Below are 72,089 nucleotides of genomic sequence, written 5' to 3' on the forward strand. Positions count from 1 at the left end.
CAACTACCCTCACAACTAACAAAATAACGCCGTGAAAAAAAATCACGGAATCGGCCCTGCGTTGAAGTATCACGCGTGAAGAAAATGGTGGCGGTAGGATTTCTTTGCTTTCCACGCGTTGAATTTGTATCACGCGTTGAAATAACGCAGCGCCCCTCCTCACCTTAATGGTTCAGACCTCTTACTGGCTCATCACTTAATGGTTCAGACTGTTTGTTTCACGAGCAGATGTCTGAATGGTTCAGACATTTGCCTCTGAAAGGTTAAGATTTATACAAAGTCTGAATGGTTAAGACCTCTAATCTGAATTGGTCAGACATTTGCCCCTGAACGGTTAAGCATTATACAGACTATTAATGATCCAGACTCCTTACTAGTTCAGTACTTAATGATTAAGACCGCTTACTGGTTGAGCACTTAACCATTCAGACGTTGCCAAACAGCCCCTAACTTAACTCTAGTTTTTTTTATCTATGGCCCATGTAAAATTGCATATCCAGCCCTTTTTTTTTTTTTTTTTTTTTTTTTTTTTTTTTTTTGCAAAGAGTCCCACTCCGACCCCATAGCCAGCCAAAGAGTTGTACGACTGTCGTATTGATTGTATTCTTTGTATTTTCAGATTCACATGCAGAATTGATATATGGATTGAAGAAGGCATTAAACAAATTAGTAAAACAAATGCAGCTTTTATATAGTGAAATACTAAAATGTGAAACCAAAGTATTGTTTATTCAACTGAAATAAGTTATTAAGATTATTCTATAAAGGCTCCTAAAAATAAGAAATGTACAAAGACATAATGGATCACATAATATAACACAACGTCGAAGGCTCCTAAAAATAAAAAACGTACAAAGACGTAATGAATCGCAAAATATAACATAATGTTGAGCAAAATATAATAAGATCCCGAAAAATATAACACAATAAGTCACAAAAAAGACACAATAATAAATAAAAAAGACACGATGATGTAAAAAAAAGTCTAAAATCTACAAGCTAAACATTTAAAAACAAAAACCTAAAATCTCACATCGTAGGGTTTGATGAGATGGTTTCAATGTCGCTTGAATGAGGTCAATCGGAATCCGTTTAATACCCTTCTTACGACTTCTTATTCTTAGGAGACTTTGTATTTCTTCGTAACTTCGTATTGAACAATTATTTGGACGAGCACAGGCTGGTTCAGTTATAGGCTAAAACTGTACCTATAGCTGATATTTTGATCTTAGATAGATTTTCATAATAAGTTTGTTTTGTTACAAGTAATTCACTCAATTTGGTTATTTCGGTAATCGTCGATTTTGGATGCTAGCAGATTCGGATTATTTTCATTTAAGAAATTCAATTTATACCTAGGGTCAAAAGACAAGGGAGTAAATGCACTAATCGGCATTTGTCTTAATTGTTGAGTGTTATGTGTCTTATGTCCAAGGTGTGATGCAAAACTACTATCGAGCCGGGTGTCTCATCGGAAGCAACCTCTATATTCCTACGGGGAAGAGGTAAGGCTGTCTACATCTTACCCTCCTTAGATCCTACTTTAGCTTTGCTATTGGTGAGATTTACTCAGTATGATGATGATGAATTTATACCTAGAGCCAATAAATTAGCAATCCTATTAAAGCATAAAAGAAAATAAGAGGCACTTACTAACCTTCTTAATAAAAAGTTAAAACAAAACTTATCCAGCATATATGTATTGTTTATGGAATTTGATTATTTACACACATTTTTAACCATAACCAAACCATAAAGTTTGGTTATCAAAAAAATATAATCAACCACTAGTCTTTAACTTGGTTCAGTTATTTTGATTTTTTTTCAAGTTTATTTGGTTATGATTCGGTCTTCATGCTTGCCATTATATAACAATAACATTTCGGTACAAAAATAATCTTTGTGTTCTATGTGGGGACTGTGCCGAAACCTGTGAACACATCTTTGTATCATGTCACTTTGCCCAAATAGTTTGGCAATATATTGCGGATTGGTGTAATATCCCACCTATATTTGCGTTTGGCATAAATGACTTGCTGTGCTTACACGAATTAAGTTCGGGATCGAGGAAGAATCGGAAAGCTTTACATGCCGTGATATTGGTAACTTTTTGGAGTTTGTGGAAATTAAGAAATGAGACGGTTTTCAAACAGGCGGGCCCAAGCACGACAAAGATTTTGGATGAGATAAAAGCTATGGCGTATCTTTGGGTCAGAAATCGGTCAAAGTTGATGTCTCTAACGTGGGAGAAATGGAGTCGTTTTGATATTCATGGTTAGTTATGTGTAAACGTATGTAATTTCCTTTGTATTGGTGTTGATAACTCTTGTAAGTTTGGTGGGTAGCATCTTGCTACAATCAATAAAATTTTCTGTCGGCCGTTCAAAAAGAAAAATATAGGCATCATTCAACTTTCAACAACTAATTATCATAATATGTAACATTAACACTGAATTCTAGTGGATTAGGAAGTCAACTCACAATAATAAAATGTGGCCTTATGGCGTTTGTATTGTGGTCTAGTGTCATTGGTGATTGTCTCCGGTGTACGTCCGAATATATGCAAGCGCAAATTGATTATGTGGTATTTAGAGTAAAATATTGTTGTTCAAATTGTTTTTTAACAATAATAAATGTTAATATTAATAATGTTACAGCATTCAACAAGAATAATAAATGTTAATATAATAGTGTTAGAAAGGGCACATAAGGGACCGATCCTAGTATCCTATGTTACACGCCAATGGCCAACAATGCGAAATGGAACTTTAATCATGGTCTTATGACACTCATGACCTGATCATCTAGTGGAGTAGTGGTATGGTGTCTCCTCTTGCAAATGTGAGGTTGTGCGTTCAAATCCGTAAATGCAAGGTAATGGTGGAATTAAGGTGTTAAAAAATTGTTATTAAAAAGAATTGTGGTCTTATGACTCTTAAACTACCATCCTTTGAGCTTGAGAAAAAGAATTATTGTTATATGATTTATAGGATTTAGAAAACTTGTGATACCATGTTGCTTTATGCCAACTCCACCAATAAAACCCTATAGATCTAAAACTAAGAAGAATCATCCTGAAAAGAGAATCTAGAATAAACATAAATGTTGTGGGTGGTGGATAGTAGTGTGGTCTTGATTACAAGTGAATGATGCAAGAGAGAAAACCGAACAAGGAAAGAGAGATGGATGGCAACACCATAAATGTGTACGCACGCGCGAGAGTTTTTGGGTTAAGGAGTGGAGATGTGACATGATAGTTTCTAAAAATATAATTACTCATATAACTAGGTAGAGGATCCTGTAAAAAGTGCTTAAAGTGTAAAAAATGTATTATAACACTATATATAATACTATATAACACCATATAAACATCGTATAACAATATGTAACACCATATAACACTATGGAACACTATATATCATTATATAACAAATATAACACTATAGGTTGTCTGATAGCATGTCTATGATAGATGTATAGTGTTATATTTGTTATATAATGTTATATAGTGTTACATAGTGTTATATGGTGTTACATATTGTTATACGGTGTTTATATGGTCTTATATAGTATTATATATAGTGTTATAATACACTTCTCACACTTTAGGCCCTTTTTACACTATCCTTACCCCATATAACTATATTAGCAAAAACAAGTGAAATATTATATATTGCAAAAATACCTAGAACAAAATTAAACATTCATTTATGTTATCTTAAAACAATTGAACACAAAAAGAAAATCATTAAATATAGGGAAATTGGCATGTAATAATCCCACTTAGACCTTATTGGCCATTAATAATCCCACCTCAGAATATTCCCTCCAGCAGTCCCACCTTTTACCTATTTTTCCTATAATGGTCCCCCGTTAAAAAAAACTTAACAGAGTTAAGCTTTTCTCCAAATTACAAACAGATTTTTTAGAGCTTTTGATTAGAACGACGATACGAGTCCATTGATGTAAAAGTTGCCTCGAAACGGTGCTCCAAACGATGAAAACGACGCTTCAATTCGGGTGTTTAAATTTTCAATTATCCAAAATCAAGTCACTTGGAGCACCATTTCGAAATAAGTTTTACATCAATGGACTCGTATTATCGTTCTGATCAAAAGCTCTAAAAAATCTGTTTGTAATTTGGAAAAAAGCTTAACCCCGTTAAGTTTTTTTAACGGGAGACCATTGTAGGAAAAATAGGTGAAAGGTGAGACTGGTGGGGGGAATATTCTAAGGTGGGATTATTAATGGCCAATAAGGTCCATGTAAGATTATTACAGGCCAATTCCTCTTAAATATAATATTCTCACCCATCTCTACTGAAATTCAAAACAAAAAAGAAACAAACTACCTTGATTAATGTATTTTATGTATATAACATATACATTTATAGCCGTATAGGTAAAAAGGTACAAAAACTAAAAAAAAAAAAATTTAGTGTGTGATATGTTTTTACAGAATATTGATTGTGTTTCTAAAAATAAATAGGTTTTCAATTTTTTTTGAAACCGTTCCTTTTTAATTATTTGTTTTAGAAGTTTCTCCCGGTATTATAAGTTTGTTTTTATAAATAGTTTACCGTTTTAATTTTTAAAAAGCCTTCATATTTAATTTCCAGATATGGATCAGAGTAACAACTGTCCTTCAATTTTAAAGCTTATTGAGAAAGATGACCCATTATAATTTTTGGTATGTTTATTTGTTTTCTAATTATTATTTTTTTGTCATTGTTTTTTTTTTCTTATTTTGTTATATTTAATTACTTTTCGTATTAGATTGTTAAACATTTTTCCCCTTATATGTAGTTCAAAGATGACTGGGATATAAAAACTAAACCGAAAGGGGAAGCAAGTGTTCTTTGTGATAAAAATCAAAGTTCAAAGGTTTGTGTTCATTTACTAAATTATAGGAGTTTGTAATTAACTGAATTGTTTTACCTTTATTTTTTCATTTTCAGAGCTTAATGTTTTATGTTTCTTAGGATGATCCGAAGGGGAAATCAAATGTTGTTGTTGATGAAAATCTAACTTTAAAGGTTTTTGTTCACTTAGTTTAATTTTATCGTTTTTTTTTTTTTGTGTTTTTTGATCTGGTATAATGATAGTTTTCATCGTTTATGCTAATCTCCATAATTTTTAAGTTATTTTGTTTATTTATTTATTTTTTGGCAAATCTAACTATGATATTTTTTGAAATTTGAAAATCTTTGTTTTTTTACTAATAAATTTTGTATTGTATTAAAATGTATTAATGATTCTTTTGTTTTGGTTTTTTATTTCTGTTTTTCTTTTTTCATGATTAACTAATACATTTTATATTGTGTTAATTTTGAATCCACTAAAGATTATGTAAATTTTTAGTGTGTGATTTGTTTTTATGAAATATTGATTGTGTTTCTAAAAATAAATAGGTTTAACTTTTTTTTGAAACCGTTCCTTTTTAATTATTTGTTTTAGAATCCAAACATGTATTTTTTTGTAGATATTTTTTGTTGTAGCTGATGTGGGTGGGGCAAGGTTGGGAATAGGTATGAGTAGGGTCAAAATAGTTTGATTTAGAGTGTAGAGTGACAGTGAGGTATTATCTATACGTGTATACAAATTTTAAAAAAAATATACATGATTAATATACATTCTTGCTTTTGTATGTTTTTATGACTCTTTACAACAAGAAAAAGTTTAAGAAACCGAATTAAAAATTTATGGTGGAGAAAATAGAAAGATGATACTTTAGATGTTAAAAGTGTTATTCTTATACTTTTATTTGTTGTAAATTAAATTTTTCTACCCGAAAAATTTCCGGGTTATAACCTATATATATATATATATATAGAGAAGGGTTCCTATGGAAAGTGTGTTTTTCCTAGAAAGTCTAGGAAGCGATCTGGTTCATCAGATTGGTATGTTTAAGGGTTGAGATTAAATCAATGGCAATCTTGTAATATTTAACTATATTTAATAGATTGTTTTAAATGATAAGGAGCAATTTCGTCATAACAGTGTTTTAAATCAATCAAAAATAACCGTCAATAAGTCACATTTCCTTATTACACGCGAATTTCCCTCTCTCTCACTTTCTCTCTCTAAACCCACAACGAAATCAATCAAAAATCATACCAAAAATACCTATAATCATGGATGAAGATAAGAGATTTTCCAACTTCTGTATACGTAAGATCAAACGGACATTGTGTTCTGTGTTTTAGTTGGCGATTAGGGTTCAATTGTGTTCTACATTGAAGTGTTTTATGTTTGCAGGGAAGAGATTCAAAAAAAAAGGAGGATTTGAACAAGATGGATGGGAGCAGACTTGAAGTCGCCGGAAGAGAAAACACGGTCGTAATCTGCTTGTAAAACACATTTGTATGAATTTGCTTGCTGTTAGAACACAGCTGTATGAATCTGAATTGCTGTTAAAATACAGCTGTATGAATCTGGATGATAAAACACATTTGTATGAATCTGCTTGCTGTTAAAACACAGCTGTATGAATCTGAATGCTAAAACACAACTATATGAATTTGCTTGCTGTTAAAACACAACTGTATGAATCTGCTTGCTGTTAAAACACACCTGTATGAATCTGAATGCTAAAACACAACTGTATGAATCTGCTTGCTGTTAAAACACAACTGTATGAATCTGAAAGCTAAAACACAACTGTATGCATCTGCTTGCTGTTAAAACACAATTGTTTGAATCTGAATGCTAAAACACAACTGTATGAATTTGCTGGCTGTTAAAACACAGCTGTATGAATTTGAATGCTGAAACACAACTGTATGAATCTGAATAATAAAACACAGCTGTATGAATCTGCTTGCTGTTAAAACACATCACCAAGAACAAACTGTTAAAACACAGTACCAAGAACATGTTGATAGATTCCAGCAAGAAAACGAATGAATGATTGATACTAAGTGAGATCAGAAATCGAAAACAAAAAATTCCGAAATTTATGGATAGTTAGTTATTGAAGATAATTTCCTAAAATAAAAATAGATTGTGAAAGTACATAAATGCCCTTTTAGATAAAATCTTTCAATGCCACATGTCGCGTTCTTATTGCTTCCTAGACTTTCTAGTAAAAAACACACTTTCCACCCAACTCCTACTATATATATATATATATATATATATATATATATATATATATATATATATATAACATTTTTATTATTTTTCTTATTATTCTTTCTACAGCTCATTCCCGAGTCTATCCTGCCCAAATTCTTTGATTATACATCAAATGATATTATTTCCATTATAGATATAGGCAACAAAATCTTTCACTTCAAGATTGAAACGCTTGATGGTAAAGTCGGTTTCTCCATTGGTATTGATGTAATTGTTAATCTGTTTCAATTGGAGGCCAGTTATTATTTAATATTCTCAAGAGGTTTTGGGAATTATTTCCATTTAACAATTTTTGGTAAAAATGGTGTTGAAATTAATTTTGCTGATGTAGAAGTTGATGAGGTAAGTATAAATTTGGTTGCTTCTTTATATATTTAATTACTATATTGTTATTCTAATAAATGTTATATATGATTTCCAGCCTATAGTTGCACCTATTGATGCAGTTGAAGAGCCAGCTATTGATGAACAACAAGATGGTCGTGTTTATAAGTTTGTTCGTATGGCTTCTAAAGATTTTGTAAGTTTTAATATTATTCTTGGAACTACTATATATTAAAAATTACATTTTTATTATTCACATAAAAATACATTATTATTTTTATATTCTTCTTCTTATTAATTTTATTTTAAAAACAATACAGCGGCTGCCTGATAATGTTTCAAGGATAGCTAAACTTGATTCTGATTTAAAACCTATGACCGTCAGACTTCTGCATTTGACTGCGCAAGAGGAGTTTACCAACCGTACCATACGTGAAAAGAGAGGAGAAGGTTTTCGTTATGCGTTATGCAAATGGTCGAGATTCATGAAACGTGCTCGCATTAAAGAGGGTGACACGGTTCACTTTTCTTTTGATGAAACTCATCAAGTCTTGAATGTTAAATTGGTTGTACCTCACAAAAGGAGTACTGATTAGTTGTTTTACATTAGGTTTTGGATATTTGGTTTTCATATGATATACATTTACTTTGTTATGGTTAATAGTTTTTAACAATGTTTAATGGTTTTGAATTTTAAGTTATTACATCTTATCATATGTTAGTTTACTATTAGTGTTTCTTTTAATGGATAACACAATTTTGACATTATTTAGTGTGCAAACTTTATCAATAATTGTTTCGACTTCCAATGCAGTTTTTGTTATGATATCCATTCATATAATCAGCCACAAACCGTTTTATCATTTATTCATACACCTTATTCATCATACAATTTTTCGTTTATTAATATATATGTATATATTTATTTGTTTAGAAAGATAGATTAACAACCCGTGAGTATTCACGGGTTATAACCTAGCGTATTTTATGTATATAACATATACATGTATAGCCGTATAGGTAAAAAGGTACAAAAACTAAAAAAATATATATAAAAAATAGTTGGCAAATTGGATTTAAATAATCCCAACTCACTGTTATTGGCCAATAATAATCTCAACTCATTTAATCACCAATAATAATCCGAACTATTCACTTTTGTTTGTAAAATACTCCCAGTTAAAAAAACACTAACTAGGTTAAAAAATTACGATGTGGCTTGCCACGTCACCTGCCACATCAGCTGTCATGTCATCAAAATATGCCACGTAGACTGCCACATCAGCTGCCACGTCATCAAAATATGCCACATGGCAAGACACATCAGCAATATTTTAACCTAGTTAATGTTTTTTTAACTGTGAGTATTTTACAAACAAAAGTGAATAGTTCAGATTATTATTGGTGATTAAATGAGTTGGGATTATTATTGGCCAATAACAGTGAGTTGGGATTATTTAAATCCAATTTACCAAAATAGTTTGATGGTTTTCTATTCATATTACCTATGCATGTGTATGCAAAAAGCTTCAAGTTTTAATATAATGAACAACTGAAAAAAAAAAACAAAAAAACAATTAGATGTGTCTCAAGTAAGTTAATGAAGTATGATAGAAGGAGAATGAGATAAGGTATTTGAAAGCAATTGCTAGCCATCAAGCAAAGATAAAGATTGGCAGTTATACATGGATTCATTTAGCCTTAAACCAATTATGATGTATTTTCATGTAAGACGCTACTCGTCATTTTTGACTTCCGTGGGAATAGTAAAGACTAAACTTTAACCAAGTGTCATGTTACTCGTTAGTTTTGACTTCCGTGCAAATAGTAAAGACCAAACTTTAACTAAGTGTCGTGTAAATCCAACTTTCGTCTAGCTCGGATTTTGGGGTGTGATAAGTCAGTATCATAGGCATGCTTTAAGAGAATTAGGTGTGAAGGGGTATGGTTCTAAATCCTGCGTTGACCATACGAGTCAACCTCATGTTGCGCGCGAGACCATACCCAAATTAAACTAAATTGCTAAATTACCCGACCTCGCGCCGGCTAAACATATGTGTTCCAAGTCGCGCGCGAGGTCAAGATCAAGACGAGATCAGTTTTGACACTTAGCTCCTGTGGCAAAGGACCTGTCTTCCTTTACCCTTGCGCCGACTGCTCAGACTATGCCTGGAGTCGCGCAGAGGTAAGAAGCGCAAGTAAACATCGGACAAGTACAAAAGGTACAAATGGCAGAGCAGTGGGCCAATAAACGCCTAATAGGCTGTACCTGATCGTGTTGCATGATGGGCAATCGTACAGGAGACAAAATTGTACACAAGGACGCATATGTGGCACAAATCAGCATGCGCTGACCACTGCTCCACGATCTCCACTTAGTTGCTGATAATAGACCAGACAACAAGGACAGTCGTCAGGATTTAAGGTTCACTCTCTTGCTTTCTCACTTTATACACACACTATTATCCTCAAAACATATACTTATTCCTACGTCGGATGGTGGTTTCAAGGAGAACCCCCATATTCTCCTCCTTGTATCCAGGGGCGGACCTAAGGCTTAAGCTGGGTGGGCGGCCGCACCCCTTGAATTTTTTTCTTTTTAATGTTAAACGTACGTGAAAATCTCAAGCGCCCCCCATGAAATTTTGACTCCGCACCCCATGAAATTGCTAATGGAAGAGCAGTTGAAGCAAATTTTAATTAAATAAAAGAAAAAACCATGAAAACAGGTCTCATCGGAAAAGGTTTCCGACATACAAGGACTGGTGTATTTTTTTTGCCTTTTGGAGAAGATGAAGTATTTAAGTAAGGGTGTTTGTGTAATTACACATATCCACTAAAATGTTTGTTCCAGTTGGTGACACGTGCACCTTTTTCTTTTCAAAACTGACTAGTTTTTTGGGAAGGCAATTTTTAACATACAATAATTAGTTAATTTATATTAATTATGTTGAATGACGGTTTGCTAGCTTTTCTAACTGTGTCTTTTTTCCTATATACAATTCCTTAATTTGATTTTGTCCCCTTATATGAGCTATACTCTTTGACTCATCATGTAAACTTATTATCATAATTCTTTTATAGCATAAATATACAAAAACAAAAGATATAAATACAGTGTTCATGTTTTGTTCATTTATTTTGATGTTATAAATTAATTTATATAAATAATTTTATACCAAATATTTTAAAGAGATAAAAGAACATGATTTAATAAATAAGTTTCAGTATTTTAGCTTTTAAAATGTGGAATAGAAATACCAAAGTCAAAAAAAAAAAAAAAAAAAAAAAAAAAAAAAAAACCAAAACAAAAGATTTATCAAAGAGAAGGAAATCACCGTATGAATTTTTCTATTTAATTTGAAATACTTAATGATAATAATAAAACAATCTTTTATTTTACCTAGCTTATCACTCTGTCTTATTAAAATTTTATTAGGTTAATGCTTGATAGAAACACATAGATTACATAATGGTTGGGTTTTAAAAATATAGAAATCCGTAGAAGCAATTGTATAGATATTGTATTTCTTATGGATTTAGAATGATGATTAACGTATTTTATAGTGTATTTAAAATTCAATTTGGTGTTATCTTTTAATTATATGACCCGATCTGACCCAACCCGAATCTCACCATTTTTATGTGTAGCATAAACAACCAAACCTTAAATATTTTCGCCCCCCATGAAAAAAATTTCTGAGTCCGCCACTGCTTGTATCGAGCTTACGGTGTATTGATTGTTTTGCAGGATCTTCACAGCCATTTGGACGAGACGAAAGAAGATTAAGCTTTATTTGTCGAGACACAAACCACAGACTAATCCCTAAATTAGTTTGGTGTTTCTTCAAGGTGCTAATTCTTCGGGTGGCCTCGTTCGCAAAGGAAACTCCTTAACGATAAATAGTTTTTGTTGTGTTGATGTGTTTGGGCTAAAGTTGTGGCCAGATAACAAGCAGGAAAACAGATGACATGATGAAAAAAGAAAAAAATCTACATCATAGATCTACTTGCCATCCATTATTAATTCACATTGAATTTTAATAAATATATTATGTGTGAACTAAAAGCATGTCACATCTTTGTCAACAGGTTATCCTCTTCAAACAACTAAGACCATGTGTAGTGGTGAAGATAGACTTGGTCATTATTCGTTATGTGGCGGTCCAGTCAGCAATAAGGCATTATGAGGCGTTTTTCTAAAATGGGTGTAGTCGTATAATGCCCAATAATACCCATCCAATGATTACCCGATTATTTATTTATTTATTTTTTAATTAAAACTAATGATATTTAACCGTGGAAGGGTCTGATTGGACCAAGATTTCTCCACCTGGCGTTTAATTTGGAACGCCCAACCCAACTTCGCAACAAAAACGCCCCTAGGGGCGGTGGAAGGACGTGGTTAGGCGTTTTTTTTGGGGAAAATGCCAAAATACCCACTACGGGTGGTCTAATGATCTGGAACAATATAACACTTGGGTAATATAACCAATCAAATTCGAATAGAAATAAAAAAGGGTAAAAATGGGAGTTGAAAATATGAAATACATACATGACAATATTGAATGTAATTCACCAACTCAATCTACCACTCCGACACCCATTCCCTACATATGTAACTCCTTTTTAGTAAACATTTTTCCAATACATAATACTTATGCTGTTTTATTATTTTCAATTAATTTAGAAATTATATTTCTTTTACAGATGGCAATAGGCCAATAGCTGGTGTATGAGACGGGTATCGGATAGTTCCGAAACAAGAAGTTAATCAATCGGGTACCGGTTTTTAGTGACTAGGGTCGAATTTGTTGAAAATCGGGTACGGCCTAATTTCCTGATCCAGATCGCAAACCCATGGCGTTCGGGTTGCTTTTGTACACGATTCCAGTACGTGCAATCTACTTCACGGATGACGGAACGCGGGTGGTGCAGCGAATCCTATGACTATGCTCTGGTATTCAGGATTGGTTGTCAAAATGTTTTAGTACGCAAACAGAAAGGAATTTTGGAACCTGCTTGTTACCATAAGTTGTCTTTAATAAGCAATATGGCCCATCATGTTGGACTGCATTTAAAAATAGGGCTAATTTTAGCATCAAGAATGTACAAAACAATAGGCAATTTTTATCCAGATGTACAAAACTATAGGGCTATTTTTATTGACTCAGAAAGTATTGTTGGCAAAATTAAGGGATTAACACAGAAACAAAATTCAAAGCAAACAATGCACAAGAATAATAACCAAATTTTATTACTTTGTAGAATAGTAACCAAATTTTAAAATTGTTTCAATTAGGCCACTCAGTGTTCTAATCAGGTCACTCAACATTCATTCTTCATTAAAATTAAGAGTTTTTTTCATTCATTTCATAGGTAATCGTGGTGATGTGGATTTTTGTTTCTTTTTTCTCTTTTATTTGATGCTAACGTCGAGTGATGACTTGGATTGTAACTTGTTTTTTTTTTTAATTTTTAATGTAATTAAATGGTTTTTATTCTTAATAAATATTATTAAACTAATTCGACCCCAGCATGTTATGCTCCATTTTTTTCTTGACACGTGAAAAAAGAACATGAGTCAATTTGAATCTTAAGTTATCTAATTGGGACAAAAACGACACCAATTACCTAATTAGAACACTTTAAAACTTGGTTACTATTATGTGAAATTTTCCCAAGAATAAACCATAAAATAGAGAAAGTCTTTGACAAAATTCACACAGGACTTTTAACAAACATTTGGTGTGCTTGTATGTAAGATTCTGAATAGTGCACTTCATGAAGATAGAAGAATATTTGCTGAACGCCTGAACTATACTTACGATTTAGAAGATGCCGCTAAACTAGTGTTTTCCACCCAGCTTTGCAACTCAAATCATGTTTCGCTGGTTGAATTGAAGCCGACAGCAACAAAAAAAAAATCAATATTTGAAGATTTATGATTTAAAATCCTCTCAGAAATTACAGCCCGCCCGTATCGAGAATTACTGCAAGCCAGAACCACATATTTCTTTAAAAACCTTTCACAAAGAAGAATAATTTGTTAAAATTTATAACATACCTTCACGAAGCCCTAAGCAGCAGCTGCTTATTTTCACATAACATTGAGCCGGCACTGGTTGCAAATGCAATGCCTGTTACCAGATCCTAAACCTACCTCAAAATCCGACTTGGAATATCAAATACTCAACTACATTTCTAATAAGTCTAATTTCAATGAAGTTTTCAACTTTAGCATGCTATTTATTATTTTCTTAAGTTATATAATACATATGAGTATATTCGATTTTTGGTACTAAACGGGTTCGGGTAATAGTGCTAGTATAACCACATACCTGGATACCTATCGCAAATGTTTTCGGCTTCACATTTTTCAATCGGTTTCAGGTTCTTTTAGCACCCTTAATTTCTTTTTCGTATATGCAACGTTGTTCAAAGTTCTAGCAAATACAACTAAGTTTTACTTTAGTTTGTACTGCGAATCAGGATTACAGGTTAAAAATATTGTAACGCACCAACATTCGGCTCAAACAAACCGATGTTTTATTTTCAACATCTTTATAAACCTCATACATTACTGATGTAAGCAACATACAAGTTAGAAAACAGTGAATTGTCATTGGTGTCAAACAGCTAAACAACACTGAAATTGGTAGAATATGTGATGAAATTACCTATATACCTATATATTAAAAATTGAACCCAATATAGTAACATCACTAAGGGATGAGCGGTATGGGTATTGGTATTAAATTTTCCAAACCGGGTATACATTCGGTACCGAATCGGTACCGAATTTTGACATTTTCGGTACCGTTTTGGCACCGGTATTCACTGGTTTTTACCCTCAAATATCAGTACCGTACCAGTACCCACCGGTACCGAACCGTACTATTATATTCGATACTCGTACCCACTTTGGGGATTTCGGTAACGGTATTTTCGGTACCGGTTGGTACCCAGCTCATCAAATCCTGTAGCAACAACAACAACCATACCCAGTAAAATCCCACAAATAGCAAAGCTGCTTATAGGGTCTGGGGAGGGTGGGATGTAGATAGACCTTGCCTCTATCCCTAGGGATAGAGAGGCTGCTTCCAGAGAGACCATCGGCTCCAAAACGAACATCATACAAACACACCAAGTCAAAGAGTATAGAAACAATCAGTCTCACATACCAAGAAAGTGATCAGAATGACACAATATAATGTCAATCATGTATAATAGTATACAACATCATTTGGGCATAAACACAAGAAGGCAATCACCGGAAAAGTCACTTAAAGAATAAGAAAAACATACGTCCCTAAAATACACCTAAGACCATATTGCACTATCCTCTAGAAGCCCTTAACCTTAATTCTACGCATCCACGAAGTCCTATCTTGGACCATGTCCTCAGAAAGATGCAACTCTAGTAAATCATGCCTAATCTGCTCATCCCATATCAGTTTGGGTCTGCCTCTTCCTCCCCTCCCCTCTACAGCAACGCAAGTAATTACATCGTTTAGATTACTTTTCATACACATGGTAAGTAAATTGTATTTCGTTGTAATTTATTTTATGTTTGTTGTATTATTTTATTCATTTTAAACAAGAAATTTGAGAAGATAAATTATTTTTAAACGGTTTCAGTTTTAAAATTAAACGATTTCAGTTTTAAAAAAAAAACTGAAAAGGAAACACACAGACAATATGAAATCTGAGTTAACAAACAACTAACTAATTCGATATAATATATAACAGATGTATTAAAAAGATAACAGAAGGCGACTACCAGAACTGACCCAACAAGAGCATCGCCTGCACATCAAGCAGTTTAGCTTAATGAGCAGATCATGCTGTTTAGCTTAAAAAATTATAATAAACATCTATGACATCCTATTATTAGATAACCAAACCTTTACCGTTTCTTCTAGTGGTAAAGTAGAACCATGTATAGGACCAATAACATATAGAAATACCTGTTATGCAAAATAGCTTTCAAGAACATATATACAAACAAAATAAACATCTATGACATCCTTCATAGGTGTTTGAAACAAATCAACAATACACTGATAGGAGTAAGACCTCGAATCACCGGTTCAAATCAAACGATAAATAAAGGATAGATCAATGACTCGTTGCCAAACAGCCCCTAAATTGGCTAAAGTTAAACATGCAAAAACATTAAATTAAACTAAACACTAAACTAAGAACAAAAAAAGCAGAATTATTAAATGAAGAAAAATAGACTTTGCAAACTCTGGTGGAGTTATGCTGCAAGTGTCGATGTGTTTGCAACCAAATTTACTAATTTGCCCCTCTAGAGACTTTGTGAACAAATCCATGCGCCATCAAAACAATTGTTGACCGGGGATATATATATCATATTATCATTCTCTCCTTCTTGAAGAAAGTTTGACCTCAAACTTGAAAGAAGTTTATGAATTTACTCAAACTAAAGTCACACCATTCGAATAACTTCATAGAGAAACTCCATAACCAAACCAAAATACAGATACACCACTTGATTTAATTCGGGTAGCTCGTGTATTCTCTGTCGGATTGAGGTTGCGGGTAACGGGTTGTTTTTTTTGTTTTTTGTGGATTTGATAAAGGAAATGATACGTGAAGGTAGGGGAGTTCAAGTCGAAACGGATCGCTTCGGCTCTGATACCAACTGATAACTGAAATTCAAACAAAATGGTAAACGTGAATCCGGTACAGATTCAACAGGTTCACCACCGACACAAACCGCCATAGGGCAATCTAAACGTGGGCATTAGTGCTGAGAATTGGAATGCTTCTTGCCCCCGGAAATCAAATTCACCCACCGATCAACCCGACCCAACTTAACCGAATTAGTGCTGACCCGCTAGATGCTTCTGACCCGTCTTTAACAGCTAGATTTCTTACGGGTTGCCAGGTTGGTGACCCGATATACAACATCGGTGGTGAATTTGTATCCGAAAACGAGCCGTTGATCTATCTTAATTTACCGTTTCATTTGAATTTCAATTATCTTACCCGTTCCTTATTTTATTCCTATTGGCCATTCACCTACAAATGACACCTTTTACTCATTTCATGAAGAGTAAACTGCCATTTTGGTCCCTATGGTTTGGTCACTTTTGCCACTTTAGTCCAAAACTCAAACCTTTTGCATCTAGGTCCCTGTGGTTTCAGTTTTATTGCCATTTTGGTCCAAAAATGAAATCAGGTCATATTTGTCTTATAAAATCCTGCTATTTTGTCCTTTTCCGCAGGGGCAAAATGGTCATTTCTTTTTTATAAATAAATACCAGATTTTTATAAGACAAATATGACCTAATTTGCCCCTGAGGAAAAGGACAAAATTGCAGGATTTTATAAGATAAATATGACCTAATTTTATTTTTGGACCAAAATGGCAATAAAACTGAAACCACAGGGACCCAGATGCAAAAAGTTTGAGTTTTGGACTAAAGTGGCAAAAATGACCAGACCTCAGGTACCAAAATGGCAGTTTACTCTTTCATGAAATTCACCACTACATACTTGACCAAAAAAACTGATGATAAAAAAACTAGTAGCTATAGATTGCAAGTTCAATGAAAGCTTAATGTCATGTCTAACCTAAAATATAGAATATAGATAGTAAAACTCAAAGATTCCGGAAAGTTCCATATGTAGCAATTTAACACTAACAATTGTAACAAGTAAGAACTGACTAAGACTTAAAACACTAACATTTAACAGTAACAACTAACAATTAAGACTTAAAACACTAATAGCAGCAATAAGAAGAAAAATGAACGGTACAAAATAAGAAGAATGGTACTGATATCGGGAAAATCGGTGATTTATCGATCAAATATCGGTCAAAGATCGGACATTATCACTGATATTATCGGTACCAATATTTTGTACCGCTATCTCGGCAGGGGACCGATAACCGATATATCACTGATATGTCCGTTGATATATTGGGATATTAACTACATAGCTCAAACGATGATATTTCGCCTAGATAACGATCTTCGGTCATGATAATTTCGATCCCATTGAGCCTTTGAACCTTGGTTCCAACCAGCCTAAGTTATTAGCATACAAAACATTGGCCAAACAAACACCCTACCTTGAGGCACTCTTTCAATAAATAAAATGCTTTCATAGTGACAGAATGAATGAAGACAGAGCACCACGAGAACGATTATATTATACCAAGATAACGCACCTCGACCTTGAAAATTTTGATTGGTTCCATCCAGCCCTTGTGTCTCACAGTCGGAGTGATCTCTTATTATTTCCAGTAGCCTTTGGACATACATTCCAACCTAGAGAGTTCAACCTTCCCTAAATTATTATCTAATATAAAACATTCTAAATAAGAAGTAACATTCTCAGGGACCCACCCATCCTGACCCGCTGGACTTTTCTTTCCTACCCATCCTAAGTTCCTAACCCGTTTGCTCTGTTTTTGACTTTTGAATCAGCCCATCATAACCCCTGTGAGAATTATAGCCGACCCAAAATAGCCCATAAGTTTGTATTTCATGTCCAAAACAACCCAAAGTTACGTAGCTGGGTTACGATTTCCAGATCTACTCACAACAGTATCCATCAGCATAGAAAGCTTTGTGCTTCACTAAAAACCACGTATGCTTCCAGAAGGGTAAATCACTTATCAGGGCAGATTCATATGAAATGCAACCACAACCACCAAAGTATTTAGCAGTCCTAATGGGTGGCAGATGTTAGCATATTACTAAGAGTAAGTTACAAGTTTTGTCCTTTATGTTTACATCAAATTGCAGGCGTTGTCCTTTTGGCCAAAAGTTTACAGGCGGTGTCCTTAACCTTTCAAAATCTTGCACGTTTTGTCCTTTAGGCCAAACCTGGTTAGAAATCTCAGTTAAAAACTGTCGCTTTGGTTGAGAGGGACTTTACTATTTTACCCTCATCAGCATTGCACATGACAGTTTTTGACTGAGATTTCTAACCAGGTTTGGCCTAAAGGACAAAACGTGCAAGATTTTGAAAGGTTAAGGATACCGCCTGTAAACTTTTGACCAAAAGGACAGCGCCTGCAATCTTATGTAAACATAAAGGACAAAACTTGTAATTTACTCTATTACTAATGTTAGGGAAAACCAGAGGTCGTTACTTTGAGGAAGACGAAAACGAACTTAGGGTCTAACTGAGAGCTTTATTCCCTCTCTAACAAATCTCTCTGTCTTCTTACTAATCTTTGCATTACCTCGTTGCGAATTTAAGGTTTCCTCGTATATTGATAAATTGTACGCAGTTTTGCTTAGATCTTGATGATCTTGTTATGTTAGCGAGTCCATGATCAATTTTCTCATCTTAAATTCTTAATCACCATTTCATCATTTGATTGTTTGTTTTAATGTTTGAGTAAACTGCCATTTTGGTCCCTGTGGTTTGGTCAATTTTGCCACTTTAGTCCAAAACTCAAACTTTTTGCATCTGGGTCCCTGTGGTTTCAGTTTTATTGCCATTTTGGTCCAAAAATAAAATCAGGTCATATTTGTCTTATAAAATCCTGTTATTTTGTCATTTTCCGCAGGGGCAAAATGATCATTTCTTTTTTATAAATAAATATCATATTTTATAAGACAAATATGACCTGATTTGCCCATGAGGAAAATGACAAAATTGCAGGATTTTATAAGACAAGTATGACCTGATTTCATCTTTGGACCAAAATGGCAATAAAACTGAAACCACAGGGACCCAGATGCAAAAGGTTTGAGTTTTGGACTAAAGTGGCAAAAGTAACCAAACCTCAGGGACCAAAATGGCAGTTTTCTCTATATGTTTTTATAGAAGTTTACAGTTTTCAACCAATAACTTTTAAACAAATAAATCTTCAATATTTCATCAAAATGGGCACTAACACTAACTACATTCATGAATATGATCAACAATCAAACTGCTAACAACAATGAAAACAATTACAACCGCCTCTAAACATCACATTTACCCTAAATTATAGTTATTTACGCACAAATTCCACAAACCCTAATTCATAAACAACATACCTGTTTCAGCAAAATCATTCACCAAATCAATCGATTCCTTATCAGCAGATCTTGAGATCATCATCCAACCGACTAAAATCCCCCAACAAAAACCCATTCCTATCAATCATCGCCGAATTAAGACCATTCGAAACCCTAATTTGCGACTCAAATTCACTCTTCTTCGTAAAATAAGCAGCGAGTGCCGCTTCACTGGTGCCAAATTTGCCCAAAAAGACGCGCGAATTGGTAGCAGGATCTCGGGTTCTTGCAATCCATCTGCCGTTCTTCCTCCAAACACATTTGTAGCGTTTGGTTGTGGATTTTGTTTGGTTTGTTGATAGAATCGTTTCGGTTTCTTCTGGGTCGTTCGTATTGTCGTTGTAGCCGTATACGATTGTGTGTTGTTCATCCATGGATTTGTGGTCTTCTTCCCGCTCATTGTTGTTGTTTGAATCCATATGAATCTTCTCAATAGTGTTTGATGAAAACCAATATGTAGATTTCTTTTTTCAAACTCTATCTATATATAAACCACATGACTAATAAATTAGTTAACATCTAATAATAACTTGGCTTGCACACCAAGTTTTGTCTCCTTCGCCGTCTCACGCACTAGGAATTCGCTTTGGTTGGGTGGTAGAGGCTCTATCTTATAGTTAAAAGAACAGGGTTTAACTCATTGTATAGCGTAACTTAGGATTAATGTGTTGTTATTTACGAGTAAAGTTATTGTAATGTTTGTCGTTCAAAATAAAAATAAGAGTTAAATGTCATTTTAGTCCCTGAGGTTTAGGTCATATTGTCAGTTAAATACAAATGTTTTATTTTTCGTTTGTGGGTCCAAAAAGATTTCACTATTGCCATTTTAGTCCACTGGATTAACTTCATCCATTTTTTCCGTTAACAAGAAGAGCAATTCGGTCATTCTATATGTAATTCTGTTAACTAAAAAGGCAATTCGGTTATATAAAATGACCGAATTGCCCTTATCGTTAACATAATAAAATGGATGAAGTTAACACAGTGGACTAAAATGGCAACGGTGAAAACTTTTTGAACCCGCAGGCAAAAATTGAAACCTTTGGACTAAACTGGCAAAATGACTCAAACCACAAGGACTTAAATGACATTTAACTCTAAAAATAACTAGGAATTCACCAACATTTAATAAATACTTTTTACTTATAATCTTAACGAAATGTGTGCACCCTGTTCATTATAATTGCACAAATACGTGTAGCTTGCAGGTACTTCATGTAATCTTGGTTTGAACTTTGGGGTGTAAATGTGCTTTCACCATATATGGCTTTTGATCGTATGCATCCAAACCCGACATATGGATTTTGGTTGTTTGGATTCATATTCTTGGTATGTGTATGACTTCACGAATCAGGCGGACTGTTTTTCATATTTTGATTTTTTTAATTCTAACAATGTTACATATAACTAGTAGAATATCTCGCACGTTGCATTGATAAAGTGCAACGACTAGGTTTAGCACATTGAAACACAGATAAAAAAGCATTGTGACACCATACTAAGAAACATAAAAAAGGTAACGTCGTAATTTAAGAAATTCGTAACTTAAAACGTGTAAAACAGTGTTGTATCCAAATTTGTTATAACTAGTTAAAAATCTTCCAAAATATACTTTTATATAAGGATTTAAAAAATTCTAACATAAAATCGTGGGTAAAATCATGATCCACCAAATTTTATCATATAGTTCACTAAAATCTTCTTAAAAATATTTTTAAAAGAGAAAAATGCCTGGATAGTCCCTGTAGTTTCGCCTTTTTTCACCTATAGTCTCCAACTTTCTAAAATTACATGAATAGTCCCCAAGTTTTCATTTTTTGTTCCCGGATAGTCCCTGGTCTAACTTCAGTTTGTTTTCTCTGTTAAGAGGGTGTGAATGACAAAAATACCCTTTCCTTAAAAGGCCAAACCATAGAGACTATCCAGGCATCTTCTTTATTTTTATTTATAAAACCCCACCAACACACTTCATCTTCAACCTCCACCCACCATCACCCTCCTCCACCCTCCACCATCACCGCCACAATCAGATTTGAGCAGAGGGATGCCGGTGGTGAGAAACCCTAAATCATATTTGAGTTGTTTACAGCCGTTTCCATCTCATATTCCCTACTATGTTCTCTGAAACCTTATCTCTCAAATCCACCATCACTATAATTTCTAAACACACACAAATCTTTCAACACCCTCACATACACCTCCTGCTTCACCCCTCTTCCTCCGATGAATAACTGGCCGACGACCGACTCCCCTTTTTCCGACAAACACCCATCAGCCGACACAACCCCCACTGTTACGGAATTAAACGACTGCCACCACCAGATGGTGGTAGCGTGTGGCAACGACAATGTAAGAAGAGGGAAGGAGGCAGAGAACGAGTAACAACGGCGGTAGCCGCTGTCTGTGACAGAGAGAAAGACACAGAGAGAGAAGGAAAGGCGGTGACTGAGTCGGTGACAAGGGTTCTCGACGGCAGTGGTGGCTCCAGAGACACCACGACGATGGAGATGGTTGACTGGTGAGCAATCGGCGACAAGCGGCGAGGTTCGACAGCCGCTACTTCTTCGTGGTGGGTGTTTACGGTGGCCCAGTGATGGAGCCGTTTCCATCTCATTTTGGTTCGGATTTGAGCAGAGAGAGAGCGCACCGGAGAAAGAGGAACGACGGTGGTTCTGCGCGGCGGAGACCCGCGGCAGCACGGTGGAGGAGGGTGATGGTGGGTAGTGATTGAAGATGAAGTGTGGTGGTGGGGTTTTATAAATAAAAATGAAGAAGATGCCCGGATAGTCCCTATGGTTTGGCCTTTTAAGGAAAGGGTATTTTTGTCATTTCACACCCTCTTAACAGAGAAAACAAACTGAAGTTAGACCCAGGGACTATTCGGGAACAAAAAATGAAAACTTGAGGACTATTCAGATAATTTTAAAAAGTTGGGGATTATAGGTGAAAAAAGGCAAAACTATAGAGACTATCTAGACATTTTTCTCTTTTTAAAATGAAAATAAGTTTAAGAAGACAAGTAAAAACTTGCATTTAAAAATATTTGGTTAAGAAATTTAAAAAAAAAAAAAAAAAAGAGAACGAACAAAAAAGAAGTAAAAAGGGGAAGGGGTACCCGAAGAAAGAGAAAGAATAGTGAAGAACCTCCGACGGATACTCCATCTTCTTCTTCTTATTGGATCAAAGGTATTAGGTTTTCTCTGTAAAACTTTTACTTGCAACTAATCTTGATATTTGGTGGCCTGTTAATTCGTTGTTCGTATCATTTGATGTCCGTGTATGATGTCATGTTCCAAATCAACAAATTGGATAGAGGGTCGTTCATAATAATTGAAAAATAAGATAATTGAAATAGGTTTTTATATTTGCTCACTCAACTTTCACTACTTGATTGATACATAGAAGAAGACGTTCCTGCAATACAACTCAACATATGTGTTTACTTGTAGTTTGACTTTCTTGTCCTCGAACCATTGTTATGTTGAGAACTGCATATAACCTACCTAATACATTGATGATTTATCGGAATAATTATGTGTTACACTTAAAGCAAAAGGTAAAGTGATTTAATGTATAAATGTACAACCATTTTAGCTACATGTATAACGGTTTAATGCACAAAAACACCTTCTGTACAAGAAGTGCGCGCCTCAGTGGGATTTTTTTTTTCCAAAAAAGCTTTTGTGCGCTTTTTGTATAGAGCTCGCCTTATGTCACACAAGACGCATCTCTTTGCGCCTAGGGTCGCTTTGCGCTTCAGCGCGCTTAAGGCGCGTTTTTTTAAACCAAGATTGGGATAGAACATAGCTTCCCAGTGATGCGCTTCATCAACACTTTTGCATGTATTACTAGAAGAAAAAAATTACGATTTTCGTTATTACCTCTGAGGTAAACCATTGTCTGAAATTAAACATTTGTCTCATGACTTGTCATATATTTAACTTGTGAGCGGCTCATCTTGAATATGTAATTATAATTGTTGATATCGATATGATAAGTTGTGGATTTGCTCATCCTTAGTGCCACTTACTTATTTGCTTTACCATGGAGGTTTACATAGATTAGGCATTTTATTTGTATATTCAAATACATTTTCTTTTGATACAATGCTATCATATTTTTTATCACCAAGTAATAGTTTATAATTGCTTTTGATGCATTGGTCATTTATGAGGCTCAAAATATTTCGTTGGGACAAAGTGTTTGTGGGTCAAGCCATGCAATCGAACCAAAACCGACTTTGACTCGCTCTTAAGCACCTGCCCATTTTGACCCATCCATTTGAAATCGTAACAATTATCAACCGATATATCAGTGATATATCGGTTATCGGTCCCCTGCCGAGATAGCGGTACAAAATGTTGGTCAAAATATCGGTACCGATAATATCAACGATATTGTCTGATATTTGATCGAGATATAGGACCGATAAATCACCGATTTTCCTGATATCAGTACCATTCTTCTTATTTTGTACCGTTCATTTTTCTTCTTATTGCTGCTATTAGTGTTTTAAGTCTTAATTGTTAGTTGTTACTGTTAAATGTTAGTGTTTTAAGTCTTAGTCAGTTCTTACTTGTTACAATTGTTAGTGTTAAATTGCTACATATATAAATTTAGCATTATATTAAAATTACCGATATCACACCACGATAACCGATATCTCAAATATCGATCCTCGACCGATATCCGATATTTTACCGCATTAACTACTTAGAACAATTCTAGTAATTTCTATGGATATCATGTTTTGTTTATTGTCTTTCAGATTATCAAAGCTGTTTAAAAGCATTTTGCGTTTGCATATAGATGGAGGAACAATCGTTCTTTGACAAAATGATGATTAATCTCCGTTCCACCTGCAAGTATGTGTTACATCATTATTCTTAGGTTGTTTAGTCTTGTATTTTCTATTTACATTACATTGCAATTGTTATCTTAAAGGTATTATACTGGATATCCTAAGGATCTTGGGCCATCGACGGTTATCCATTTCACTTCAGAGCGTGAATTTATTCATGTGTTACATCAAGGTCACCCCGTGATTGTCGCATTCACCATCAAGTATACTTTATCTGCTATTACTAGTTTGTTTTTCCATAGATTCTCCGTAATGAATACTTAGTTTGATGGGCTTGCTTTTGTTGCAGGAGTAACTATACCAAACATCTTGATAAAGTATTGGAGGAAGCCGCCGCTGAATTTTATCCTCAAATTAAATTTATGCGCGTAAGCTAGGTTTTGTGTTATAACATTATGAATTCATATATTGCAAGTGAATTATATACTACAAACTAGAGGTGACAGTGTATATTACTAAACAAACGAACACGAACAAGAAATTTCGTTTGTTTAGTTAAATGAACAAACATGAACAGAGGTCGTGAACGTTCGGTAACGTGTTCGTTTGTGTTCAATACTTCATTAATGTTTTTAGTTTTTATATTTATTTAAATACTTCAAAATTCTGACAAATTAAATATCTAACAAGTGTCGGTGTATTTATTATATATTCTGTTCATGAACGATTGTTTGTGTTCGTTTGTGTTCATGAACATTAGCTTGTGCTCATTTGTTTTCGTCAACGTTCGTTGCCTAAAATTAACAAACAAACACAAATGAACACGAACAAGTTCATTTCCTTAACAAACGAACATGAACATAAAATCTCGTTCGATAAGTGTTCGTGAACGGTTCGCGAACACATAAATTTCTTAACATGTCAAAATGGGGAACACGTCTAATGGGTCAACGGGGTTAAAACTTAAAAGTCACCCAAAGCCTATCTTTGATGCATATAACCTCCTAAATTGGTTTACTTAAATATTTAAATTGTAAATTTGATGAATATATATATTTTTTTTGTAATCATGATTAAAACAATAACTATTTTACATGGCTCTTTATTGTGAATGTAATCAGTTATTTGACTTTTAATAATTTTCTGGTTTTTTTGATGATGTGTTTCAGGTTGAGTGCCCAAAATATATCGGATTCTGTATGACACGACAAAAAAAGGATTATCCATTTATAGAAATGTTTCACAGCCCTGAACAAGTAAGTTTTTATCCATTCACATATGTCATCAATATTTATACATACAAGTTTCACTAAAATTTTGAAACAAATTCTTAATACATTACGAAAGTCGTATAGGAAGTGGTGGGTTAATATCGTATTCTAGTTTTTCTACCAAAGCTAGAACGGATAATTCTATAGTAATGTACAACTTTCACTGCACGGGCTACATTCTGTCAGCCGTGATTTGCTTTTGTGTAAGCTGTAACAGTTGTACATTCTTAATGAAGTTTGTTGATTTGGTACAGACAAATAATCAAGGAAGGGCGGGTGATCCAAATGTGATAAAATACGCTGTGAAAGTTTTACCTGTGAGTTATTTAAACCTCTTTATCTTAACTCTTCTTAAGCACATGTTTTTCTCCATATGAAGTAAAAAGTTTTTCTAATAACAGACTGACAGCTGCTGCTTGTCGGCTGATGTAAACTTTTATGATAGAGATCTTCGATCTGCATCTTCCGAAACCCAAAATCATGCCCATCAAACTTCTCAGTCTTCGTTTTACCCTCTTCTGCCATGATAACCGAGCCTCAACCTTGGCTCTAATACCACTTGGTAGGTATCACGGCTATAAAACGGGACAAAAATTAGACTAACAGCGTTCTGCGGTTGCTCAATCAGCGGCGACAGCAGCAGCTGCTTGTCTTCTGATGTTGACTTTTCTGATAAAGAAGATCTTCAATCTGCAACTTCCAAAACCCAAAATTAACAACCACCTTACCCATCAAACGTCTCGATCTTTGGCTTTCCCTCTTCTGCTATGACACCAGAACCCTAACAAGGGTTGGACTGTGATTGAGCCCAGATTTGTTGGGCTAGTGGAAACATCACAGCCGCCACAAGAAATGTTGCGCACCAGTTTTCTGTTTTGTTTGGACAGAATTGGCTCGGTGCTGGTCACCAAAAGTCAACATCAGGTAACCAAAGTGCATGAACAAAAATAAAAACACAAGAATATAACGTACGTGGTTTCATTCAATCAATGTGACTGGGCTACATCCACAATCATCCGACTCGTCCAAATGCCAAAGCCCACGAAAACCGCCCCGTATGTGGTTGCCCGACTCGAATGGCGACCACCGTGACAAACTCATTCCATTCTTGAGTTCTCTATAAATATTCTTCTGGTTTCTTTCTATTTGCTTTTGGCCAATGATTAAATTGTTGGATATCCGATTGCATATCAGCGGAAGTATTAACAGTGTTCGATGGATTGGTTTGCATTGTATATGAGAATTAGATACAATAACAGAGTATGAACGAAAGGGAACAAGGAGAATAGTTTTGTTGGACAATTCGAAAGAAAGTGAAATTGTCTTGATACCGGAAATGTTTGCCGATGACTACATATATATACATTCGAGAATGGCGGTTGATTCCGGTAGTTATTTATGGCGGGAATAACCACCATTTTGAAACGGTGCCTTCCTTCAACCGTCGTATCCCTTCATTTATTCGATACATATATATATCTATGATAAGTATTATTAAACTAATTACATAATAAGTGTACATAATTAAGTTTATATAAACTAACACACTCCCCTAAACTTGATTATACTTAGAAGAGTGCATAAGAACACTCCGATTAGCTTCATCCATCCATGGCCTTTATAGCTTGTTTGAAATCGAAACGACACCGCTTCTGCATTTTCCTCATTCCTTGCCAATCATTTCCAGCAAACAGAGCATAGTGTCGGAGTGTCTCTTCTTCTTGAATATCCCCCTCGCTCTTCCTCCTTTCTCGGTCATAATCAGACGGACCCAGGGGCGGACCCAAGCCCACTTCAAGGTGGGTGGGCGCACCCCCGGGGAAAAAAAAATTTAGTGTTAAATTCCGTCGAAAATCCCGTCCGCACCCCTTGGAATTTTTCGTCCGCACCCCTTGGATTTTTCGACCGCACCCTTGAACGCACCCCTTAGGTAAAAAGTGTTATCAATTTACATTTTAATTTTTTTTTTGTAAACTCTTATTTAAAAAAAAATACTACCTAAATTATATAACTTTTAATACCTAACTAACTAAACCCAAATACCCATACATCTACCCACTTATAATTCCTAACTAGCTAGCCCACTAAGTCTTAGCCCATTAACCAAACCCAACAATATTTCAAACTATAATAAAATAGTTAAAGCCCAAAACCTTTAGAAATTCTCTCCCGCTCTCTCCCTCTCTTGCGTCCCTGCACTACCAACGAACAACATCACCCAGCGACAACAGTCCAGCAGCCGGCGACCACCGTAATCAGCCTCCATACCACCGTCGTTTGACACCAAATATAACCGGAATCCGAACACGGGTAAGTTTCTTTATTATTTTGATGATTTTGGTTGATATTATAGGAGAAAAAAAGGTAATAAAGTTGTTAAATAGGTTTGAAATTTTGTGTGTTTTGACGTTGTTTATGGTTTTTTAGATGATTTTTAGGGTGATTATGTTGTTTATATATTTTTAGGGTGATTACAACTAACGTTATGATTTCTAGGCTTGAATAGTTGAAAATTAAAATTGAAACATTATGTTATGGAGCGATGAACTTATGTTATATAGAGAAAGAATTGTTTAAAAATTTAGTTTTAAATGATGTTTTGGATAGATTTCAAAAAATGAAAACCCGTAGGGCGTCGACGTTTTAATTATGTTTGTAACAAAGTTTACATGTTTATTATTATTATATAAATTTAGTTTGATATTCGTTTGTTTTACATGACCCGACCCGACCCGATACGAACCGATTTTTTTACTCATATACCTAGGGGCCTAAATTTTTTAAAAATGTTCCGCACCCCCATGGAAAAATTCCTGGGTCCGCCACTGGACGGACCTTCAACCATCTCCTTTTCCATCACATTTCCCTCCCTGAACCATTTTGAACTTGTAGTAATAAACTAGAACGTCCAGATACATTGCATACATAATCCTCATTAACTCTCCATCGTTATAGTCATATCCCATGTCTTTTGCCACCACTGCCCAGAGATTGTTAGTCTTGTACCCTCCATCTCGTTTAAATCAAGCAAATCTACCTTTCTATTATCAGCCGAAAATGGTGGAATCGGTCGAGTAGAGATTCCAAGTTTAACCTTTATAAACCATTTTAACATCTCTTCAAACTTGATCTCTGATTCATGCTTATATTTAAACACGATCTAACATGTCTAATAGTGAGAGAAATCATGAAATTCCATGGCTTGTATGATCATTATGTTCCAATCAGGTTCAAATGAAGATAAGTGTAAGGTTTCGAAATATGAATTCAGATAATCTTCCTTGTATTCTTCATTTGTGGAATTATGTATAATGATCAATTACCCTTTGTTTTTCTTTCATTCCGATTTCTTCTTCTTCTTTTGTTAATCCGGTGACACTATTCACAACAGTATTGGAAATAGGGGCACTAAACATGGGAAAAAATTTACATCTTTCTCCGGTTCCGTATAACCTTGCAACACTAATTGATCCATGCTTAATACGTTGCGATCTAATTCTGGTGTATAAAATACACTTTGAAGTTTGAATACGCAAGGATTCATTCCCCGATTTTACTTCTACCCCCGGATAAATAAGAAATTATTTTCCCCAGTTTTTGTTTCTACTCCTACCATGTGCTTAATTCGTTTAAACACATTAAGATTTCCAGCATAGTGATGATTAAAAACTGTACTTACATACCATATATCACCCCTTCGGTGCCGGTGACGATCAATTCCTACCGGAAAACTTCTTCTGCATCCTGTCGCTGTATACCAGTGTTTATTGCTTGTCGGATTAACTGAGTCGCATCATCGTTTTCCTTCACTTTGCACGAGATGATCCTATGTCCGGGTTCATGACAATAATAACACAGTTTAACGTGTGATTCTTTCTTTTGTTTTTCGATCTTATGATAAGTATAATTAAACTAATTACATAATTAAGTTTATATAAACTAACATTATTGGCAGCGGATAATTTAACGAACACAAGAATCATACATCATGTATATAATCATATGCAGGAACAAGAATTCTAAATAAGAGTCTTTGTATTGATCGGAAATATGGTAACAACCAAAAGTACAGAATCTGTTTACAAATATGTATATATTTATAGCCTTAAACTTAACCGTCAAACCGTTTGGCATGGCAGTTATATCATTCGGTTGACCCATTTCATAATTAACTTAATACATAATAATACATCATAGAATTATAAAAGTATAGTTTATAATTCCAATAGAAACCACATCAAATCTCCCTTACTGTGCCTGCCGGACTAACAGTACCGTATAAGTCCATGACATCTTAACTTTTAGTTTTGTTTTGATTTATACAAAGAAACTCTACCATTGCTGATGACTTATTCATAACAGTAAGTCTACTTATATGCCCCTTTTCATTCTGTTTTGCCTAAATAATCTAAGTTTAAGAAATTGATATTTTGTTGTTATATTTAGGAAAAACATTTTCTGCTTTGCTAAACCATTAACCAAAGTATTATTATTTATTTATTTTATCATATTTGGTTATATATATATATATATACTTTTATAATAAATATTAGTATGGATATTAAACAGTTGGGAGAGGCCCTGATTTATTGTTAGTTTTTAGTGAATGTTTGCTTTAGTACCCAACATTGTTACAAAAGTGAACCATAGAATCAATTTTGCAACAGAAAAAAAGTTAGTACCTAATGTTGTTATTTTGACAGAACCAAAGGGATTAACGGTGTAATTAACTCTTATTGTTATTATGATAATTACTATTATTATTATTAATTAATTTAGGTATGCTGTATGCATACTATATTCACATCACACATGCCTATACTATATGGCCGGCCATATGCATGTATACAGTATACACATACGTGGGCATACATCATGTTCACATATATGCGCGTGTAGAATGCACAAATGTATGCGCACATACTGTCCATGATCATTTGAAATGTAAACTATGTAAGAAGTCATTTGCTTCTTCGATATCTTTAATGTAGGCCTGTACTGACGCCTGACGGTTGTTATGATTTCTTACTTTCTTTCTTTCATGTGATTTTCCAGTATAACTATGATGTCAGCGCGTACGGGTTTAGAGAGTTCTTTAAACGCCACAACATACAATCGTCCAGTAACAAGTAAATTGACAGGCGCTCCAGTTGGTATTCTGGGATCTTTACCATATGCATAAGTACACAGAGTAGAAATACTTCACTAGCTCTCATAAATTGACTTTTGGATTGGTCAAAAGGTTTGTAGAAGTCCAGTAAAAGTCTTGTTTCGGGTCAACAGCCAATTGGTGCAGGTCGGGTTTTAGATTCGTGTTTGCTGAGTATGTCGGATGGTTCAGAAAGTTTGTAGTTTGGACCCATACATTATTACTCTTTATGTTTCATTCACAACGCTTGTTGATGGTGGTCTCTCCCACTTTCGCACCGTCGTTCTTCAGTGCAATGTCACATTGAAGAAGAAGAATACATGTTAGCTCCACAATATAACTTTTTGTGATGTGCATATGTTTGAAAATCAGATATCCTTGAGTTTTAATTAGACCTTGTGTTGTGGCATGGCGAGGGGGTACCACCTCAGCCGTTAATGGTGGTCGTTAATGGAGCCATAGCCATTCCATTAACGTCGCCAATGAAAGAATGTGGGGACGATGGTGTGGCCCACCCCAATCTAAACCAATCACAACACATTGTTAATGGGTAGTTAGTTATTGCTCAAGTTCTTATGTGGCAGTGACGTGACGGTGATAATTTAGTTATTCCACAACAAAGTTTTAATCGTGTGTGTTCCTTACCAATTGGGGCCACTCCCCATATTGCACTCTTCTCTTCAAAAGTGGGGCCACTCCCTTATTAGTCTATGAGAAGACGGAACCAGTGTCTCATGATTGTCTTTAATTTTTTTTTATCGATTTTAACGTATATACTTTGTTGAAAAAAGAGTTTTATTCATGATAGTACAACAATGAACCGAACCGATACTGGCATTGGTACCGGTACTGTTTGTTATTATCGGAACTGATACTGACATTCGTCTTATGGTTTTTATGGACATCGGTATCAGGATTGTTATTCTCAGAACCGGTACCCGTATTCGCTTTTTTGGTTTTCAGTGTAAAACGCATTTACTTGTGCATATCATTGACTTTAAACCGAACCGACACAGACTGAATTCCTGCCACATCGTGCGCGGAATATATAAATTTAGAACCCTGACGAATAGTAACATAAGTTTTTTTATGTTCAAATTTCCCCCCTTGTGCTTTAAAAAATATACATTTTTAACCAATTTAGTTTTTCTTTAATTTGATTTTTCCTCGGATAACTCGTGTTTATTATCTTTTTGTGTTTGATATTTTTTCATGGCATTCTTGTATATACTTTGTTAAAAAAAGAGTTTTATTCAAATTAGTATGATGACGAATCGAACCTATACCGACATCGTACCGGTATTGTTATTATTCGTTTTTATGGTTTTTTTATCAACATCGATACCAGTATTGTTATTAACAGAATTGAAACCTGTATTCATTTTTATGGTTTTCAATGTAAAACGCATTTTTTTGTACGTATCGCGACTTTAAATCAACTGCCGGTACCATACTGATACCATCACGACCCAACCGATAACAGCCGAGTTCTCGTTGCAACGCGCGGGGAAATCTTGCTAGTTATTATTATTATTATTAATTAAAAATTAAAGTATTTTTTTAAGGGGATTTGGCATGATACGAATGGTGCTAAATTCTCTAACAATCAAGTGTGGGTAAAAAAAATTATCAGTGAAATTAAATCGGTTGGGTTTCTTTGGGATAAAAGTAGATTGAAAGCGATGTCTGTGTCGTGGATCGAGTGGTGTGATTTTATTTTATTGTAATTATGGTGTTCTTGTGTTTGCCTGGTTTTGTGGGTTTGCGGTTTCTAAGGGTATACGGGGCGCAATCGGGGGATGCATCGGTGAACCATTTCCCCGATCGGGAACACCGCCGCCATCCCCGCGGGGTCCCGAATCGGGGATGAAGATGGGTGTGGGGTTACCGCTTGGAAATGGCACGCTGAACGAGATTAGACCGTTGCCTAACGGTCGTTTTTTATAAAAAAAAAAATCAATTTTTTTTAAAACAATATATATACTAACCAAACCTAATTCATTTTTTACCACATTCACAACAAACCCACACCAAAACTCTAAAACTTTTATATCTTTTAAACAAAATGGATTCCAAGTTCCCGTTTCTTTCTACCATACCCGCCAAATTGTCCATTTCAAGTGAACAACCATTTATACAAACGCGGGTATTATCTTACTGATGGGATCTACCCTACCTGGTCCGTGTTTGTGAAGTCTTTTCCATATCCACACGACCCGAACGAAAAAAAATTCAAGAGGCAACACGAGGCCGCAAGAAAAGATGTGGAACGGGCGTTTGGTGTGTTAAAGTCGAAGTGGGGAATACTAAATCGTCCAATGCGTTCGAAAACGGTGAAAAAAATAAGGTCCATCGTGTATACGTGCCTTATTTTACACAACATGATTATAAAAGACGACGGAAGGGCGATAGCACCGGTTCATATTCAAGATCCTCCAGTCGAACCCGTCTTCGATGATACAGCCTATACGGAGCTCATTGACGAAGACACGCATTGGAGGCTAAAACACGATCTCGTTGAGCATCTCGGAAGTTTAGATTTGCCTCACCTTGAAGTTGATTCGGACGAGGAGTAGTTTGTTTTTATATTTTTTTAGGTTGAATGTATCTTTTTTCTAGTTCGAATGTTTTTTTTTAATTTAATGAAATGTCTTTTATTTAATTTTTATTTTTACTAATCTTTTTTTAATTTATAAAACATGCATTATTTTAGAGAATAAAAAAAAAAAAAAAAAACAACTCACCTAATAGATGAGTGCCGCCATCAAAACAAGGTATTAGAGGAGTGTATTAGGGGAGTTGACGTGGCTTGATCTGATTGGCTATGTGTAAGATGGGGGACTCACCTATTAGGTGAGCACCCCTTACACCCTAATGAAGTTTGCTTTAAAAAAAAATGTTAGTATATGTAACAGAAGATTATTTGATTTCCTACAATTACGTTAATTAGTTAAGAAATATTTGATTCTCTACGATCAGTCGATTACATTCATTTTTAGTTTAAAAACTAAAGTATCAATCAATATTCACGAGCATATGACTTTATAGCCTAATGGCATCTTAGGGGTGGGATAAAGCTTTAGGACCAATAGGTCCTGGGTTTGATTCTTACAAGAAGGTTTTCCAATATTTTTTGAGTTTCCTCCTGAATTCGTGTATAGACATTATGCCTAGTGGAGATGGATATGATCGGGTGGTTCCGCTGATGGCACGATGATACTCCAATGGTCCGTCAGTGATCCAAATTTGTTGTTAAAAAAAATAAATAAATATTCACGTGACGAAACGATTTTCTTCTTTGGTGTTCCAATTTATCTTCCCATTCTAGTGTGTTCCAATTTGATAAGATGATGTCCTCTCACATCCTTTCAAGTTGTGTCCTTCACTTATTGCCTCTCAATAAATCTACAATAAATAAAAAACATTTTTTATTAAAAATTCAGTATTATTCCAAATAGCATTTTCTATCAATTTATTTTTACAAATAACACCCCTCTGCTTTTAAAATATACTTAAAAACCACACTTCATCCATCATTACTCTTCATGTTCATTGACAACACTTGCCCTTTTATATCATCTTCTCTCACATCTCCTTACATCCATTCTTGGTAACAAATAAATGTGAGATTCAAGGAGACTATGTGGCTTTCTATGATGTGTCACACACTTCAAAAACTGCACTTGCTCGAGTTTTGCTTAACTGCGTGAGTTCCTGACTACTCACACAGATATTTTTAGATAATCTCAACAATTAATTAAGAGTACATCCATAATCCTTTACACTGCTCGGGACCCACTAGTCAAGAGTTTGGGCTATTGTCGTTATCGCACTTCCTGGGTCCCGCAAATCGGGAGTTATAACTACTCACATGATTAATCTATGACATGACAAAATCGGTGACCATAATCATAACTGGAAACGGTAGGTTGACCCTTGAAGACTATGGTCAAAAGCACTACACGAGGCCTCACAAGGCGGTTCCATGAGATTCTTCCATCTTAAACAAACTAGCACACCCTAAATTTATTTATCTTTTTCACCAACTTGATGTTACGGCTTATGTATTCATTTATTCTTAAACATGTTTCAGAATTTTGAGATATATAACCAATAGTTTTTCCCTTTTTTTGTTAAAAATATACCAACTTATTTCATAATATATTTCTACATTAAAAAATATACCAAATTAATTCATAAAATATTTCTACTTTAAAAACGAAGAATTACACACTCCATTTACAACCGGATATGAAAGCATGAAACATAGACAAATGCGATACCGACAACTTATCATTAAAACTTTCAATTCATTTTTTTTTTTAAATTGCAGATAAAACTTACAAGCCAAAATCATGATTATCAATATTCAATCTACCGTTATATTAACGTAAAGCTCTTCATCCAATCGTCTAAATTCACCAAGAAGAAACCCATTCTCATCAACAATCATCCCACCGTATTTCTCAAACCAATCTTCATCCACCGATACAAATTCACCACAACCATTCTCAACAACCACCTGCGACTCACGTGCCGTTTGCGATTTATCGGCCGATGTATCGGTCTTGGAACATGGAGATTCAACTTCATCATCATCATCGGATAGGTTTATTACTTCAAGAATTGGATCATATGACCCAACTGAACTCGTGCACTCTTGTTCGGGAATATGGATCTTCTTTGACCCGTTGACTGGACCCGAAACCGGCGTTGTTAGAAGTCTTTTGTATTCTCTGTAGTCAGTAGAAGAAACCTCTGATAATGCTCTCTTCGACATTGTTTTATTTGTTTGATTGTAGAAACGCATCGAATGGGACGAATATATTGAGACTTCTGGTCAACCAAAGTATCGTTTCTTTAATGATAACGAAATTTTATCCATTCGATTATGAAATATGTGCAAGTTTTACCCTTGAACTTTGCAGTTTGCAATTTCAAGTTGAAAGCATTAAATATTTAAAAGGATTATTTATGTGGGTGAGTTTAATATTACTAATTAATAAGATATATTGTATTAATTATTGTTGAATGTAAAGTATCATGTTTTGAACGTTTTGATTCTTCGAAAGGGTTAGTGATTGTGTTTAGAATGCAATGCGAAATAACATGCAATTAAATTAAATTAAATTAAATGAAGATGACATCTTTTTATCTCGAATTAACTCGGCGGTTGTATAAGTCGGCGTTTATTTTTAGAGTTTGGGATGAGGATGGAGACACCAAAAACAACCGGTTAGATTGGGTATCGAGGTTAAAGCTACAGATGACGCACCAACAATCAAATCAACAAAGATCCATCATCCACAAGCATATTTGTATGATACGTGGAGGAATGTATGTATGTGTGTGTGTGTGTAAGCATGTCTGTTGTGGGGTGTGGAGAAGCCACATCAGCTGGTGATGTTCGGGAGGGACGCGAGAAGGGCGTGGGGGTACAAGCGTGAAGGAGGCAGTAGGGGTTGTGGTAGAGGTGAATGTTATGGTTGCGTGGGGTGGGGGTGGGGGTGGGGGGTCCAGTCACATTCACAAACCTGACACACATGTTTAATTTGTATATCTCCCATGACCACAACACATATTATTATGTTAATAATGTGTGTGAAAGATGACACCCACTTCTCACTGCCTACGTGACAACTTTTTTTCTTTACATTCTCACATTCACCACAAACACATAGTCTAAGAAGAGATGAATCCCGTTACGCTAAGTTTAGTTATGGCCGAATCTTATACGGGATACGTCTTTAGTGGATGCAACTACCTATGAACAATATATAAACTTTTAAAGAGAGAATATAGTTATTATGATTATAATAATTACAATTAGAAATATATAAAATATGGAAATGTCCAACATAAATAAAACAAGCTTCGTATTAAGGTATTTAAAAAATTGCAAAGTAAGTTGTAACACATAATAAATAACTAATAAGTTCCTAAAGACTAAATTTATTTGATGATAACACTACTTTGCATTTAGTTGTACAAAATTAAAAAGAATATTAATTAATGAATCATACATACCGAGGAGAATACGATAGGTGTTTATATCTTTTTCTCTTTATATACTTTCGTGTAATATTGTAATTTCTTAGTCTTTTTTTTTTTTTTTTGTTTTTCACAAGCCTAACCAAATTTAGTATTCAGCAATTTGTTGCAACCAGAAGTCCTAAAACGTGTACCAAAATCAGGAATATATGTTCATCTATGTATTTTTCTAATTACATAAGGGTAGGTTTTGCAATTGATCAGAATTTACGGGGTTGTACTAAAAAATCCATCCATCTTTTCTTTGTTATTTCCTTTTTCACTATATCCGTGTGATTTGATTAATAACACTACTATATTTATAGACGTCTTCATTAAGTATAGATTTTTTTTTTGAACGGTAAATTTGGATCACTGACGGACCACTGGAGTATCATCGTGCCACCAGTAGAACCACCCGATCATATCCATCTCCACTAGGCAATAATGCCTATACACCAATTCAGGAAGAAACCCAATAAATTTGGGAAAAACCCCGTTTGTGGGAATCGAACCCATGACCTAATGGTCATAAGCCTTATCCCACCACCAAGATACCACTAGGCTATAATGCCATGGGTTCATTAAGTATAGATTAAGCGGCTATTTTATTACATCATAAAATAAAACAACGGACCAGCAAGGAACTGGAAGTCCAAAATAAGAAAACGACAACATTACATAACAATATCTCGAATATTAAAGTCGCACCATCTTTCCTAAACTAAGTCACCGGCCAAAAGCCACTATGTTCTTAAGCCATAGGAACGTATCTTCTTTTATCACATCCATCACTCGCAGAGCCGAAAACTGGATGCGCTCCATTTCGTAGTATTCTAGGATCTTTACCATGCATAGCTACACATATTAGAAATATTTCAAATAAATTGAGTTTTGGATTGGTCAAATGGTTTGTACAAGTCCAGTAAAAGTCTTGTTTCGGGTGAGGTTTAGATTCAGTGCCAATAAAAGGAAAAAGAAACAAGGGAACTATGTTTTTTTTAAACCAACCAACTTCTATAAAGAGAACTATGTAATTTAAGGATTTGTCGCATACAAGACATTAAAAAGCGGATTTTTTCAGGTGTATAATCGGTTAAATGGATATAAGTTATCGGGTAAATGGGTTAGGTTAATCATTAATGAGTGTATCACTAAGTCCCATGTGACATACCAACTGGTACCCAGATATCCCTACTTCGAAGATATATCCTTAACACCCGCCTTTAGGATTCACCAAAAACTACATATTGGTCTTCAAAAATGGCACACACTTTATTTGTAATCTTTTGATTAATAGTTAGCTAACGGGTTTTGGGCCCAGTCTACCCAGCTGGGATTTTTAATAAACTAACGGGTATATGAAACCTTACAAGTATTTTTGGGCCTGGACAAGCTTTTATAATTGGATACGAGGTTGGGATTAACTAAACTTGTCCCAAACCCGTGAATGCAATGAGTAATGATTAACCTGTCTAAGGCACAATTATGTTCAACCTTATTACAAAAATTGTTACCCAAATTATTAACGCCAGCTTCATATCTGTCTCATAGTCTATCACTAATCAAATTGTTTACCACTAACTGAAAACATCACATCGTTTATTATCACTAACTTTTTTAAGGGCAAATTTGGATCAATGACGGACCACTGAAAGTATCATCGTGTCATCAGCGGAAACACCCGATCATATCCATCTCCACTAGGAGGAAACCCAATAAATATGGAAAAACCCCCTTGTGGGAATCGAACCTAAGACCTATTGGTCACAAAGTCTTATCCCACCCTAATATGCCACTAGGCTATAAAGTCATGGACGTTTATTATCAGTAACTGAAAACACGAAGAAAAAGGTAATAAATACAGGGAAGAAATTAATGATGAGATCCAGTACAATAATTGTTATATTACACGGAAAAACTATTTGACATAGTGTCCCTAGTCCAATCAACGACCTGGTCTTTGTTTTTGTTTCTGACCATTTCATACGTTTCCGACTATTTTTTTATTTATTCATGCGTTACGGTTCCATAAGTAAGTTTGTAGTAGATGTAACATGTAGTTGATCTATCAATTTTTTGTCTTGTTAGTGAAATAGTTTATTTTTTGTGACAATGTGTATGTATAAATACTCTTATACAAAAAGTAACTTGGGTTGGGTTGCCTTAACTCAACCATCGCATCCCTTCGTCTAAACGCACCCATTCTCTCAAACTAGGCACCAAACCATGTAACGAAAATATATACACACATCCCTTGTTACATATAAAATCTAACATAACTAATTGTAAAGATAATCTTACTGGGATATTACTATTATTTAATATTTTAGTATTACTTTTTTTTTTTTGTGTGGGTTTAACGCGTAACCAAAGTCTCTTTGTGTAGAAAACTTAGGAAGGCTTCTATAGTGATAAATGTATGCATAGGTTATTGGTACTTACACTTTTTTTTTTTATGATACAATTTACAATGAGTGACGGACTCAAGATTTTTTTAAAGGTCTTTAGGGAGCTTAGCCAAATTTTTAGTGGGGATCGGATCGGGGTAATATAGGGGCTTAACCACATATTCGTTTCCTTTTTTGCTTAAAAATTATAGTAGATTTTTTTTCTTTAAAGAGTAAAGTATTTGATTTCCTACAATTATGTAAGAAAAAAAATTGATTCTCTACGATTACATTCATTTAATTTAAATTTTAAGAATTTAAAAACTAAAGTATCAAACAATATTTCTCGTTTATTTTAACACTCGCTATTGGGTCACTACACGTTAGGAAACAATTTTCTTCTTTGGTGTTCTCCAAATCCACGTTATCTTTCAATTATAGTGTTCCAATTCGATAAGATGACGTGCTCCCGTATTCTTTCAAGTTGTGTCCTTCACTTATTGCCACTCAATAAATTTCCAAAAATATGATTTATTCAAAATTCAGAATTATTTCAGATAAAATTGTCTATCAATTATTTTTACAAATCACATCCCTCTTATTTTAAAATATACTTAAAAAAACTACACTTTCAATCTTTCATACATCATCACTCTTTATGTCATTGACAACGCTTACCATTGTCAATCATCCTTTTATATCAACATTGTCTCTCCCATTTCCTCTACATATGATATTAATAACAATAATGTGACATTCAAGGAGACTATGCGGCGTTCTAGGATGTCTCAAATACTTTAAAAACTGCACCCTCTCGAGTTTTGCTTAGTTACCATGTAAGTTACTGGTTACTCACGCAAGTACTTAGGCTGGTGGGCATGGTGACGGAGGGAAGCCGGCGACGGGATGAAGATGGAGGGGGCGGCGTGGGAGGACAGGCGTCGCCGGGGGAAGGCCCACTTGTTTGGTCCGTCGCAAACGGCTAAACTCGGACGGGGAGGACGGGACGGAGGGGGACGGAGGGGGGGCGGCGTGGGAGGACGGTGGTGATGTGGCGACGCCGGAGGGAAGCCGGAGACCATACCGAGCAGCCTTATAGATTATCAATTAATTAAGAGTGCATCCATTAGCTTTTGCAATTCTTGGAACCCACTAGTCAAGAATTTGGGATACTTTTCTTATTGCACTTCCCGGGTCCCACAAGTCAGGGCGGTACCATGACATTCTTCCATCTTAAATAAACCTCGTATTTATTTAGAGTTAATTGTCATTTTCGTCCCCGTGGTTTTGTGGAAAATGTCACTTCAGTATAAAAAAAAAATTCGCCAATTTCGTCTTTAACATTTTTTAAACGTGCCACTTCAGTTCAAAAAGATAACGCTTTGCGCCAGTTCCGTCCTCAACGTTTTTAAGTGTGTGTTATCTTTTTGGAATGAAATGACACGTTTCAAAAATGTGGAGAACGAAACCGTCACAAATTTTTTTTAGAATGAAGTGACGTTTTCCACCAAACCACATGGACGAAAATGGCAGTTAACTCATTTATTTATCTTATTCACACACATTATATTTCTACTTAAAAAAAGATTACAGATTACCTATTCAACATCTACCGCTCAATTGTATAAAACAATATTCAAATATAACTATACATAAATGATTCCATGTATAACCAGATATGAAAGTATGAAACATACACAAATGCGATACGGATATCATTAAAACTTTCAATTCATATATATTTTTTTTTAAATTGCAGATAAAACTTACAAACCAAAATCATGATTATCAGTATTCAATCTACCGTTATATTAACGTAAAGCTCTTCATCCAATCGTCTAAATTCACCAAGAAGAAACCCATTCTCATCAACAATCATCCCACCGTATTTCTCAAACCAATCTTCATCCGCCGATCCAAATTCACCACAACCATTCTCAACAACCACCTGCGACTCACGTGCCGTTTGCGATTTATCGGCCGATGTATCGGTCTTGGAACATGGAGATTCAACTTCATCATCATCATCGGATAGGTTTATTACTTCAAGAATTGGATCATATGACCCAACTGAACTCGTGCACTCTTGTTCGGGAATATGGATCTTGTTTGACCCGTTGACTGGACCCGAAACCGGCGTTGTTAGAAGTCGTTTGTATTCTCTGTAGTCAGTAGAAGAAACCTCTGATAATGCTCTCTTCGACATTGTTTTGTTTGTTTGTTTTGTTGTTGATTGTAGGAACGCATCGAATGGGAAGAATATATTACGATTTCGGGTCAACCAAAGTATCGCTTCTTTAATGATAACGATTTTTTAGCCTTTTGATTATGAAATATGTGCAAATTTGACCCTTGAACTTTGCAGTTTGCACTTTTAAGTTGAAGCTTGAATCTATCTCGATTAATTCTTATTTGTAAAGGCATTAAATATTTAAAAGGATTATTTGTGTGGGTGAGTTTAATATTACTAATTAGAAGATATTGTATTAATTGTTGTTGAATGTGAACTATCATGTTTTGAACGTTTTGATTCTTCAAAAGGGTTAGTGATTGTGTTTAGAATGGAATGTGAAATTGCACATGTCAATTATAGCCTAGTAGCATCTTAATGGTTAGAAAAAGTTTAGGGACCATTAGGTGTTGGGTTCGATTTTCACAAAAAGGTTTTCGAGATTTATTGGGTTTCTTTCTTAATTGGTGTATATGCATTATAGCCTAGTGGAGATGGATATGATCGAATGGTTCCGCTGACGACACAAAAATATTCCAGTGACCGTCAGTGATCCAAATTTACCGTTAAAGAATGGAATTTGAAATAACTTGCAATTAAATGTGGCATGCATGTAAGAAATGGATATATAATAACGTGGTATATTTGTGGATGTTACTAAAAACCCGCGAGGTGAGTTTCTACTATATAGATCAGTGTAATAATGAAGATGACATCTTTTTGTCTCAAATTAACTCGACATTTGTATAAGTCAGCGTTTGTTTTTTTTGAGTTTCGGATGAGGTTGGAGACGCCAAAAATAACATGTTAGATTGGGTTCCGAAGTTAAAGCTACAAATGACGCAACAACAATCAAATCAACAAAGATCTATCACTCGCAAGCATATTTGTATGATACATGGAGGATTGTATGTATGTAAGTCTGTGTGTTGTGGGGTGCGGAGAAGCCATATCAACAACTGACAGTGTTCGGGAGGGATGCGAGAAGGGTGTGGGGAGACATAGTCTAAGAATAGATGAATCCCATATGAAAGGTGAAGGTAGGATGGAACCCTCTGCAAAGAGACAGGTTGAATTCCTAATTAAGGATAACCCCATTACGCTAAGTTTAGTTATGGTCGAATCTTATACGCGATATGTCTTTAGTGGATGCAACTACCTATGCACAAAATATAAACATTTAAAGAGAGAGATATATAATTATTATGATTATAATAATTACAATTAGAGATATATAAAATATGTAAAAAGTCCAACAAAAATAAAACAAGCTTCGTTTTCAGGTGTTTAAAAAATACAAAGTGAGTTGTAACACATAATCTTTCGATACCAATAAATGAAAATCTTTTTTTGACATGTATCAATCTCTGGTGGCTCCTTAACTTAATTTTTATTTTTTTCCTATTAAACAATAATTTAACTAAATATTTAGATAAAGATAATATTTTTTTACCAAATCTGAATTAATAATCTCCTTATCTCATTTTTTTAATTTCTTTTTCTATTAAACAATAGTTTAACGAAATATAATTCAGATTAGGATAATAACTTTTTTTATCAAACTTTGAATTAATAATAATTATAATAATACATAATTTGTATTTTCTCCTTTTCTGTAGGAGATAGAAGAAGTTTTCTTTTTTTTTGGAACCAGTCAAATATATAAATTTTTATTCACATATAAATTAGATTTAGTTAAATTATTTTTTAATACTATTATTATTTAATATTTAATAGGATACATAAATAAGAAAATTGTATTAAATCACAAACTTTATGGATCTCTCTTATTTATTTCATATTTATTTTATTTTTTCCCTTATTAATAATCATTTAATATTTTATTGGTTATACCAGATGTAATACGCATGTTTATAACCTAATAATAAACAAAAAAACAAATTACAATTTTAGTAAATAAATAGTACATCGAGTTTATCATTTAAATACATATCTTGACGCTCGTATGTGCTAATCAATTACATTATATTTATTTAACTCGTGCAATATACAGGGTATTTTAAAGATATAACTATATTGTTTGTTATATAAAATTAAATTTATGTAACCCGTGTATAACACGAGGTTCTAAGCTAGTAAAATAACTAATAAATTTGTAAAGACTAAATTTATTTGATGATAAAACTACTTTATATTTAGTTTTACAAAATTAAAAACAGTATTAATTCATGAATCATACATACTAAGGAGAATAAATATAATAGGTGTTGATATCTTTTTCTCTTTATATCTTGTAACTAGGTTATAACCCCGTGTATTACACGGGTTAAATCTAACTGAATTTTATATACCAAGTAATAAAACATTATCTTTTTAAAAGTCTCTTTTATTGCACGGGTTGAAAAATGTAATTTTATATATTAAATAATAAAATAAGTTATATCTATAAGAACCATATGTATTGTACGGGTTGAATAAATGTAATATTATATACCAAATAATAAAAAAATTATATATTTAAAACCATTGTATTACACATGTCGAATAAATGTAATATTGTTTACCAAATAATAAAAAAAGTTATATTTTTAAAAGCCCCCGTGTATTACATGGGTCGAATAAATATGATTTTATATACCAAATAATAAAAAAATATTCAAAAAAACTAACGGATTTTTTTTATATTTAAAGTAGGATAAGATTGAATATTAATCTGAACCAACGGATTTTTTTTATATTTAAAGTAGGATAAGATTGAATATTAATCTTTATTTATTTAGTTAATATAAGATTGAAAAATCATACGACTGAATAGGTGGGAGGTTGTATGATGATAAATCGGTTAACCGTACTGAATGATAAAGATAATAGTGATTGTTGAACAAATTAATTAATTGAATTAACAGAAACATTTGTGATGTTAGGTGGATTTTTTTTTTAATTATTTGAAAGTTAATATCAACTTTGGAATTCGTATGAATTCTTATTAGATTTGATTAAATATTATTGATAATAAAAATTTGTATTAGATTAGATTTTAGATTTGATTAAATATTATTAATACTAAAAATTTGTATTGATTTAGATTAAATATTATTATTATTAGTATTATTAATAATTTTAATCAATTAAATGAGAGAATGACAAGTGTCTCAAAACAGGTTTCTTTTATTATATAGTATAGATAGATATAGATAGATATAGATTTTATAAATTTTATGTCTTTGTTGTTATTCACAAGCCTAACCAAATTTAGTCTTCAGCAATTTGTTGTAAACTTGTAACTAGAAGTCCTAAAACGTGTACCAAAATCAGGATCAGATGGTCATCTATGTATTTTTCTAATTAGATAAGGACAGGTTTTGCAATTGATCAGAATTTACGGGGTTGTACTAAAAATTCCATCCATCTTTTCTTTGTTATTTCCTTTTCACTGTAACCGTGTGTCATCTTTTCTTTGTTATTTCCTTGTATAGTGTGATTTGAACACTATTTATAGTCGGCACATGGCATTAGGCTATCTATAGTGGGGGTTTTGTAAATGAGGGGTTATAGGATACATGATAATTGTATAAGAAAAAGGGGTTATAGGAAGTGGCGAAGCTTGAAAATTTTCACCGGGGGGTCGAAAGTCACCAGACTTAAAAGTATATACCTAATTTTTTTTTTAAACCAGGGGTCGAAAACGTATATACCTAAAAAAATCTATACAAAAGATACATACATAACACTAGTTATAGGGGTTATTTAAATTGAGTGAGTAATGGAAGGTTATGTAGATGTATGTATGTATGTATGTATGTATGTATGTATGTATGTATGTATGTATGTATGTATGTATGTATGTATGTATGTATGTATGTATGTATGTATGTATGTATGTATGTATGTATGTATGTGTGTGAGTGTTTGTGTTTTCTTGTTTGGCGTTGTGATAATCTTCGCGAGAATCTAGATTTAGGTGGTATAACGCCTAAGGGGCGGTGTGGGGTGGCGTGGCGTTATAGGGCGTCGTGTTTGGATTTGGCGTTGTATCCTCCACGGAAGGTCTTATAGCCTAGTGTAATTTTGTGGGTGGAATAAGACTTACGTACCATTAGGTTATGGGTTCTATTCCCACAGGGTTTTTTTTTCCACAAAATTATTAAATTTCCTCCTGAATTGGTGTATAGGCATCATTGCCTATTGAAGATGGATATGATCGAATGATTCTACTGATCACACAATGATACTCCAGTAGCTAGTCAATGATCCAAATTTGCCGTCATTTAAAAAACACTATTTATAGACGGGTTTTTAAAGTATAAAAATAAATTTATGTGGAAGATCTTTTTAATGCGGTTTTTAGGTCATGTGTTCGATTTCTACTAGGGATTTCTTTCTGATTTTTTTTTGTTTCCTCCTGAATTGATGTATATGCATTATTGTCTAATAGAGACATGATGATACTTTAGGCGTCTGTTACTTATCTAAATTTACCATTAAAAAACAAGCTTTTATATTTTAATTTCATATCACAGGCAACAATCCCTTTTCTAGAGTTCTATGTTTGGTTGAGGTGGTGCTAAACACATCGCATTCCTTTTATTTTTGTTAAACATAGACAATCCTTGTAGGTTTCATATCAAATTATTAATACATTTTAAAACCCTTTTGTTTGTCATTTTGTTATCTTTTATTGTTATTTTTATAACCTTTTTTTATTCTTTAAAGGACTTTTTTTAGAAGTTATTTTTTTTTTTTTTGTCTTTTAAACTTTATTTTGGTTTTTCTAAATAACGATTCGGGGACTTTTCCGAAAGTTCAAATTGAAGGTAGTAACAAATACAATGAAAGCACTTCTTATTCCACATATATGATCATTAAAGATAAAAGTGGCGATAGTGAGTATCTAAACATTGAGCATGATTAACTTCGCATATCTATATAATAAAAGGAATTATAGGAACGTACGAGAGAAACAGATAAATTTATACATTTAATGTTGCATAGATCTCCAACACAAGCACCAACAAATCCCAATCGTTGTTTGTTATCGTCATCTTGAAATTGGAAAAAGATTTAATTTTTGATTTTATGAACCTAAAACATGTTAATCCTCAAAGAGATAGATAATTAATGGCCGAATTGGTTAGTGTTGCTTATAAGGGAGGGGGGAAAGAATATCAGAAGACTACATGAGGGCAATCGTTATGAGATAGTAAGCCTCTAAATATGGGGAAGTCAGGTACCTCACGTAAAATCCATATTATACGGAATCAGATGGAGTGAAAATTTACATGAAATCCCTAAATCTCTCAAAATTACATATGGGAAATGTGTTAGGAGTAATTTGTTAAAATGTAGATATCAAAGAGTTGGAAGGGTTTAAAATCAAGGATCTAAAACAAAGAGCTAGGATTAAGTGGGATATGGAAGGAGATGAAAATTCGGCATTCTTTCATGGATACATCAACAGTAGAAGGGCTTGCAACAATATTCCGGGTCTTATGATAGATGGGGAGTGGACGACTAAACCTACATTGGTCAAGAAGGAGGTTATGGGATTTTTCAGAAATATTTTCAAAGAAAAAATCATGGATCGCCCGAAGCTAACTTGCTACAATTTAAAACGACTGGCGGTCGACGAGGCGGCCTCTCTTATTATTCCATTCAGTAAAGAAGAGATCAAGAGTGCGGTTTTCGAGTGTGGGGCGGATAAAGCTCCAGAGCCAGACGGTTTTAATTTCAAATTCATCAAAAGGTATTGGTCTTTATTCGAAAATGATTTTTCTAATATGTTAGCTTCTTTCTATAGTAAAGGTAATATCTCAGAGGGGTGTGGTTCGTCCTTTATAACTCTTATACCAAAGAACAAGGATCCGTTGGGATTGAAAGACTACAGACCAATTAACCTTATTGGGGTGATTAGTAAGGTTATTTCTAAGATTCTCGCTAATCGGCTCAAAAAGGTTATCGGAAGTATCATCTCGGAAAATCAGACGGCTTTTCTTAAAGGAAGGTACATTCTTGACAGTCCTTTAATGTTAAACGAAATTATTGCTTGGTTGAAAAAAGAGAAAAAGAAGGCTTTCCTGCTTAAAATCGATTTTGAAAAGGCGTATGATAATGTTAGTTGGAGGTTTTTGTTGGATATCATGGAGCAAATGGGTTTTCCTAGTCTATGGTGTAAATGGGTGGAAGGGGTTCTTTCCTCGGCTAGGTCCGCGGTGTTGGTCAATGGATCTCCAACCTTTGAGTTTGGTTACTCCAAAGGTATTAGACAAGGCGACCCATTATCTCCGTTCCTTTTCCTAGTGGTTATGGAAGCTCTTTCTAGCATTCTTTACAAAGCTGGGAGGGATGGGTGGTTTAAAGGTATTAAAACGCCAAATAATGGTCCGATTATCTCGCATCTTTTTTATGCGGACGACGCTCTTTTAATGGGGGAATGGGATAAGGATAATGTTTTGAGTGTGGCGAGATGTTTGAGAATTTTTTATCTGTGTTCGGGCCTAAAAATCAATTTACATAAATCTAATATATACGGGATGGGGGTGGAAGATGACGATATTAAAGATATGGCCAAGGTGGTGGGATGCAATACGGATAACATCCCTCTTTCTTACTTGGGGATTAAGGTGGGGGCTAATATGAATAGAATAAGTAATTGGACATCGATTGTTGAGGTTTTTGATAAAAGGCTGTCGGTTTGGAAAGCGAAATCAATATCGATGGGAGGGAGACTAACCCTAATTAACGCAGTGTTGGAAAGCCTCCCTATCTACTACTTGTCGCTGTATAAAATTCCTGTTGGGGTCATCAAGATGTTGGAAGCAAAAATGAGAAAATTTCTCTGGGCAGGGTCAAACGATGTCATTAAAATGAATTGGGTAGCTTGGGATTGGGTGACGTGGCCTAAATCTAAAGGAGGGTTGGGTATAAGTCGCATTAAAGAGGTTAATGAGGCTCTTTTAGTCAAATGGGGGTGGAGATACAGGGTGGAAAATCAAAACTTATGGAGGAAAGTGGTCGATGCTTGTCATGGTAATGTGAATCAGAGAAGTTTTCTTCCTTGTAATGGTAAGCTGGGAGGGTGTTGGAAAAATATCGTTAAATCGTTTAACTTTATTAAAATCAAAGGGAAGGGTGTTAAACATTTTATTATGGGTAAGGTTGGGAATGGGGAGGATATTAGGTTCTGGATTGACACATGAGAGGGAGATAGGCCTTTTATGGAGAGATGGCCACATTTGTTCGGGTTGGATTTGTTTAAATCTTGCAGGGTCGCAGACAGGTTGGAGAGGAACATGGGAATTGGCGGGTTCAATTGGTACTGGTCTAGATTGCCAGAGTCGGACGTGGAGATTAAGGAGTGGCAGGAATGCAGAGAGACCTTAAATAAGGTGATCCTTACCAACTCTAAGGATAGGTGGGTCTGGAATGAAGATAGCCAAGACGGATTTTCGGTGAAGAGGGTTAAAACGGCTTTAATCAACGAAAGGGGTAATAGTCAGCTTCCTAATTTTGAATGGTGTAAATGGGTGCCTATCAAATGCAACATTGTGGCTTGGAGAGGTAATTTAGATAGACTTGCTACAAGAGTGAATTTAAGAAGAAGAAATGTTGATATTATATCTGTTTTGTGTCCTTTTTGTAACGAGTTCGAGGAAACGGTGGAGCATCTTTTCACAGCATGTTCTATGACGACGCGGGTCTGGGCGGGAATAAGTGTGTGGTGTAAAATTCCACCGATATTTATTTTCGACTTCAAAGACATATTGGATATTCATAACTATTCTCAAGTTGGAAAAAAAGCCAAGAAAATCATTCAAGGTTTGGTTATTATTTGCTGCTGGGTTATTTGGAAAGGTAGGAACGAACTGGTCTTCAAGAATATCAGTCGTAGACCGCAGGAGTTTGTGAGGGAGATTAAATCGAGAGGTTTTGATTGGTTTAAAAATAGAACGTCTTGTAATAGTATTAGTTGGGGTGAGTGGTGTAAATATCCGATGTATATGTTGTAATTTCCTGCCCTTTGCCCGTTTGAGTCGGGGGTTTTTGTTGTGTATTGCCTTTTGCCCGTTTGGGTCGGAGGTGTGTTTTTTATGAAGTTCTCTTTTCAAAAAAAAAAAAAAAAAAACTGATGAAGAAACCAACCTTGGCTACGAGATAGGTCTCATCATAGTCAATGTCAGGCTGCTATTAAAATCCCTTGGCATGGGTTTGTGCCTTTGACTTTGTACTTCTTTTAACATGACAAACTCGTATGTTACTCGAAACATTTATATATCAATATATGGTTAGTGTAGAGCCAAATACCATGTACCATTTTCACACGAGCATCGTACACTTTTGTCACATGACTCACATCTCACATCCTTTGTCTCTTGGTAGATTTGTTAGAAGTTTTAAAACATGTCGACTTATAATTTAACTATTTGTTTAAATTTCAACATTTGAACTTTTTTTTTTATTATTTTTGGCTCATTAAAGCCCAAACTGTAAAACCAAACCGGAACCAAACTATTGGTAATGGTTCAGTTTGGTTTTAATTTTCAGTTGTTCAATTTTGGCTTTTGATAATAAAAAGCCATCACTAACGTTTTGACCCACAATTTAATATCCCTGATATTTGGATTGAGAAACAGGGTTTCCCCGCTTATGGGCTTCAAGGATAGTGCTTTTACGGTGGGTCAGACTGCTTTAAAGGTTGCTTCAGGTAAAGTGACCAAACAAGAGAAAGTGTGTCTTGATAATCAACACGTGTTTATCCCGTTTGCTTTTGATACTTTTGGTTTTCTGGCGCCAGAGGCTGTGGACCTACTTAGTCGAGTTCAAAGGGTCATGCATAGTAATGTTATGACCCCGAGATCTATGGACGTAGTTTTTAAAAGACTTAGTTTTGCTATTCAAAAAGGGTAGCGGCAGCTTCTTGCCCGTTTATCAACTATCTCGATCTCGATGTAAATTCATATAATATTATGTAAGATAAATTAACTGTTTGTCACTTGTTTGAAAATTTGGTTCTTGCAAGTTATATTGTCACATAAAAGACACATTTTCTCTCTAGGTGTATTATATTCTCTAGCTTCCCTAAAAATCAGCAATAATAACATATTAAGAAAATAGTACTCGAAGACATTGTTATACTTCCGTTTTCTATTGTGATGTATCATAAAATAGTTGTAGCACTCATTCGTCCATTGTTACACAAAAGGATTTATTTTCATGCCATAATTTGAAATTACAAAATTCAGTTATACGCTTGTCCATTGCCGTGTGAGCGTGTCTAGGTATATACGTTTTCGACCCCCGGTTTTATATTTTTTTTTAAGTATATACGTTTTCGACCCTCCGGTTGGAAATCTCAAGCGTCGCCACTGGTGTTGACCAATATTTTAGGCTTTTGACTTCAATTAAACCCCAAAAATCCAAAATCATAACAGCTTTAATCCACTCGGACCATACCTTTTGATAATTGTTTATCTGCTTTAAACATACCAAAGCCCAAATCACTACCGCTAAAGCCCAAATCATCAAAATCTGGCCCAAGTAATCTGTCATGGAAATGACAGCCGAATATTTGTATGTTGTTTAGTACTTTAGTTAATATTTGAGCGTGTTTTAAACCAACTAATTTTGAGGGTTTAGTTTCACATGAGCGTTAAACCAGTCAAGTGTCATTGTTGTTTTATCATCAATAAATACAAGTAATATTATATATTGAGAAGGATGTGTTTTTTTTTATTAAAGGATAATACATCCCAGGCTCCCAGCAAATTTTTGAGAAGGATGTGTTGGTAAGGGCACCATTTGAGGGCCAAGCTTCATAGGGGCTAGGGCGTGCCCTGGCCCTCTGGTTTTTCGATTCGTAGTTTATAAAAACTCTTTTTTAGTGTAAAATACTATTTTTTTAAATGTCTGGTCCCTCCCGATTTAGATTATAAGACCCCCCCCCCCCCCCCCCACCTCTACCGCTCGATTTTTCGTTCAAGCCCCACCACTGGCACCGTTATAGATCAATTTTTATATTATAAAAAAGGCATTGGAAACAACTATAAGAACTTTAATAGTATTTTTAACATGCTTATTATGATCTTTCTTCATAACCCAACCCGACTTGTTACTAACCCTTCTTTTCCATTCATTTTGCCACCTCAACTAACTTGACAAAAGTAATTTTTAACCTTGGATTCTCTAGCATCGAGTTCTTACTTCATTGATTGTACCTTCTTATTCTTTCATGTTTGGATGAAAATTTTAAAGTGAGTAGGTAAACAACAATCAAAGACATATGAGATATTAGTGTAAGAAATAGTGTGAAGGTAGCACAAGGGATTACAAGACATACATGGCAATGGCAACCTATCATGGAGTACATTGAAATCAATAGGAAGGATTAGGCCAAATTTTGGCAACACATGAGCATGAAATTAAGTAGAGATGTTGAACAGGGGCGAAGTATAGAGGAGGGGGGGGGGGGGGGGGGAAGGGGCGCCCGACCCCCCGAACTTTTCGCTCAATAGTGTTATATATGTAGTTTTCGTATAGAAATTTTTTTGTATATATGTTTTCGACCCCCCCGGTTCTATAGAAATTTTTGGGTATATACGTTTTCGACCCCCCCCCCCCCGGTCATTCGGGTCAAGCTTCGCCACTGATGTCGAAATTATACATAATCCAACTTCAGTTAATTTGACATGTTTTAAGCTAGTTTCAATTAACGTTATAGCTTTAGCTATAGCTTTATGTGACAAATCATAGTCTCAAGGTTCGGATTTAAAGTGTCCTCACATTTAACGTGTTAATGTATACTCATCTCCAGAAAACATTGTTCATAACCTGAGGCCTTGACAAGACCAAACGAGAACAAAACTAGTAACGATAAACGACTTGTCCTTATCGATTTCTAGAATATCGTACTATGCTCAAAAACAAAAAAGTCAATGACATGTTGCCAACATCACATGGATTTAATTAAAAAAATCCAACTTCAAACTAATTTGACATGTTTTAAGCTAGTTTCAATTTTAAGGGTTGTTTATTTCAGCTTTTAATAGATTTTTAATGATTCAAACCTCTTACTGGTTTAACATTTAATGATTCAGAATATTTGTTCGCGAGCAGATTTCTGAATGGTTTAGACATTTGACTCTGAATGGTTAATTTTTATACTGATCTGAATGGTTAAAACCTTTTATCTAAATTGGTCAGACATGTGCCTCTGAACGGTTAAATTATACTGGCTCTTAATGGTTCATACTTCTTACTAGTTTAGCACTTAATGATTCGAATCTTTTACTAATTCAGCATTTACATATTTAGAAGTTGTCAAACAACAAGATTTTTTCTTTGAACGGCAAATTTCTTTTTATTCCATGTCGTCTATGGGACTTGAATCCAAGACCCTCCTCTCCCACGATGTTTAAAGGCTTTGCCTTTACTAATGGACGTTTTAAGCTTTAAGCTAGTTTCAAATAAGAGAAGTGATATACACTCTCAGGCCATGTGTAGTCATAAAGCCCTTTTGGGGGCGTTATGCGACATGTGGCATGACACGTCAGCAATGGGCTTTATGGGGCGTTATGCAATTTGAGGCCGTAGTCATAAAGCCCCTTTGTCATCATTACTCAATTAATTTAATTTTCATTTTTTTAATTAATTTCTAAGTTTTATAAAATTAAAAAACATTCCATTAAATAAAAAACAATACATTAAAATAAAAAAAGTTAAAGAAAAAAAAATTACACCTAAAAAATAAATTTATTCTTCGGTTTCATTTTCGTTCTCTCCTTCTTCCTCTTCGTTTTCTCCAGCATCCAAACCTACGTCTTCAAAGTTCCCGTCTTCAAATTCCTCAACCTCTTCTTCCTCGGAATCTTCGTCGTGATCACTGTTGTATCGAATTGGGCGAATCGCCCAAGCATGCTCAACCAAATCCGCCTTCAACGTGTTATGTATTTCTCTAGATCGCAATAGCTGAGCATTTACGAGTCTCTCTTCCATTGTTGCTTGGGTTCCTTCGACTAAATCTTCTGGAATATAGTTTTGGCATATCGCTCTTCCATCATCCTCAATGATCATATTATGCAAAATGATGCAAGCATACATGGTCATTCGTATTCTATCCTTATGCCACATGCGACAAGGATTTCTGAGAAAATGCCGTCGTTGTTGTAGAATCCCAAAACACCTCTCGATATCCTTTCTCGAAGACTCTTGTATTTTTTTAAAATACTTTCTTTTTTCATCGAACGTTTCAGAAAACGTTTTAACAATAATCGAATACTCCGGGTAGATACCATCGCCCAAGTAGTAGCCATGCTCGTAGTCGTTCCCGTTTGCATGAAAACCGGCCTTTGGTATAGTTCCAGAAATGTAGCCCTCTAATAATGGTGTTTTAATATCGTTAAAACACCCGGCTACACCTAAGAAGGCCGACCAAACCCAAAGGTCGTATGACGCAACAGCTTGTAATACCAAAGTTGGCCCTTTTTGATCACCCCGTGTATGTTGACCTCGCCATGCGGTTGGACAATTATACCAACGCCATTGACGACAATCCAAGCTACCAATCATGCCGGGTATTCCATGCTTTTCTAGATGCACCTCATATATTTTTTATATTTTTTGAAGGTCGTTCCAAGTGGGGTGTCTCAAATAACGTTTTTCATATAACTGGCATATACCTAAAATATAATTTAATATACAAAAGTTTTACTAGTAAGCTACTAAAAAATAAATATATAAAAGTAAATAAATAAAAGACAATAAAAATTACCATAGCAAAAATGTTCCAAGCAATCTCGGGTTGTTTTCTCCGCCATCTTCAAATACTCGTCGTTGATGTCGTACGTGTTTCCGTATGATAATACGCGTAAGGCGGATGTGACCTTTTGAATTGAGGTGAAGCCTAGATATCCTCGCGCGTCCATTCTTTGCTTAAAGAAATCATACCTATTTTCCAAATCATTATTAATGCGCAAAAATAACCTTTGGCTCATCCGAAAACGTCGTCTAAAAACATTCGGTCCGTGAACCGGTGTCGCATCAAAATAGTCTTTCATCAAACGCTCGTTCGCGGCTTCACGATCTCGCAAGATATATGTGCGTCGCAAGATGGGTCGTGGAGGGGGAGTAGGCCGAATGTGCTCAAATGCTTGTATCACAAAAGTACATGCACTCGTAACCGCTTCTTCCTCGGCCGCGTCTTCGTCGGGCGAAAAAAATTTCGGTAAATTTCGGTGAAAGAGTCTTCCGACGGGGAACCCATTTTTTTGAATAAGGTGAGACTAGCTTTTTTAAAAATATATAGAGAATGAGAGTTGGAATGTATTAATTTGTAAAAAAAATGGAAGAGTAGGAATGTATTTATAGTGTGAAAATAAAAAAAAATGAATTTTTTTTTATTACATATGACCGTTTGACAACGGTCAAAAAATCAAAAGATGCATCGAATAACGCCGCGAAAATCTTAGCGCTGTGAATTTTTTTTTGGGCATAGCGCCCTTCGTGTTGGTGTGGCCGGCGCCATACTGGCGCTATGGGGGCATTTCGCGCCCCAGTACGTATGGTCTAATATCATTGTAATGATGCTCATAATAATCAATAATCTAATGCATATTTTTATACAAAATTTCAAATATTAAAATATATTATTATAGTATGGTCTTTATTATATACTTTCTTTATGACACTTGAGCTGTTTTCCAATAAAAAGAAAATTGTAGCATTCATGTCTTGTTGACCATTCAGTCACTACATTTAATTGTACTAGGAATAAATAGAATTTATAACACACTCAACCGCTTACTATGAAATAGACAGTTAGGATTCCTACCAAATTCTTCTGCCCAGTTTTTTAATACCAAACAGTAACAGTAGTACTTCATGCATCACAAACAGTACAATAATAATAATAATAATAATAATAATAATAATAATAATAATAATAATAATAATAATATCATAACGCACATATAAAAAAAAAAAAAAAAAAAAACCAAACGATTCATTATTCTCTTTGCTTCCGGTTCGTTACAATGACCACAAAATCAAATCAAACTCACTCTCCAAAAACTATCAGCTACTAAACTGATTAAAATTGAATTAACTAAAAAATAATATTTGATTAACCACTAGCTGCAAAAATACTATTAGCCCATTAACGACTCATCAAATCTCAATGTGTTGATCCAAGCAAGTTCTTCATTGTTCAACTCTCCAAAATCCCAATCAGGCAATTCAGTAGATTCTTCATCAAGCCCATAAAGTTCCAAATCATCGATATCGCCAAACTCACCATGTAACGGCGCCACAAAATCGTCAAGAAACGGTGCACCGAGTTCCAACCCGAGGTCCAAATCGTTCCCTATTTCCGCCAATGTCAACGCTTCATCAACCGGTTCAACCAAGCCCATTTCGGGCAACAAGTCTAAATGAACATCTAAATGATCTAATGACAACACTTCATTAAACGGCTCCATCTTTTTATCCTCATTGATAAAGATTTTCGCTCCCGAACCAGAACCGGAAGACAATTCCATCTCGAGAACTGAAGACGGTGACCCGTGCGCGAGCACGTCCGCCGATTCTTCCGAAACCGCGGGCTTTTCCCGGGCCGGACCCCGGTTTTTGTTTTTATTAACAGGAAGCTTTAAAGATTGGGCCATTTCTTCAAACTCGAGTTTCTTGTTTTCGTAAGCTTGTGAAGCATCTTCAGCTGTTTCGAATGTACCGAGCCAGATCCGTCTACCCATAAACGGGTCACGGATCTCGGCAGCCCATTTGCCCCATTTCCGTTGCCGGACCCCCCGGTATTTCAACCCGGTTGTCACACCCGGTGGTTGACTAACATTTTTAGTCAAACCCGTTTTTGTTTTTGCTAAAATTTTGTCAGCATTTTTTAACCCAACTTGAAAAGATCCGGTTGCCGGAATCTTGATCATCGGAATCTTGATTTCCTTAACAAGTGTTTTACTTTTGGGCTCATCGTCATCATCTGAGTCCGTCATATCCGGGTCATGACAAAAGATCCGAACCGTTCTCATCAGGTTATCCGGGTCGGTTGTTACAACCTTTCCTCTCTTTCTGGGTCTCTTGTTGCAACCGGTTTCTTGATTTTCCGGCGATTGTTTAGAAAAAACCGACATTTTGTTATCAAAAACCACCGGAAAAAGTTTAAAATGTATAAAAATTCAAAACTTGATGTGGGTTTTAACCAGATCTTATCAAAAAGACTCTCTTGTGATTGTGATTACGATTTTGAACACAAAATTTTAAAATCTTGGAAAAACTTTGTATGTGAAAACAACCAAAACACTCGAATCCAGAACAAGTCCTGCAATTTAAAAAAAAAAAAAAAAACACACACAAATATCAATAATCTGTCACACAACAAAACATGTTTGAAACAACAATTGAAAGAATTAAGGTTTACCTTTTTGGCCTCAAACGCATCGAAACTGATGACAAACAGAAACAAGAACTCTGCTGAGTGAAACAGCAGAGATAAATCACAGCAAATGAAATCCAGACCTTCAACTGGGGCCCAATGATATTCAAGAAACTTGCAGACATAAACCTTTTCTAAAACCCTTCACTGGATACAGAAAAATTGGTAAATTAATAAAGTTTATGCAAAATAATAAAAACCCAAATAGGGATTGAAAGAAATAAAAGGGAAAATGTGAAATGGGTTACCTTTTGGTGAATTTTGATATTGGTGTGATGATGTTTTTATTTTATCAGTGTAGAATTGTTCTTGTTGATTCACTGTTGTTGATGACTCCGTTTTTCAAGCGGTCAAAACGCAAATATGGGGTGGGTATATATAATGATGAATGACTTTTTATTTATTTGTTTCATGTTTATTCGGAAAGTAAATAATGTTTTCAAAAATTAAATATCTTTTCAAGAGTAAAATGCAAGAATGGTCCCTGAATTTTGACCCTTTTTTTTCACTTCAATTCAAAAATATTTTTTTTATCTTGTTCATTGAGGTTTCATATTTGTTGTTATTTTTATTTAATTGACAAGCTAGGTTAGAATTTTCTTTTAACTTCTCTTTTTTTGTCGTTATTTTCATTTAATTAAAATATATTATGAAATAAAATGACGATTATACCCTTTATTTAAATGAGAAAAACGACATAAAGAGAGAGAAGTTAACATAAAATTTTAACCGAGTTTGTCAATTGAATAAAAATAACAACAAAAATAAAACCTCAGTGACCAAGATACAAAAATATTATTTTGAAATAAAGTGACAAAAGTTGTCGAAACCGAAGGACCATTTTGTCATTTTGCTCTATTTTTAATTATTTTTTCTATTTGTGAAATGTGAATGTGAATATACGATGATTTTTTATTATTTTTGCTATTTGTGAAATGTGAATATACGATGAGTTGTCATGGCCATACATTGATGCATGCATATCATGCCACATGTTGGCCGCCATTCGTCAGATATTATTTAACACACGCGCGTATAATGGGTAGTGGATTACACGCCCAACATGGTCTCCACTGAAGCGACAATCTCGAGGAAAGTGAAGGCTGAGATTGTACCGTAGGATGCACGCGCGGAGAGTGAAAGTGCGTAAATGTGATGCGTTTTTTTTGTTTTTTGGTTTAGGAGGCTAGTGGTAACGCTGCGAACCGGAGACGTTGATGACAGCTAATAGTTTTTAGGTACGATTTTGGGTTTGATATTTGCATCATATTACGAGAATGCCACGGTGATATATTGGTTATTAATTACTCCTGTTAAAAAGGAAATCATTCTCTTTTGGAGAATTTTGCTTTTAAATATATTTTCCCAATTTCATTGATTTTTGGTGAATTTTATTTAATTATTAACTAAGATCTGGTCATATCTTAGTTGTATGTTTATTTTTATACCATTAATGAATGATTTTGGTTTTCTCTCAAGATTTTCATGAAGTAAATTTCATGATGATTTAATGCCTACTTTCTAAGTATACATGTCTACAATGTTAACTTAAATATCAAATTGAATTAAATCTTTAATCATATATGGTTAAGCATTTTCTCTTACTTTTTATTATTATGTCAAATATCTTCACACCTTTATTATTATTATTATTATATTTTTTTGTAAAAAAATGTTTTTCCTTATAAGTTGGAGTCATAAAGATATTTTTAATAGTTCAAGTAAATTTAATTTTACTTAAAAAAATAATAATTAAAATAAACCCTTACACCATAGACCTGCAATATACAATTTATGAGTGTCTACTTATTGATTACATACTTGTAAAAAATGACTTTGACACGTGATCGCTTTGGAGTTTTGTGATCGTACATGGCAGAAAAGAGTGTATTAACTATCAACTTTTAATTATAAACATTTGTCACGAGTTTTTAAAGGTAAGGTTCGGACCACCGACTTTGGAATGTCCAGTGCCGAAGCTTGAGATTTCCGATAAGGGATTGAAAACGTATATAACCAAAAATTTGTATAGAACCGGGGGGTCGAAAACGTATATACCAAAAAATTTCTATATAAAAGCTACATACATAACACTATTGAGCGAAAAGTTTGGGGGGTCGGGCTCCCCCCCCCCCCCCGGCCCCTTCTGACCTTCGCCCCTAGGAATGTCAACGTTGGGTGGTCTTTTTGGACCATCAACTCTTAGATGGCGTGCTTTAGATTATTAGCAATAACTTGGATCATTAACTTCGAAAGTCGTTTTTAAAGCATTAGGCCTTATTGTTAATCCAATGCATTAAAGACAACATACGCATGGGAAAATTTTTATTTGAAGATTGAGACTCTAGAAGCGATGATATTAAATGTGTCCTGACATGATATAGATGATAATGTGTCTATGGGAGAAAAAAATGACCATAACCTCACATTCATATCATGACTCGAAACAACCGCATGACCTACAAACAATATAACAAGACACTCCTTACGCTATAGTGATTAAATTAAATGATGAACACAGACAATACTTATACATTTTTTTTTCTTTTCATTCTAATTTTATGCTTTTAACAAACACAAAATTATAATAAATAATCACTATAAAAGTTTGAAATATCTATAACTATGTAAAATTAGTTGTGATGTACATCTCAGAAGATAAGTTACTATTTCATGCTATAAAAATTATATTAATTGATAATGATAATGATAATGATAATAATAATTAATAATAATAATACTTTTAGATACAATGGCCGTTACTATACTAGAGTCGATGAAAATAAGAATTAAAATTAAAAACTTCGGGTATACGTATCGGGATTGGAATATAATTCGGGTAACTGGGTACTTGTTTTCAGGTAATCGGGTCGGGTATCAACAAAAATTCTTAAGATTAATCTAATATCCGATCCCATAACCGAATACCCGTCCTATATGCTTCGGGTTTACCAGTTGGGTTCAGGTTCGATCGCGATCCCTACACCTACTTAAAAAAATATGAAATACAATGGAGCATTTTAAGCAACAAACATGTAACCTTGGTTCTCTACTGAACGGCCCTCCTCTATTTGTAATGTGTTTGTGTGTGTAAATCATTTTAATCTACAAGGAATATTGGTACTCGGGAGTGAAAGAATTATAACACTTTGTGTTTTTAGGTGGAGGAATATTTGTATTGGTTAAACACAACATTTTTTTTTATTTTGCCACACATCTTCACACCTTTAATTGGGTTTGGTACATAATCCTTACTTTTTTCTTTGCTCATTTTCCGCACCAACTAGAAAATAATTATTGAACGATACTTTATGAGTTTATGGATAATGTGTTTGTGTGTATGAATCTTGCATTTTAATCTACAAAGAATAATGTTAATCCTTTAGTGAAAGAATCATTTAACACTTATTTTTGTGTGGGAGAATATTTTTCATTATGTTGTGAATCATGCAACAAAGGGTATTTGTTCAATGAACCTGAGATCATAGTTTTTTTTTTGAAACGAAACTTTCATTAAAAAACGCACCCCACGCCCGAAAACCGAGCGGGGACCCCCAACAAAACCTTACAACAAGGACAAATTACACCAATCCGACCATGAGATATGGTTAGATCTCCCTCTATTTCTAAACCACAAGAAACCTAAAGACTTAATATCGGAAAAAACGTCCTCCACCTTAGGAACTTTAGAGGAAAAGACAGCCCTGTTTCGAGCGATCCACAGGCACCAACATGAGACAATAACGATACCGTGGACAACCGAACACAACCCAGGTCTGATGTGTCTTCCTTTGTGCACCTCCAGAAGGTCTCTTATGCTGAAAGCGAAAATATGCGGGATGCGGCACCACGAACTAATTTTCTGCCACAACACCGAGGAGAACCAGCACGATGTGAGCATGTGCTCCGCAGTTTCGGCTTCAGACCTGCAAAACGGACATAAACCATCGCCAATCGCCACCCCCCTCTTGTTAAGCGCGTCGTAAGTAGGTATCCTTCCCATTTCAGCTCTCCACACAAACAGATTACACTTACTCGGGATCCATTTACACCAATCCAAAACAAACCCCGCGTTAGAATCCCCCGCGCCCATCAAGAAATTTTTTGCCGATTTAACCGAGAAGGTCCCAGTTTGATCCCCCAACCATTTCCAGCCGTCACACGAGTACTCCGACGTGAACGAAGATAAGGCCAAGGAAATGTCCGACAACTCCCTAGTTTCTTCAGCAGACTCGGGATCATGTCTCCAAAGCCACTCCCCACGGAATCGATCCTGAACCGAGCAGGTCTTCACCATTTCCAGAGCAAACAAGTTAGGAAACATGATACTTAGCGGCTCGTCAAAGAGCCACGGGTCGAGCCAGAATAGGATCGAAACGCCTGAGCCCACTTTGCCCCTAAACATTTTCCGCATGCTAGAATTACCTGGCAAGATGATATCGAAAACGGACACCAAACTCTGCCAAACACCGCTGATCGATTTCTTGACCGGGAGAAAGGACCAACCCGAACCCGAAAGATGAATTGCGTCCACCACTTTTACCCACAAGTTATTTTTTTCCCGCTTGTACCTCCACCCCCATTTACATAACAAGGCCCGATTAACGATACTCAACTTACTAATACCTAAGCCTCCAGCTTTCTTGGCCAAAGTAACTCTATCCCACGCGACCCAATTAATTTTGTTCACCTCGCTTGAGCCTCCCCACAGGAACTTCTTCATAATCTTTTCCAATTCCGTAATCACTTTCAACGGAGCCTTATAGAGAGAGAAAAAATAGGCCGGAAGACTCTCGAGAACCGACCGAATAAGCGTAACTCTACCACCCAACGACAAAAGGGAGGATTTCCACAACGCAAGTCTGGATTCAAAAATATCGAAGACCGGCCTCCAGTTGTTGACACGATTCATATTAGCCCCAACTTTTAAGCCTAGATATTTGAACGGGATTTCGTCTGGGCTACATCCGACAACATTGGCCAAGTTACCAACCTCGTCTAGACCAACTCCAATGCCAAACAAACTAGACTTACCTAGGTTAATCTTGAGGCCCGAACAAGTGTAAAAACACCTCAAAATTCTGACTATATTCAACGCATTATTAACCTCCCACTCCCCGATAATTAATGCATCGTCAGCGAAAAACAAATGAGATAATCTAGGACCGTCGTTAGGGAGGTCAATCCCGGAAAACACCCCAACCTCGTCCGCCTTATTGATAAGACACGAAAACGCCTCCATAACTACCACAAAAAGGAAAGGAGAAATCGGATCCCCTTGCCTCATCCCTTTGCCACATTTGAACTCGAACGTGGGAGATCCATTAACCAAGACAGAAGCCCGAGCGGACGACAGGATGCCATAAATCCAGTTGCCCCATTTAGACCCAAACCCCATTTGACGAAACACGTCGATCACGAAACTCCAATGGATGTTATCATAAGCTTTTTCGAAATCGATTTTGAATAGAAGAGCCTTCTTTTTGCATTTCTTCAGCCAAGAACACACCTCGTTAATGATTAAAACCCCATCCTGAATAAGCCTACCGCCCAAGAAAGCCGACTGAGAGCTTGAGATCACCGACCCAAGCACCACCTTGAGTCTGTTAGCAAGGATCTTCGAAATTACTTTATTGATCACCCCTACCAGACTAATCGGCCTGTAGTCATTCAAACCCATGGGGTCCCGTTTTTTAGGGATAAGTGCTATAAATGAAGACCCACACCCCGTATTAATTCTGCCCGTGTTGAAGAAATAGGACATAAGATTCACGAAATCATCCTTGAAGACCTCCCAGAACCTCTTAAAGAAACGAAAGTTGAACCCGTCCGGTCCCGGAGCCCTATCGTCCCCACAGTCGAACACCGCCCTTCTAATTTCCTCCACAGAAAACTGAGACTCCAACCAGGCAGCATCACTATCCGTAATTCTCTTGATATTTGGACACAATAATGATGGTCTCTCGACACAATCCTCCTCGAACTTGGCTTTAAAAAAGTTGAAAATCTCCTTTTTAACCCGAGAAGGTTTAGATACCCATTCCCCACCCACATTGAGACCATGAATCACGTTCTGCGCTTTTCTGCAATTAATTTGAGAGTGAAAGAATTTGGAGTTTTCGTCTCCCTCTTTAGCCCATCTATTCCTTGACCTTTGCTTGAGATCCATAACTTTAGCAAGCTCGGCGTCCTCGATAATTTTTTTGTTTTCCGATAATACCCATTCCTCTTCTTCCGTTAAACCCCTCGAATCCAACATCTCCTCTAAAGCTTCCACTTCCTCTTTAGCCAAACACACTTTTTCCCCTTCCTCCTTTAACATTTTGTCACGCCATTCCCTAATTTTGTTTCTGAGGATCCCGAGTTTTCTAATCAATAGAACATCCGGAGTCAAACCCGATTCAGAGAAAGAGTGGCACGTATCCTCCACAAGCTCTTTGAACCCTGGTTTATCAAGCCAAGAATTGAAGATGCGGAAAGGCCGGGCACCAAAATTCACCGATTTTGTGTGCAAAATAATAGGGCAATGATCCGACCATTCCCTAGATAGAGCCTGACAACGGGCCTCCGGCCACTTGTTAAAAAAATCCGAGTTAACCAGAAACCTGTCAAGTTTACTAACCTTCTTCCTGTTCTCCGAACACCACGTGAAATCCTTACCTCTCATATGATATTCCAAAAGACCAGCGTTGAAAATGAACGAATTGAAATTGTTGGCACATGCTGGTTTGAAAGAACAACTTCTCCTTTCCTCCCGAGTCCGAACCGAGTTAAAATCTCCACCCACAACCCAATACCCATCGTTGTTGAGGATCAATTCGGTCAAGACGTCCCACAGTTCTTTTTTGGCTTGAATCCCCTGCGGAGCGTACACGTTCAGCACATTCAGGGTTTCATTGCTCCCGATCACTTTACCCCTTACATGAATGAAGTTTCTATCCTTAGCTGACCCCGTCATCTTGAAACAACTATCGTCCCACAGGCATGCCAAACCCCCCGACAATCCCACAGAATCCACAGTCTCCATCCCGAAAGAACCTTTCCCCCAAAAATTACACAGATCCGAGCGAGAAAGACAGCTATGCTTGGTCTCCTGGATCGCCACAAAATTTAAACCATGCTCACGCCTGAGCTCCCTAATCCAATTCGCCTTAATACCACCCCCCAATCCTCTAATGTTGACAGACAAGAAATTCATTGTAGGACTTCATTAATACCTGAAAAAAGAATCGATTTCTTGACAAAGTCTTCATGCTTCCTGAGATCCACTCCAAGCTTGGCACCGATCTCAATAGTTTCTTCAACTTCCTTGACCACTTGATTAGACTGTTCCAAAGAGTCAGCAACATACCCGGATTCCGATTCCCCCGACCGAACCTCCAGCCCATCACTTGGGTCACCTCTGGTATTAAGATCGAAGTCACCTATCTTCCCCTCAGCTCGTATTGACTGGTCCTCACCGCAGTTCTGAGAGCGAGAGGTGAATCCCACGAAGCCAAAACCCTCATCAGTGTTCTCGCAAGAGCCCCTGGGCCTTTTTTTCGGCCTAAGGTCCACTGGAGAAGCCTCCTTACTACCTTGGGCCTTGGCCCTCCTGGTCTTGGAGCCCAAACTGGGCCTTCTATTGGTCCGATTAGAACTACCCCCACAACAATTAAAGCCCAAACTGGCACAAGGGTTAAAAAAGTTACCAAACCCGGGTCCCACAGAATCAACGACTTTTGGATTACCCTCCAGCTCAACGGTCTTCCTTCCGCCCACCTCCTTCTCACTAGCGCCGTCTTTTTCACTTTCCCCATGCATAGGAATTTCCATTGCATGGGAAACCTCTGCCTCGTTAACCGAATCGACTCCACCCCCCACTCCTTCGCATTCCTGCTGCGGTCCCTTCGGATCCTTACTCCCAGAAAAAGCGTTACCAATCACCGGGGAGGACATCATCGGAGACGAAGTATCACTCATGGATCGGACCGGAACACCTAGACAATCTGGGTTCCAGACGTCTAGCTCTTCCTCTACCCAAATTCTGTACAACCTGGATTTCCATCTGACCGTAACCACCTCGTTGATTCTATTGGCTTCCCCGACCAGAACACCGACCCTGCAAAACGAAATATCATGATCCTCCTCCAAGCCTGATGGAACGTGAAGAACCTTCCCAAACTGAGCACCAATCTGACTCAGCAGCTCCGGATCCAAGAGATGAAGTGGGATGCCACTTAACTTAAGCCAGGCAACCCTCTCCAGATGAAACGACTGACCATTCCAAGCCTCAAGCTTAGAAAACCAAGGTTCCCAAACTGTCTTGGCCTCCAAAAAATCACAAGCCGCTGCCTTGTCGAGGAAGGAAATTAGAAGAGTCAATCCACCCAAGTACTGTATTCTAACGTAATCAAACTTCGCGATCCTCATGAGTTTGTCGAAATCCACAAGAGTTTCCAGATTCGCCGTCCTGCCGATAACCGCCAAACCGTGCATAATAGAGAAGGCATCAGTTCTATCCGGAGCAACGACCAGTTTTGTCGCTTCCCCATCGGCCTGACCCTCCGTATCTGTGCTCAAACCACTACCCACTTTAGACGTCCCCTTACCTAACGCATCTCTGTAGCTCCTGAAATCCCTGAAACTGGAGCCTCCACGTCCTTCTGCATTGCCGGCAACTGGAGGACCCTGTGACTTCACCACCGGGTGATCTAAAAACCCGGCGTTTTCAACAGCAAATCTAGCAACGTTAATTTTCAGTTTGCACTCACCCATCTTGACTCCCCTCAGCCTGTTCTCCAAGTCAAGAATATCCTTAACATCTTTAAAACTAGCAAAGCCAAACCTACTTCCGTTCTTGTCTCGTTTCTTAGCCACAAACGTCCCAGCCAAGGCGCCAAACCCTTCCAAGGCCTTCCTCAGATCCCACGGTCTACAACCATCGGGAAGGTTAGATACAAAAAACTTAGTCACAGGAAACATCTCCACCAAAGAGCCCCACGAAACCACCCAACTGACCTGGACTCCTCAGCCAAACTCCACACGAAGAAGTGTTAATGGGATTCGAATCGGTCTAGCTGAACCTATACTCGATAGTCGCGACCAATATCAGACCCACTAAGCCAACCGGTGAAGAACGACCAAAAGAGCCGACGAAGAAGACTAAACAAAGAAAGGAAAGGAGCAGCAGGCAACTTAGAATGGACGGTCGGCCAAGAAATTCCGGCGACCCCCACACGCTAAATCGCCCTTAGACTCAAGAGAGAGAGAGAGAGAGAGCAGTCTTTCTATCTAATTCTACTTTTCCCACCTGAGATCATAGTTGACAATGCTCTTTCCTCCGTACATTTCCGTTCTTAAATTATATAGTTAACTAATGCGCCTTCACGTTGACTTTTTATTAATTTGTTCTAATTTTGTCGGGATTTATAAGAATAAGCTAATTGGATAATTTGTTTTTTGTTAGGTCATCCTTGTTATTTTATTATGAGACTTTTGACTCTTTGATTTAGTTTAGTGGATGCTCGTTTGAGGACAACCAATTTACTAATTAGATAATACGTGTTTCTTGTCTCAACTCTTAGATTGTGAACAAATTGACATCCATGATGAATTTGAATGTTGTTAATTTATCTATTTATGTGGGTTAACCAATGAATATCCGTAGTGAATTTTAAAGCTTTAGATTATATACTATTGTTCCAGTGAGTTAACCGCCACTTTTGGAGACTGTAACCGATTCTGGAATGATCCAGACTGTCGAAATCTGGTGATTAATTGTGAGGTTAAATCCTGACCGGAATAACCCGACTTCAACACCCAAAACGACATCTAGTTCCTAAACAACACCCCTTACCATCCCAACTACAACTTCAAACGACATCACTATCTTCACTCCAAATGAAATCACCACTTTTCTAAACAACACCATCACTTCCAAACTACAATCCCTCTCAAGGATATCTCACATTTTCCAAACTACAACCTCCCTTTAGTGTGTAGTTTTCTCTGTTACGCTTGTTTACTTTTGTATGGCCTGCCATACTTGAGAACGGAGGGGTGTTTTTGTCCCTCACTTGTTTTGTTTGGTTTGGTTGGTATAATATTCACCTGGGTAACCCTTTACCAAAAAAAAACCCTTCCTTTTCAAACAACACCTTCAATTCCAAACAACATCTCCAATTTCCAAACAACACCTTTATTTTTCAAGCAACACCACAACCCCAAATGACACCATCACCCACCATCAAACGACAACCCAAAAGACACCTTCCCATTCCTAATGACACTACACCCAACCCCCAAACGACATATATCTGATTCATCCTCTTCACCCAAAACGCGAATCCACTAACCGAAACGTCTATAACTCATTCAATCGTCTATAACTCATTCAATTTTTGCCCGTTTATCGGTGGAGAAACTTATTCCCATCATAAATCACTCATTAATACCCCATAATTTACCTATTGAGGTTCTAATCAAATCTCCATTAAATTTTTAAAATTATCAAAACGTAAATTGTGAAATTCTACCATTATAATCTCCCAAACCTGTTTCAAACAACATCTCTATTCATTACATACAATACCTCATTTTCAAACTTTGCAAAACCTCTCTCTAATTCTCGAATTAGAGCAAGAACATATCTAGGACTTGGAACTTCATCTTGCGATTTCTCTTTCGTTTCTCAACCAAATCAGGTAGTTATTGAGCCTAAGTTGATTTATTTTTTGTGCTCTATAAAATCACTTTATCCATTTCTGTGATAAAGGGCTTATAAATCTGAATTTAATTTCTTGTATTTTTAGAGTTTTTAGAATGTAGAATTTGGGGGTTTTGATCTAGAACTTGTGTATTGTGGAAATTGAAAGTGGTTTATTGTTTAATGCCATGCTAGTATAGTTCTCTTTGTTGAGAATTTTTTTAATAATATTTGGATTTAATGTAATTTTATCATTATATTTCATATATAAATTTAAAAAAAATTAAAAATTTTCAAAATAAAATTTTTTAAATAATATTCTGATTTTCTAGAAAATATAGAAGATATTGAAATTTTCACAATAAATTCCATGTCTCACAATTAATGATAGTTTTAAAGAAAATAATTTAATAAATTAGTTTAATCTTTTGTAGATTATTAAGTTTTAAATAAAAATATTAAATAGTGATAAATTCTTATTTATAAAGTTATTAAATTAATTTTTACTAACTTATCTAAATATATATCATTTACAACATATAATCTAATACTAATAAAAGAATACTTATAATGCCACATGGCAATTTCTCATTTAACATCCTTCTAATTAATGCCACATGGCATTTTCATATTTAATTCATTAATAATAAATATATATAATAATTAATATTTAATCCAAATGTATGATAACTCATTAATAATATATAATAATTAATATCTATTTCTAATTTATGATTAAAAATATACATAAATGATCTAAAATTTTTAAAACCATGATTTTTAGTACTTCTAAAAATAAAATAGTTTAAATTACAAAAGAAAAAAAAACAAAAATTATTATCCTTATATGAGATTATCTATAAAATCAATATATGAATTTTTATAACATATAAATAAAAGCTAAAAAAGAGTAATTAACCAGAGGACTATCTCGCAACAAGACTAAATTTTATTGAACTCGATTTAAAATGATAGACGGAGAGAACTTAAGGTTTTGAAGTTTTATAGATGAGATAATATTAAGATTTGTAGCTACATTGATATATGATGTGTTTTCAATTTAATAGAGCTAAGAAATATATTAATTTCATTTTATACCCATTTGTAACATAGTCAATTACCTTTAATAATGAAAAGATTTTATTAATCGTATATAAACCTTTAACTTATTTCATAACTTTACAAATACTATTTATTAATTAAATTCGCATAACAATTATTAAGAAAAATATCAAATCTAATTTATGTCATATCAATAAAATAGGCTTTTTTACCGAGAAAGAGAAAAAGAACAACTTAAATAATGAATTTTGTAAGCAGAATTGAGGTCTTAGAGATTTAGTTTAATAAAAGTTATATTTAAAAGATACACAATGCTAAAAATTATTATTATTTATACATTGTTATATGTAACGTAATACATAATTTCATTCATATTAAAAATATATAAATTTGTTTATTACATGTTTTTCAGTATTCAACCTTTGTAATACACACCTATTATGGTACTTTCAGTATTACTAATTAAGATGGGCCAGTTGTTTTTGTGATAAATTCAAGTTACTTGTGTGAACCATTATATTGTAATAGAAATTCGTTTATATAAAGTTTCGTTACTAATTAACATAGGTGGTTAGTAATATAAAGTTTTTTAAAGATTATATAACTATATCATTTATATTGTAAAAACTCGTGTAATACGCGGGTCTATAAACTAGTAACCAAATAAATGGTTATTATTATAATCAATCACGTTATTTCGATAGTTTAATAATTGCTAACTTATTTTTCATATGTGATATTATTAAACGTTTAGGCTAAACAAAAGTCGCTAAATCATAGGAATTAGTTTTATAGTTTCATTTATATTGTTGGTCGTTTAGAATTCTGTTATTTTATATTTTTAGGATAATTGTTCTATTTGGATTTATTCGTTTTCACAGATGGATTTATTTTCGTGGATCAATCTTCGCAAACAGTGAGTAGTTCCATTCCTTTCCCCTTTTTACAATTTACTTGTTTGGAGTGTATCATGTGTCACAATATCTCATGTTTCATTTAACTTAGTTACCAACATGCAAAGTAAATGTGTGGATTATGTGTTATATATTTGTCACTTGTTTGTTTACTCGCTTTGTGTCTCAATATCACATTGTTTATTTACTCGCTTTTTGTCGCAGTTTCACATGTGGATCCACTGGCTGACTAGGTTCCCCACGGCCATAGGTTGTACGCTAGTATCGCCACCATCATTTAGATTCGTTCTTCAGGGCTTAACTCTTGCAGTATCGCATTTGGTTGGTGTTTTATTTACTATTGTGGTATTTGTTGTGATTGTCGGTTGCGATTGTCTCATTAACACATTAATGCATGTTAATCTTTTCAAATAATAAAATGCATTCTTTTATTTAAATATAGATTTACTCACCAACTTATGTTGATTCAAAAACTATTTTTACGCATGATATAGGAAATCAGGTTTGACGAGACAAGGATGAAGACACGTAGGAAATGCCTTAGTCGAATAATGGAATTTTGTTTAATTTTTTATGTTGTGAAGGAAGTATGGATTATTTGTAGTTTAACTGATTATGTGACATATTTAATTTGGACATGAATAAATATTCAAACTTTAATAGTTGTCACGAGCTTTGGATAATTATGTCACTCCGACCGATAATCCGCCACAGGTCAAGGTGTGACAGTTTTTTAGTGGCTCCTCCTCCATCTCAGGCCAATGTTAATCTATATTATTACTCATTTGTTCCAATTATCGTTTAGTCTAAGGATTTAGGGTTTAGGTATCTGCAGATTTTACAAGAGACTTGAGTTCTGGGTGTATATACATGGCACTACCATCGGTACCTACTTGAATACTGTAACACCCGTCTAATTACTACTCGAATTTAACAATAATTCATAAGAATTATATAAAAGATGACCTTTTTTTTTGGTAACAAACGTTAGTCAACTACCGACTAATTTAAACATTCATGAATTGTTTTAAAAACTGGTTACATCATAAACATTGTCTAAACAAGGTTAGATTTAACGCGGAAGCTTCAAAAGTTCATGTTCGGTTCTTCAAAAGATACTTGATCATCGTCCAGCTACTAGTAATACCTGAAACTAGAGATTTTAAACAAATCTTAGCATTAAAATTCTTAGAAATATTTCTTAATCGAAACTACGCTTAAAACGGACTCGATTAGCTACGATATAAAAGAATTAGACACAAATGTTTAAGGTCTACCGTAACTTACGGTACCACCGTAAGTTACGGTGGTTGCTGAAAAACCCAGATCTGCCGTAAGACAGTAAAGGACTGCTGTAAGTCTTTTTATGTCTACCGTAAGTTACGGTACCACCGTAACTTACGGTGTTCCCTGTAAGTTCATGATTTGTTTGTTTGTTTGATTCGGCTAAACCAAATCCTCGGATATCTCGTTCTATCAAACCAATATGTTAATTTCTCGCATTCTATTATGTCCTTTATCAATTAAGACAAAGGCCAGTTAACTATATTACGAAACATTTGCCACGCATAAATTGATTATTCGACCCGTCCTAACTCTACTCATTTCACTATCATATAACTAGGAAGCTTATGGCACTTTATACCCAACATTCGGGGCTTGTTATCACCCGCATTTCTTTACCGATCTCATGGCTTAATGCTCTTGTGATTGTTATCGCCCTTTTTACTCTCTAAAACACTAGTACAATAATTTACACCATAATTCAACCCGTTTGGTTTGTCGAGTGAATTCCATCACTTCTTAGACTTACCAAAGGGTTTCAATTTCACTATTTCGACATTATACCTATTTCAACAATTTCTTTTGACCCGTTTGGTTTGTCGAGTGAATTCCATCACTTCTTAGACTTACCAAATGCAACTATTTTCGCCATAACAACATTAGACTTATTTACGACTAGGCTTATCTACTTAAATGTAACGAGACGACAAGTCGCGTACCTTTAGAGCACACCCTTCAAACGCGTATCCGTTCCGGCTTGTCCGCTTGACGATCCGGATTCTTTGCCTAAAGAGTCTAATTCACAATCAACTTAGAACTCTTTTCATAATCATTAACGCATAATTCTCTATAATAATCAAATCTGTGTTTTCATCTGATTTTTAACATTTTAATCCCCACTTAGGCATTTTAACAAACACCTAGCGGGTCAGCTTTTTACATAATCAAAATCAAGTTCATGACTTGTAATAATCATCTAAATCAACTTCACTTAGTCACATTTACACATGTTTTAACTTCCAAATTTCAGAAGTACCTCATAAAACTCAGATTACACTAGAACAAGAATCATGATCTTAGTGTTTACCAAGTTTCTACAACTTATTAATCACCTACAATGGTGATTATGAACCCTACAAGTATCATGCAAGATTTTGACAAGAATCATATAAGGTTTATCCCTAAACATCATACTTTTTCTGAAATCACTTTCTATGATCAAATTACACTGGAATAATCATTCTAAACCCTAGTGTTCATCATTCTCTTGTAAAACCCATAACCCACCTTCAATGTGTTCATGGGATTTCCTGAATTTGGACATGATTTCACATGTAGTTGTCAAGGTTTTACTTCTA

The 72,089-nt window shown here is 35.2% G+C and overlaps 3 protein-coding genes across 3 annotated transcripts; 1 reads left to right on the forward strand and 2 right to left on the reverse strand.

Moving 5' to 3' along the window:
- Positions 1-19,536: 19,536 nt before the first annotated feature.
- LOC110920291 (ethylene-responsive transcription factor ERF114-like) lies at positions 19,537-19,935 on the reverse strand. Its single transcript, XM_022164510.1, has one exon. The coding sequence runs from the start codon at positions 19,933-19,935 to the stop codon at positions 19,537-19,539; it is 399 nt and encodes a 132-aa protein (XP_022020202.1).
- A 2,663-nt stretch (positions 19,936-22,598) lies between these two features.
- On the forward strand, positions 22,599-31,110 carry LOC110915107. Its single transcript, XM_022159740.2, has 7 exons — positions 22,599-22,702; positions 24,285-24,381; positions 24,461-24,580; positions 24,667-24,745; positions 25,487-25,573; positions 25,843-25,905; positions 30,644-31,110. The coding sequence occupies exons 2-7, from the start codon at positions 24,326-24,328 to the stop codon at positions 30,719-30,721; spliced, it is 483 nt and encodes a 160-aa protein (XP_022015432.1). The 5' UTR covers positions 22,599-22,702; positions 24,285-24,325; the 3' UTR covers positions 30,722-31,110.
- A 24,210-nt stretch (positions 31,111-55,320) lies between these two features.
- Positions 55,321-57,147, reverse strand: LOC110915110 (ethylene-responsive transcription factor ERF118). The gene is made up of 3 exons (XM_022159742.2): positions 57,033-57,147; positions 56,770-56,931; positions 55,321-56,670 (listed from the first exon to the last, which is right to left on the reverse strand). Exon 3 carries the CDS (start codon positions 56,480-56,482, stop codon positions 55,487-55,489), a length of 996 nt encoding a protein of 331 aa, XP_022015434.1. The 5' UTR covers positions 56,483-56,670; positions 56,770-56,931; positions 57,033-57,147; the 3' UTR covers positions 55,321-55,486.
- Positions 57,148-72,089: the final 14,942 nt, after the last annotated feature.

The sequence above is a fragment of the Helianthus annuus genome, chromosome 16, assembly GCF_002127325.2.
Source record: "Helianthus annuus cultivar XRQ/B chromosome 16, HanXRQr2.0-SUNRISE, whole genome shotgun sequence".
NCBI lineage: Eukaryota > Viridiplantae > Streptophyta > Magnoliopsida > Asterales > Asteraceae > Helianthus > Helianthus annuus.

What these genes read in the sequence shown, in the direction of transcription:
- LOC110920291 (XM_022164510.1), bottom strand. Translation starts at nt 19,935, where the DNA reads ATGGATTCAAACAACAACAATGAGCGGGAAGAAGACCACAAATCCATG.
- LOC110915110 (XM_022159742.2), bottom strand. Translation starts at nt 56,482, where the DNA reads ATGTCGGTTTTTTCTAAACAATCGCCGGAAAATCAAGAAACCGGTTGC.
- LOC110915107 (XM_022159740.2), top strand. Translation starts at nt 24,326, where the DNA reads ATGGAGGAACAATCGTTCTTTGACAAAATGATGATTAATCTCCGTTCC. An exon ending in AATCTCCGTTCCACCTGCAA is followed by an intron (nt 24,382 to 24,460) that starts GTATGTGTTACA and finishes GTTATCTTAAAG; the next exon opens with GTATTATACTGGATATCCTA. An exon ending in ACGCTGTGAAAGTTTTACCT is followed by an intron (nt 25,906 to 30,643) that starts GTGAGTTATTTA and finishes GTGATTTTCCAG; the next exon opens with TATAACTATGATGTCAGCGC.